This window comes from Dipodomys merriami, unplaced genomic scaffold (assembly GCF_024711535.1).
Source record: "Dipodomys merriami isolate MVZ:Mamm:240054 unplaced genomic scaffold, mDipMer1.0.p SCAF_102, whole genome shotgun sequence".
Classification (NCBI taxonomy): domain Eukaryota; kingdom Metazoa; phylum Chordata; class Mammalia; order Rodentia; family Heteromyidae; genus Dipodomys; species Dipodomys merriami.
Genome location: NW_027202294.1, coordinates 754,601 through 817,789, shown reverse-complemented (window position 1 = coordinate 817,789; position 63,189 = coordinate 754,601). Strand labels below are relative to the sequence as shown.

The 63,189-nt window shown below is 44.6% G+C and overlaps 1 protein-coding gene across 6 annotated transcripts; it reads right to left on the bottom strand.

Annotated features, from left to right (window-relative positions):
* Positions 1–20,595: 20,595 nt before the first annotated feature.
* Stn1 (STN1 subunit of CST complex) lies at positions 20,596–62,060 on the bottom strand. 6 transcript variants are annotated; one of them, XR_011366395.1, is made up of 10 exons: positions 61,293–61,895; positions 53,715–53,810; positions 50,534–50,602; positions 43,191–43,358; positions 41,159–41,282; positions 38,868–39,042; positions 35,459–35,581; positions 30,676–30,748; positions 25,391–25,626; positions 20,596–22,696 (listed from the first exon to the last, which is right to left on the bottom strand). XR_011366395.1 is itself a non-coding variant. In XM_069994076.1 (10 exons), exons 2-10 carry the CDS (start codon positions 61,444–61,446, stop codon positions 25,469–25,471), a joined length of 1,140 nt encoding a protein of 379 aa, XP_069850177.1. In that variant the 5' UTR covers positions 61,447–61,489; positions 62,015–62,060; the 3' UTR covers positions 25,344–25,468. The 6 variants fall into 6 exon arrangements, 4 of the variants coding, with proteins under 4 accessions (XP_069850177.1, XP_069850168.1, XP_069850159.1 ...); XR_011366396.1 differs by having other exon boundaries at positions 20,613–21,691; XM_069994076.1 differs by lacking the exon at positions 20,596–22,696 and adding an exon at positions 62,015–62,060 and having other exon boundaries at positions 25,344–25,626; positions 61,293–61,489.
* Between the last annotated feature and the right edge of the window lie 1,129 nt (positions 62,061–63,189).

Sequence of the window (63,189 nt, the reverse complement as noted above, 5' to 3'; positions counted from 1 at the left end):
CCAGATCGCTTCCAGGAAAAGTAGTTTATGACCAGGCTGTTAAGGCCCAGGGGCCCGGGAAGAAAAGAGAATGGAGAGGGGACCAACGTGAAAGCCTTCAAGCCAGAGCTGCTTCGGATGAACCACCTGCCCCCTTCCCCCGGGACTTGCAAAAGGTGTCATCTCCCCGGAAATGGGCTCCATTGATCCGCTGGGCCTGTGACATCATTTACCAATGACCAGGTTACAAACAGCGTGATATCACTTGCCTTAAGCACAAAGGCTCCCCTGAGAGGAGGGAAAGCAGAGCACAATGCTGGGAAAAAGCCACTGGGTGGGGGTCCAGCCCTTCATTAGCTCCAGGCTCTGGGTTTCTCACCACCCCTCTCTTCTCTGGTCTAGAAAACCGAATTTCCAAGCCACTTGTCCATTTCTTGCACTTGGAGCACTGTTCTTTTTAATTTAATTTAGCTTCCCCCCCATCTATTTCAACATTTTTTCCCCATTCTACTTTTAACTATTTTAGAGAAGGAGTGTTTTCACAGCTAGTCCAATTGTTTTACCAACAACAATAAAGCTTTGTGACTACAGACCCGGGGGAGCAAGGGCAAAGAGTTCCGAGAGATTTTATGTTGCTCTTTGCACTGTCAAAATCTGTACCAGTCTTTTGTTCCCATATTTGTTTGGCCCCAAGCTTTCCCACCATACTACTGCCTTCTTAGAGAAGGACACATTGGGGGAGGAGGGGAGAAGAAAAGATGTGAGAGATCCTGAGCCAGGACTACTGACACAGGCTTCTCTATCAGACACAGTGTGTGTGTGGTGGTGGTGGTGGTGGGGGGAGTGTTGGTGTGTTCATGTGTGTGTTTTAAGATCCTTTTTGGATGCTGGGGCAGAATCCTAAGAGAAAGTGAACTGGCATTGATGCTTTGCTTCGCTGGAAAATCAAGAAGCAAGGGTCCTGAACAAGGTTTGCACCAAGCAGTAGTGAGAAGTAGAGGCAGAATAGGCCTTCAGTACTGAGCCCCCGAATGTGGGAGAGTGTCCTGGCTGGCTCAGACCCAAGTTCTCTCTGATGATGAATCTATGGGGCTGTGAGTTCATGATCAAAGGACTCACAGTGGCACCCAACAGCTCTTCTTCTGTGGGTGGCAAGGCCTTCTAGAAGTGTTCATTGAACCTGAGAAGCCCCTAGTGAGGTGAGCTGGAGTCTGGCTGTTGTAGGGAAAGGGGAAGAGGAGGCTCAGCTTACTCTGGTCCCCTTGGGAATCAGAGCAGTTGGCTGGGCCAAGACAGCAATGGGACTTTGTACCCGCCTACACACACACACACACACACACACACACACACACACACACACACACACGTTGGCATCCTCCTCCAAGCCAGGTCCACACAGAACATGCTGCCAAGCACAACAAGTCTTGAGAGAGTGTTCGATGTTCCTCTACTGTCTTAGCAACACAGTGTTTGCTTGCCTAGTGTTGGTCTTTTTCCTGCCTAAGAAACTCCAGATAGCCTGACATCTCTTCATTTGGGGTCCTTGAATAGACACTCAGCCTCCCTCTAAGCTTTCAAATTATAGCAAACAGAGGAAGCAGCTGAGCTGCACTCCTCAAGCTCAACTCATGGTGTGAAGAGCTCTGAGAAGAGATGAGTTGGGCAGAGATTATTTACACTCCTGTGAGGAAAGGTTTTTTTAAGTTTGAAGTGGTGCAGAATGTCCCCTCTGTGAGTCCATGTGGACCTCTTGCAGACTTCTCTTCCACCAGAACCTCAGTGATTCCTTCCTGCTCAGCACACATTTACTGAGTGCCTCCCATGGGCCTGGACTCCTCCAAATGAAGGCAGCTGCTGCTCTGGAGGTAGGCCCTGGGCAGCACTCATGAAATACCTCTATGAGTCTGGCACATAGTTGGTGCACAGACATAAGGTGTCTGTGTTGGAAACACCAGCTCAAACAGCTAATGCTAGAAAAGATTGGCTAAACCCCTATTTTGCCCCTTCCACCTATGAACTAGGGATGACTTCGACTCACGGACATCATGTGCACTCAAATGGCAAAACAGGATTGCAAAAATGGAGAAGAACAAAAAAAGATCCAAAATAAAGATGCAAACTGGTACCTGAAACTATTTTTTTTTCCAAAAACAAGTGATGTAGAATGCTTAGAATCAAAGAATTTTCCATCTAGAAGGGACATTCCTCTAATTTTACAGAGTACACTGTGGCCAAGAGGAACTAACCATGTTGCCCAATGCTAATAGCTATTTCGTCCCAGGCCTGCTATCTTGCCTTCCACCACACTTAGTATGCCATTCACAGGCAAGAAGAGTTTGTTAGCCTTGCATGGGTGGTTCATGCCTGTAATCCTAGCTACTCAGGAGGCTGAGATCTGAGGATCAAGGTTCAAAGCCAGCAGGAATTAACCACCAAAAGGCTAGAACTGGAACTGTTGCTCAAAGGGTGTAGCATTAGGCTTGGGGGGGACAGGGAGCAAGCTTATGGACAGCACCAGTTAAAAAGTCCCAGGACAAGGGGCTGGGAAGGTGGCTCAGTGGTAGAGTGCTTGCCTTGCATGCCTGAGGCCCTGGGTTTGATTCCTCAGCACCACATGAGCAAAAAGAAAAAAAGCTGGAAGTGGCGCTGTGACTCAAGTGGTAGAGCGCTAGCCTTGAGCTGAAGAGCTGAGGGACAGTGCCCAGGCCCAGAGTTCAGGCCCCACGACCGGACCCAAAAAAAAGAAAGTCCCAGGACAGACACAAAATTTAATTAATTAATTAAAGAGCACACTTAGCACATGTCCAAACCCCTGAAGATCCAGAGTGCTTTGCACCCTTAAAAACTGGCTCCTATCAGGTGCAGTAACTCACTTTTGTAATCCCAGCTACTCAGGAGGCTGAGATCTGAGGATTGTGGTTCAAAGCCAGCCTGGGCAACCAGTTACCCACCAAAAAGCCATCCAGTATCAGGGTTATATATTCCAGGCACTCAATAATTTTAAAAAATTATGGGCATCTCAGCAGGTTGTTTTAGATGGGATTGTTGTTAAATGATGTCTAGGAAGAGTTGGAGAACAGAAAGTTATAATTTATTTGACCTGGGTACCAGTTCCTGGACAACCATAAATCAGCCCTGGGACCTTAAAAACTGACTTTTCTTCTGTATGTCTCTTGTGATCTTTCTAGTTTCCTCCAGCTCTGTGATGGTGGATAGTTGCATATAAAATGAGTTTCTGGCTACATTATTAACTAGAGATATGCAAATTTGAGTGAAATTGGGGCCCCCTCCTGGCCAAAGTGGTAATAGCATTGTTAACTCCAGCAGCTGGCCAGGGTTGGCTTCCCTTCCACATCCTGGCTGACCTCTGGCAGGAACAAGCAGAGGGCCTGGCACAAAAGTATTGTCATTGTACAAACCAAGAGTGCTAGGGCATATGCGTCTCTCTCTGTTTGTCCTCTTCTTCTCCCTTTTTCTTCTACCCTGTTCTATTTTTCTCAGATGTGCAGACTTTTTTTTTAAAAAGCATGTCTTGATGATCTCCCCACGAATATGGAGCAGACAACGAGGCCAACTTCCCAGGGAAGTAAATTTCTGCTCAGGCTTCTTTTCTCATAGTTATCAGACCATTCAACCAGTCAGTATGAGGCCGGAGCACTGTGGTCTGCTCTGCCCCATTGTTCACTAATTCCAGTCATAATAAAGCCCAGCCACCAGGTGGTGGAAGCCACTTGTCCCTGTTGCTAACCCGGGGCCTCAGCCTGCCTCTTGTCTCAGCTTTCTCCCTGGTGACCGTTCTTGAGTGGCACATTTGTTCCTTTTTTGTTTCATTTTGCTGTCTTTGGTAGACTCACTTGCCAGTCCAACCTTAGCAAGTCTCAAGAATACAGAAAGAAATCTGGTAACTTGCACAGCCGCTGAGCCAAGAACACAATTACATTCACAGAGGGGAAAAAAATATTCTCTATCTCCAGGCTGTGTTCCTAACTCTGTCCAGACATCTGGTCCTCGAACTAGCACATCAGGCCATGGTTGTACATCTTCTAATCTCAACTACAGAACTGAATTCCTGCCATCATCTAGGAATAAAAGATCAGTCAGTCACTGTCGTTCCAGTGTAGTTTTCTTGTTCAAAATCCCCTAGATTTTCCAGAAACTAACAAACTCTGAGTTGGCCATTAGGGAACAGAAAAAAATTTTTAAACCCCATGGGGAATTTAAAGGCGGTTTCTTTAAAAATAACCAGAGGCCACAAATAACCAAAAAATATGAGTCTGGTTTTAGTTTGACATCTTCCTTCCTTTTCTTCAGTTCTGCACCAGAAGTAGCATGGAAATTACTATTTTTTGTTGCTGGGTTTGAACCCATATCTCTACCAGGTAAAAGACTAAAGACTCTCAAGTTCAAGTCTGGCTCCAGTACAAGTCCTACCCTTTCTGTCTAAAGCAGAAGTCACCTCAGTTTATTTCTTAGCCAACAGGTGAGAGCAGGCAATGACTTAGTAGGCTGGGTTTTCCTGGCTTCTGTGATCTGGCTGGGATTTGGAGTGTCATCAACAAGGAATCTGATTTAGGCAGATCACTATATTCAACTTGGTTAATCTTCCCTCCTAGTACCTTCATGCCTATCTTTTAGGAAAATCTTGATTCATGCCCCACGCAGGCAAAAAGAAGGTTTATAAGACCCCCATAAAAACCAATAAAAAGCTAGGCTTGAGTCCGGCACCAGCACCCAGCATTTCTCTGCTTCTTTACCCACTTAGCAGAAGCTACCACTGCCCCAAAGTCTACCAACCCCTCAATCCAGACACACCTAAGCCCTCATTGGCTGCCTCTGAAGTCCAGTTTCCAGTTTGCTAGGAAAAAAGAATCTGATTGGCTCAGGTTGGGTCTCCTATTTCCTGGTTTTCCACACCTGAACAATGCTACTCACATCCTACAATAGGTAAAGGTAACATATATTAAAGGCTTCTTCTGTTTAACATTTTGCTTATACATTCATAGAAATTAGACATTTCTTTTCTAATCAGCTGCTGGGTTTTTTGTTTGTTTGTTTTGCCAGTCCTGGAGTTGACCTCTTGGGTCTGGGTGCTGTGCTTGAGCTTCCTTTGCTCAAGGCTAGCACTCTACCACTTGAGCCACAGAATCACTAACTGGCTTTTTTGGTAGTTAATTGGAGATATGAGTCTCATGGACTCTTCTGCCCAGGCTGGCTTCAAACCACAATCCTCAGATCTCAGTCTCTTGAGCAGCTAGGATTACAAGTGTAAGCCTTGGGCTTCAGGCTTTAATCAGCTTTCTGATTAGTTAACTTGGGTCACAGTAGCCAGCTTCAACGTTCTTTAACAAATCATTCCTTCCAGTTAAATAGCACTGGACTCTGCTTTTCTGCATACTGACCTGCAGTGGGGTGACTGCTGCAAATTCAAAGGCCCAGCGGCTGCAGGCATCAGAACTGATGGTCCAGCACACTGCAAGCGAAATAAGGATAGTGGGTCTATCTGGTGCCATCTTGGCAACATGGTAGATGATAGGGAATTACGTTTAACTGATATCATCTTGGCTTCTTGCAGGAGGAAGGTGAATTCCCACCCCCAAAGTGATAGGCATGACTGAATTCCTAGAGGCAGGGACTTGGACAATAGGTTACTGGACCTACCAGACCTATAGCATGAACTCGAGATCTGGAGCTTCTTGTGACCCTGCTTCCTAACCTTGACCCTATTTAGGCCTCAGCCAGCACAGCTGCCATTTTTGTGCCATGCCTCCTGTCTCCTGACTACCCAGGTCACCATGGCATCTCTCTCCAGCTCTCTATGACAGCTGCTCTGGTTTATCGAGACTTATTTTTCGGCTCATTCTTTACTCTGCTATCTGCATGGTTCAGTTTCTTAACAGTAGTGTATTCCAGGCTGCAAGGTAGACATATGTCCACGTGCCATCACTGGATTTCTAATAAAGACTCCCAATTTGACCTCTCAAAATGGGGTTTCTCACCTGGTGCCGGTGGCTCACGCCTATAATACTAGCTACTCAGGAGGCTGAGATCTGAGGATCGCGGTTCAAAGCCAGCCCTGGCAAGAAAGGTCGAGAAATTCTTATCTCTAATAAACCACCAGAAAACCAGAAGCGGCACTGTGGCTCAAGTGGTAGAGCACTAGCCTTGAGCTGAAGATCTGAGGGACAGTATTTAGGCCCAGAGTTCAAGCCCCATGACAAAAAAAAAGAAAAAAAGAACATCACTTCTTGAGAAACTGAAAATCTTTTTTTTTTTTTTTTTTTTTTTTTGCCGGTCCTGCGGCTTGAACTCAGGGCTTGGGCACTGTCCCTGAGCTCAAGGCTAGCATTCTACCACTTGAGCCACAGCACCATATCCAGCCTTTTCTGTTTATGTGGTACTGAGGAATTAAACCCAGAGCTTCATACATGCTAGGTAAGCCCTCTACCACTAAGCCACATTCCCAGTTCCCTGAAAGTCTCATTGACAATGAATTATACAAGAATTGTGCAGATAATGTCTGATCACTAACAATATAAGTAAATCATAAGAATGGATTCAAGCTGGGCACTGGTGGCTCATGCCTATAATCCCAGCTACTCAGGAGGCTGAGATCTGAGGATAGCGGTTCAAAGCCAGCCCAGGCAAGAAAGTCCCCAAGACTCTTATCTCCAATTAATCAACAGAAGACCAGAAGTGGTGCTGTGGCTCAAGTGGTAGAGCACTAGCCTTGAGCTAGTGCCCAGAGTTCAAGCCCCATGATCTACACATACAAAAAAAGGAGCTGTTGAGTGGAGAGGAGAGAAGGATAAGGAAAGGAAAAAACATACAGGGTGAATGATTTTAAGATCCACTGTAACTACATTTGAGCTTAAAGAACCTCTGTGAGGGGCTGGGCTTGAGCAAAAGAAGCTCAGGGACAGTGCCCAGGCCCTGAGTTCAAGCTCCAGGACTTGTAAAAAAGAAAAAAGAACCTCAATGAAAGCTGCTGATGAATAGAGTTTGGGGGAAGGGAAAGAAAAACAGTCTCTGAGGGAGGTGGGTACAAAAGAGAGAGGGTTGGACTGAGGGAGAAAGAGGATGAATGTGGTCAAAATAGAGAGTAGATAGTTTACATGCATGAAAATAGAAAAATGAAACTTGTTGAGATTATTTGAGAAAGAAGGAAGGAGAGGAGGGAAGTGCTAGGGAATTGTATAAGCAGTTATTGGAATACACCATCTGAAAATGGGACAATGAAATCTCTCCCATTATAGCTAATGTATGCAAAAAAAAAAAAAGGTATTGAGTACTTACTCAAATAAAGCTGACCCAGACCCACCCCCATCCTTTGGGAATTTGCATTTCTAGAGACCTGTGCATTGGTGAGTTCCTTTCTGTACTGAATGACCCTACATTGGTTATGGTAGCTCTTTTGTAGCCCCCCGTGCCACATTCCTGCCCTGTGACTCACATGTCCTATTAATACAGCTTGCAGTCTTCGAACTTCTCCTTTCTGGGCAAGGTGTTATTTCTGTGCTGCATTGAAGATGCATTTTCCTCACCAGACTTTTCTGCATGTGTTATTTTCAAAACATTAAGTTGTTCATCTTCCCTGGATAGAAATGAAAAGGTCTGTTTTCAAGCTTCACCACATTTAGTTCCCAGACAGCATTCCAACTTAGTGGGATCTATAAAACTAATTTGTAAAATTTACTATAAGAAACATATTGAGGACTTGAGTAAATCTGTGTGTGTGTGTGTGTGTGTGTGTGTGTGTGTGTGTGTGTGTTAAATATGTTCTCCAAGAATCATTGGAGTTACAATGATAGATACAAAAAGAATTGTCTCAGGCTGAGAATGTGGCTTAGTGGTAGAGTGCTTGCCTAGCATGTATGAAGCCCTGGGCTTGTTTTCTCAATACCATATAAGCAGAAAAAGCTGAAGGTGCTGTGGCTTCTAAGTGGTGGAGTGCTAACCTTGAGCAAAGGAAGCTCAGGGACAATGTCCAGGCCCTGAGTTCAAGCCCCAGGACTGGCAAAGTAAGAAAAACGAAGGAAGGAAGGGCTGGGAAGGTGGCTCAGTGGTAGAGTGTTTGCCTTGCATGCATGAGACCCTGGGTTTGATTCCTCAGCACCACATAAGCAGAAAAAGCCGGAAGTAGTACTGTGGCTCAAGTGGTAGAGCACTAGCCTTGAGCTGAAGAGCTGAGGGACAGAGCCCAGGCCCAGAATTTAGGCCCCACAGTCGACCAAAGCAAGCAAGCAAGGAAAGAAAGAAAGAAAAGAAAGAAAAGAAAGAAAGAAAGAAAGAAAGAAAGAAAGAAAGAAAGAAAGAAAGAAAGAAAGAAAGAAAGAGAGAGAGAACTGTCTCTGTAAGGCAAAATTTACTTCTGCAGAAAGGTGGGCCACTGGCCAAAAACTTAGCAAGCAAGCCGGGAGCTGGTGGCTCATGCCTATAATCCTAGCTACTCAGGAGGCTGAGTTCTGAGGGTCTCAGTTCAAAGCCAGCCTGAGCAGGAAAGTCTGTGAGACTCTTACCTCCAATTAACCACCAGAAAACCAGAAGTGGCACTGTGGCTCAAGTGGTAGAGTGCTAGTCTTCAGCTGAAGAGCTGAGGGACAGAGCCCAGGCCCAGAGTTCAAGCCCAATGACCGACCACTCCCCCCACCCCCCACCCTACCCCACCCCCCGCCAAAAAACATCTACTAAGTAAGCACACACAACAGGTTTGTTGTCCCCCCATTTATCCCTAAAGCAGCAGGCCCCCACCTCTCTGCTCAGATTGGTTGAGCTCAGGTTCACAATCTGCTCTTGAAGTGTATTTACATAAAGTGACTTTGAAATAAGATTAACAGTACACAAATAATCTCAAAATATACCCTCACCCTCTGTGGCCTAGGTCTTAAACAATCTGAGCTTGTTTTAATTCCATCTTGAAGAGAAACTAGCTTATAAGACAAAATCTTACATTTAAAAAAACCCTTCCTTACCCCAAAGCAGTTTTTCTTTTCAATCCAACAGGATAAAGCAGGAACTTTCAAGCCATTTACTTTATAGTAAAAGCAGCCTGTGTGTGTGTGTGTGTGTGTGTGTGTGTGTGTGTGTGTGTGTGTGTGTGTGTGTGTGTGTGTGTGTGTGTGTGTGTGTGTGTGTGTGTGTGTGTGTGTGTGTGTGTGTGTGTGTGTGTGTGTGTGTGTGTGTGTGTGTGTGTGTGTGTGTACCTGAACACTGCCCTTTAGGTTGTTCCTTTCAAGGCTGGGGCTCTGCCAGAGCTCCATCAACCCCCGCCCCCTTTCCCCCTTTTAGCAGTAAATTGGAGATCACAGTCTCTCATATCTGTCTGCCCTGGCTGGCTTCAAATTGTGATTCTCAGATCTCAGCCTCCTGAGTAGCTAGAATTACAGGCATGAGCTACGGATACCCATCCAGTAGTTGTTCTTTATCTTTATATTCACAGCATTTGCAAATGGTTACAGTACAGAGACACCTTTCAGGCCCTGGAAAATGGCTAGTGTAACTGGAGAAGCTCCTATTTTGTTGCAGGGGCAGCTGCTACCCTGTCCCATGTACTGATGTAATCTATGTGTGGGCAGATTTCGCACATTTCTAGAGAAGCCAAAAATCTAGAGTTTTAAATGGATATATGAATACTGGGTCTAACTGGTGACATCTTGGCATCTTGGTGGATGATAGGGATTTTCTGAAAACTCTTTTTTTTGTTGTTTTTTTGGGTCTGGTCATGGGGCCTAAACTCTGGGCCTGGGTGCTGTCCCTCAGCTCTTCAGCTCAAGGCTAGCGCTCTACAACTTGAGCCACAACGCCACTTCTGGCTTTTTTCTTTTTGCTTATGTGGTGCCGAGGAATTGAACCCAGGGCCTCTGGCATGCAAGGCATGCGCTCTATCACTGAGCCACCTTCCCAGCCCCTTTCTGAAAACTCTTAAAGGTGAAGTCCTACCCCTGCCCCCAGGTAATAAGGGGCCTGAATTCCTAGAAGCAGGGGCAGGGACTTAGACCACAGGTTCCCAGACCTACCAGATCTATACCATGAACCATGAGACTCTGAACTGTCAAATTCCCTGTGACCCTGCACTTGACCGTGATCCTATTTAGGCCCACCACCCCTGCCACCTTTGCAACATGCCTCCTGTCTCCTGACTCTTCTCAGGTCGCCATGGTGCTCCTCTTCAACTCTCCTTTAGAGTTGATCTGGTTTGTTGAGATTGTTTTTCTGCTTTCTTTACTCCCCTTGTGGCTCAGTTTCCTAATAGTATTAAGAGCATTTGAGGCTGCAAGTTTTTGGGGGACATATGTCCTCTTGCAGTTGCCGGCCTTCTAATAAAGACTCCCAACTGAACCTCTCAAAATGTGGCTTCTCTGTACCTTGCTATCAAATTCCCTTATAACAAAACCAAACTTCCTTCCTTCCTTCCTTCCTTCCTTCCTTCCTTCCTTCCTTCCTTCCTTCCTTTCCTTCCTTCCTTTCTTCTTTCCTCCCTCCCTTCCTTCCCTCCCTCCTTCCCTTCTTCATTCTTATTAGTGTCCATCCCAGCCATCCCAGGGAACCACAGGGAGGCAGGCAGGCACAAGAGAAAGATTATTGTAAGGTTTATTGGATGGCCATATCTCCCTCAGGAGAGCAATATGGCATCTGCCCCATCCAGGTGGTCGCTCTGGGGCTAGTGGGTCAGGCACTCTGCAAGCGCAGGTAGGTCTGGGTGGAGAGTGGGAGTAGCCAGCTATCCTGGCACGAACTCTAGGGTAGAGAGGATCCCAGGTCTGAGTAGAGCTGAGGACCAGAGGTGGGGAGAATGCTACACTTCCTATCTTTTAGTGTTAGTCCTAGGGTGAGAATCCTGGGCCCGGGCACTATCCCTGAGCTTTTGCTCAAAGGTAGCACTCTACGAGACACAGTTCCCCTTCTGGCTTTTTGGTGTTTAATTGGAGATAGGAGTCTCAAGGACTGTCCTGTCCAAGCTGGCTGCAGACTACAGATCTTAGCCTCCTGAGTAGCTGAGGATCAAGATTGTCAGGTCCACTCTGGAGAACAGTGGCCCCCTGTCCATCTTTCTTTGTGAAGGACAGAACATGGCCTTTCCAGAAATCAACTGCCTCAAACCGATAATCACCTGTAACTGTCAACCATCTGACTGTGAGTCAGCAAAAAGAGCCCGGGTTCTGGGGCCATTTCTGCAGCTGCTGTGCCACGGCCCTTTCTTGCCCTTCCCTATAGTATCTCTCTCCACCATTAGTTTCAGCGGTCACAGGCAACACCCTACTCTTGAGTGCGGCCCAGCAGTTTGGCTCTCCCAAATAAACTCTCCTCTGCCTGAACCACATGGCATTCTCCTTTCAGCAACTCTTACAACGTCTCTGAGGGCAGCCTAGACTACAAATAGAGATGCTGTCTGAAAAACAATGACAAAACAAAGTGAAATGAAACAAAAAAGGAAAGAAATGGGGCCTGATATGTCGTTCAGAGGAAGTGTGTCTGCCTAACATACACAAGGCCTTGGGATTGATCCCCAGCAGAGACAGAGATAGAGAGAACTGTTAATAGCGGACAGAGGAAAAATGTTAACAGTGAATCTGTCTCAGTGATATATACATGTTTGCCTTATTATTTTTCTCTCTGTTTAACGTATTTCCCAAGTAAAATATTTTAATGATTAAAAGAAGTAACTCCTGTCAGGAGTCCAACCCAACCCCTAGGAGGCCTCTAGGGCACCCCTCGGCTCCCTCAGGGCTGTGACCTGCTTGGGGAGGAACATCTGCTACCTTGACCCAGGTCTCCACTTTCAGTAAACACCTGCTCCCTCTGGGCTGTGGAATGTCCTGATGTCAGCTCAGGCCCACATGACGCTCATTACCAAAGTGTGTTCTTGATGAAGCTCAGCTGTGGTCAAGAGAAGGTTTGGTATCACTGTGTTAGGTTCATAGTTGGTTTCTCTGACTCTGAACAAACTCACTGGGTAGAACCCTGGATTTTCTAGTAGCTTCTTGCCCTTCCTTAGGCAGGTAGTCCGCAAAGCCTCATCTGTCAAATGGGAATGATCACAGTATCTATGTCTTGCTCCCAGGTCATAATGCTACCTGTTGGGGTTTATATAAAGATTTAAGGATGTAATTGTGATTGGTGCACAGCTGTTCAAAGTAATTAACATCAGACTGGGTTTGCTTTGGTAAGATACTACCCCTCCAAGTGAACATACTTTCCTCTAACTGAAATAGCCAAAGTGACCAAACATTGTAGGAACTATTTCGAAAGGGCAGAAGCATCCAGAGTTGCTTCCCTTCTCCCAAGGAACCCGGTTTCCATCTCTTTTGAAAGCCCCCAAACTGTTCATCAAAGCCAGGGGAAAATGACTGGCAACTCAGGAGAGTCCATTTCTCATCTGCCTCCACCTTAGAGGCAGGGCCCAGGGCCCGCCCCTTGGCTATGTTGCCTGGCAACCTAGCTTGCTTCGCTCAGAGTGGCAGGGTGATGGGGCCTGTAGCTCCAAGTGATCAATGACTGCCCCCTCCCCAACACCCCAAAAGGAGTGTAGCCATGAGTAATAAAGCTCTTAGGGATGCACAAGATCCCCAGCAACCTTCCACAGAGCAGTAGGGTTTCAACTAGTTTTCAGTTGGTGCTTATCTTTTTAAACACACACACACAGTAAACCTGGTCTGAAACTGCTCTTCTCCCATGCTGTGCTCTCCAGAGACACCATTTTCTCTGCTAAATCTCAGAGGCTCTCTTGGTGCTGGAGTTCAGAAAAAGCACAACATCCAAGTATATTCCCTGTGTTGGCCTCTTTCTTTTCTTTTTTGCAATTCACTTGTCATTTTCCAGCAGCTCTGCTGTCACCAGTTCCCAGAGACAATCTGGGCTCTCTTTTGCTTCCACCAATCTAATAAGTCTGTGGCATTTGCAGTGGCCTGCTGGCAGGACATGGGTCACCTGGTTTTTTCCATCACTCTCTCGGTCCTGTTGCATTTAGCTGGCAGGACTTCTTCATTGTCAAGAAAAGCCAGTAAAAAAAAAAAATCTGGATTTTTATATGAATCATCATGAGGCTAAAATTAACCCCAAATCAAAGGCATTATGGTTGTTTTGGAAATAGAGATTCAAGAAGCCTAGGAAGGTGTTCTTATCCACAAGTAGAGCACAGACTATGAGGTCTTGCTTCCTGGCGGCTATCCAGAGCTGTAGGGATGGGGTGTGACTCACACAGCTGCAAGACAAGACAGAGACGTCAGCATATCAGGGAAGAAGGGATGGGGAAAGGGAACACTGACTGCCTTTTAGATTTGCAGAAAACTCAAAATGGGTTTATTTGGGAGAAATATAGCGATCTTTGTTACCAAGTGAGCATGACCGTTTACTGGAAGAAATTCTTATGTGTGTGTAAATTGTAGACACTGGTGTAAATTGTAGACACTAGCATTAAATATGTGTGAACTGAGGTTCTGTCCATCAGATAATCTGTACTTCCTTGTTTACTGGCAGAAAGCAAATAGTACAGGGTGTCATTTGGGGATTAAACTTCAGAGAAAGATAATGACAAGTAGTTGCCAAAGTGTGAGTGTGTGTATGTGTGTGAGTGCACACACACGTGTGCATGTGTTCATGGATAAAGCAATACTGAGGTTTGGAATAATGGAGCTGACAAAGTCTTCTATTGCTGGATCAGGGACTTCAGGTGTAAGGGCTGCAGGGTGACTACTGGTGGGTAGGTAGGAGTCTGGGGCAAATGACAGGGATTCCTAATCTAGAATTCAGTGTCTACATCGAGAAGTAATGTGTTTGTAGCTTATGTCTGTGAGTTTAGATATCCTAGTAAGTGGTGTCTGACCTGCAGAACCAACTTCCAAACACTGGGATTGTGCATCCCCCACCATGGGTACAGTGGAGATGAGAAAGGCCATAGCACACGTCCAGTGAGTCCCCTGAGCACTGTGGTGTCCTGCTGTAAATGTCCCTCCCTGCCATGAGGGGTGGCTGCCACCGTGAACATGAAAGATATATTAATTTCAATTTTGTTGTTGTTGTTGATTATGGGGCTTGAACTCAGGGCCTCAGTGCTGTCCCTGAGCTTTTATGCTCAAAGGTAATGCTCTACCACATGAGCCACAGCAACATTGCACTTTTTTTTTTTTTTTTAAAGTAGTTTAATGGTGATAAGAAGCTCACAGACTTTCCTGCCTGGGCTGGCTTTGAACCATGATTCTCACATCTTAGGCTCCTGAGTAGCTATGTTTACAGGCAAGACCCACTGGTGCCTGGCTTACTCCATCTTTTTTAATGCAGTTTTGGGTTTGAACTCAGGGCCTGTGCTTGCTAGGTAAGCACTCTTCCATCTGAGCCCAGCTTTCAACCATTTTAGGCTTTAGTTTGTTTTTCAGATAATGTCTTGAGATTTTGCCCCAGGCTAGCTTTGGATGACTCACAAGAAGCTGGGATTAAAGGTCTGGGCCAAGGTGCCTGGCCCTTTTTGTTGGGTTTTTGTTTTGTTTTGTTGGTTGTGTGGTTTGAGTTCTGTGTCTGTGCGCTGTCCCTGAGCTCTTCAGCTCAAGGCTAGGGCTCTATCACTTGAGGCACAACACCACTTCCGGTTTTCTGGTGGTCTCACAGACTTTCGTGCCTAGGCTAGGTTTGAACTGGTATCCTCAGATCTGAGCCTCCTGAGTAGCTAAGATTATAGACATGAGCCTCCAGTCCCCAAATCCTTCTTGTTTTAAAGTTACTACCTTTAAATATTACAAATTATAATGGTCAGGTGCTTGTGGCTCATGCCTATAATCCTACTCAGGAGGCTGAGATATGAGGATCACAGTTTGAAACCAGCCTGGACAAGAAAGCCCATCAGACTCTTATCTCCAATTATCTGGCAAAAACTGAAAGTGGAGCTGTTATTCAAGCATCAGCCTTGAGCAAAAAAGCTGAGGGACAGTGCCCAGGCCCTGAGTTCAAGCCTCAGTACTGTCACACAAAAAGTTATAAAGCATTCCAGGGCTGGGAAGGTGGCTCAGTGGTAGAGCGCTTGCCTTGCATGCCTGAGGCCTTGGGTTCAATTCCTCAGCACCACATAAGCAAAAAGAAAAAAGCCGGAAGTGGCACTGGTGGTAGAGCGCTAGCCTTGAGCTGAAGAGCTGAGGGACAGCGCCCAGGCCCAGAGTTCAGGCCCCACGACCGGACCAAAACAGAAAAAAAAGCATTCCAATGTCTCACCCTGACTCCCAATTCCCTTTCTGTAGACCAGTGCTGTTAAATTTTTTTTTATGGCTTTAAACTTCCTTTTTATTACTTTATATTAATTAAAGGGACTTATTTGTGATATTCCCATACATTCTTTTTTTTGTGTGTGAGAATACCGTACAGAGGAGTTACAATTACTTGGGCAAGATAATGAGTACATTTCTTATCAAGCATTGTTGCCTCCTCTTTGTTTCCTCTTCCCATCCCTTCCCATCCTCCTTCCCCTACCAAAGTTGTAAAGTTTGGTTTTTGACATAACGACTTGTACATAATCTTTTTTCAAATAGACAGGTAGCCTTACCCTCTGACCCTGCCCCATTTCTGTGGCTTGAACTCATGGCCTTACATTTGTTAGGAAGTTACTCTACTGCTGACCACACTCCTGGCCATGGCAGCCATTTTTTAAAAATGTTGATATAAAATGTAAAATCCTGGGCTGGGAAGGTGGCTCAGTGGTAGAGTGCTTGCCTTGCATGTGAGGCCTTGGGTTTGATTCCTCAGCACCACATAAGCAGAAAAAGCTGGAAGTGGCGCTGTGGCTCAAGTGTAGAACACTAGCCTTGAGCTGAAGAGCTGAGGGACAGCACGTAGGCCCAGGGTTCAGGCCCCATGAATGAAAAAAAAAATTAAAACCATGCAGGTTAAATGAAACCCTTTTGCACCCAGATGATAATTCACATCCTATGCCCCACTGTACTAAAAGTTCCCTGGAGATAGGGAATGGTCCTGGTGACCTCTTCCATACCTAGCCTAATATCCTGCATACAACAGGTACTCGGTAGCACATTGCCCGTTCATTAAGAACTAACCCTGTCAGGAATAAACTACAGATAAATGGATATGGGCCGCTCAGAGGAGAACCTGCAAGCAATATGGGGAAGGAGAGGGGAGAGCCAGGGACAGATCATGGCTAGGGGTAGGAGTGGACACCACTGGGAACCCTGTGGAAATAGAGTCCTCAGCCAGCAGGTTCAGAGGCTGCCATTTCTCCTGGTCTACAGCAAAGAGACAGAGTTGGCAGTCTACTTCCTGCCTCCCCGCGCCTTCCCAGGATGCCTGCTGGCACCTAGGGCCCAGCCCTGGGCAGAGTGCTGAGACTAGCATTCCTAAGCCAGCTGTTGTTTCCAGAAGAGGAGTTTCCATTTCTTACCCTCTACCAGACCAAGGCAAGTCTAGGCGGGACAGAAACCACAGGCACAGGCCAAGCTTGATGACTCTACTAAAGACACTGGGTTGGGCTGGGCTGGGCTGGGCTGCATCAGTCCTTCAAGCTTGTTCATGTTCAAGGGTGTTTGGAATCTCCTGAACTGATTCCTTGCCTCTTGTCCTCAGTAAGTAAACACCTTCCCTGCTGCTCAGCACAACAGCAAGGACAGTGGGCTGGGGTGGTATTTGCAGATCATGAAGAAGCCGACCCCACTGGGGAATCCTGACACACTTACCACATTTTCCTCCCCTGGCTTCTGAGGCAGTGATTTCCAGGTGTTTTGTGAGCCTGGTGTGTATGTATATATATATATACTTATATATATATTTACATATATATATATTTACATATATATATACTTATATATATATTTACATATATATATTTACATATATATATATATATATTTTTTTTTTTACTTATGTGGTGCTGGGGAATCGAACCCAGGGCCTCAGGCATGCAAGGCAAAGCGTTCTACCACTGAGCCACCTTCCCAGCCCTGCTATACTCTTGTGGAAGGGTTATAAGCAACGGGCCTGGAACCATGATGTGGTGTCAGCTCTTCATTGCCTACTCAAGAGATCATCCAGGAAGGCAAGTGGGTGAGAAGGACCCTGTTCTAATACTCACGTTGATTTATTTATTTTTTTTGGCCAGTCCTGGGGCTTGAACTCAGGGCCTGAGCACTGTCCCTGACCTTCTCTGTGCTCAAGGCTAGCACTCTACTGCTTGAGCTACACAGCCACTTCTGGCTTTTTGTTTATGTGGTACTGAGGAATCAAACCTAGGGCTTCATACATGCTAGGTAAGCACAATACCACTAAGCCACCTTCCCAGCCACCCCCCCTCCCCCCACCTTGATTTATTCTAACTGTAGCACTTTATGAATTTTACTTCTAAAGCTCAGGTAGGCCTGGCTTGAAACTACACTGGGGTTTGAACTCAAGGTCTCACACTTAGTGGGAAGGTGTTCTACCACTTGAGCCACACCCCTAGCCCTTTTCTGCTCTAGCTATTTTTCATATAGTCTCATATTTTTGTCCTGATCTAGCTTTAGACCTACATCTTCCTACCTATGCTTCCTGTGTAGCTAAGATTACAGATATGTGCTATCATGCCAGACTTGTTGGTTGAGATGTGGGTCCTACTTTCTGCCTTGGCTGGCAACAAACTGCATCCTCCTTATCTCTGCCTCCTGAGTATATGTGATTATAGGCATTTGCCACACTTGGGCTCTTTTTTTGTCCTTTATTTCAACTAACCTAGATGTGATCCCTAATCCTCTGTTCTGACAGGAAAGTTCCAATGGCAGTAGCAGGATGAGGCAAGTTCTCCCTTTCCTAGGGGATGGGAAGACCCACAGAATATGGAAAATAGGGATAGGGCCACCATTCTGAGCCCAGGCCTCTGCCTGCTTGTCCCTCAGGGAGGAGGTTTAGGCCTGGGAATGTTGTAAAACTGGGGATCCTAGGCTGAGGAACTAGCCCCAAGTGACAACACAAGCTCTCTACAGAAGTCTTGCCATTCTGCCACCTGCCACAGGACCACCAGGAGGGCAGCACAGGCTGCAGGGCCTGGGGACCATTCATCTCCAATCCCTCCCCAGGATCCAGTTTCCCAAAAACATCTGCTAGATTTACAACTTTTGAATTCAGCTCCTAAATCAAACTATCCTGAGGCAAAGTGGCATTCTACTTGCAAAGAAGGAATGAAATCCAGGAAAACCAAAACCCATGCTAATAGTTCCATGTTATCCTACATAATGTTATATGTTGAAAGCTAATTTGTACTAAAATAAAGTAAATTTATATTAGAATAAATACAGCACAACAAATAGCACAATGTGAAAGCCCTCCTCCTCTAGCTGTGTCACTGAAGCAGTGCTGAAGGGTATCTGGTCTATGAGAAGTCTGAATTGGCAATATTGTGACTAGTTCTTAGATCACTGAAGCTAACCATGGTGGTGCATATCTGAAAATTCCCTTACTCAGGAGGTGAGGCAGAAGGATCATCAGTTCAGACAGTCCGGACTACACAGTAAGACACTGTCTTAAGGTTTAAGACACTGTCTTAAATCTTAGAAGGGCTGGGAAGGTGGCTCAGTGGTAGAGTGCTTGCCTTGCATGTATGAGGCCCTAGGTTCGATTCCTCAGCACCACATAAAGCAGAAAAAGCCAGAAGTGGTGCTATGGCTCTAGGGGTAGAGCACTAGCCTCAAGCTGAAGAGCTGAGAGACAGCGCCCAGGCCCAGAGTTCAAGCTCCACAACCCGGGGGGGGGGGGGGGGTGGCTCATGCCAGAAATCCTAGCTACTCAGGAAGGTGAGATCTGAGGATTAGGGTTCAAGTCCAGCCCAGTTAGGAAAGTCCATGAGACTTATTTTCAATTAACACCACAGAAGCTGGAAGTGTTAGAGCACTTAAGCAATAAAGCTCAGGAACAGTGCCCAGACCCTGAGTTCAAGCCCTAGGACTGGTACAAACAAAGTGGTAAGTGGTAGAGTGCTAGCCTTAAGCAAAAAAAGCTCAGAGACACAGCACAGGTCCTGAGTTCAAGCCCAGCAACTGATCAGGAAAAAAAAAAAGACCAGATTATTATTCCTGGTCTGTCTGTGTGTCCTTTTAGAACCTAATGTTACTCCCCTATTGAGCCAGGGTAGAACTTTGTGACAGTTTTGACAATTTGAATGCCACAGAAACGACACTGTGGTTTCTGGGCTACACAAAATGGCCATACAATTTCCATCTAGCTCATGCTCTCTGGAGCTGTTTGCCCTTAGGAACCTAGCCACAATGATGTGAGGAATCCCAACCTAGACTCAACTCAGGCATTTTCTGTTATGTAAAACCTATCACCACTATCTAGATCTAGAACATGTCTGTCATCCCAAAACAAGCCTCTACCACCCCATTCCCTATGCCTCCCAACCACTCACCTACTTTGTCCTCTAAGGATTAGCCTATTTTCTGGATGGTTCATATAAATGGAATCATACAGTAGATTTGCCTTTTGTGTCTGGCTTCTTGACTTAGCATAGTCATTGGGGTTCTTCCTGCACAGGATGACTTTGCATCTCCCATTTGTGCAAGAATTTCATTCCTACAAATCACTATGTTGAAAATGAACTTTACAACTTTGGCTGGATGGGGGGGGGCGGGGAGGGGAGGGGATATTTGTGGAGGTGGAAGGAAAGGGATGGTAGGGGGAAAACAAAGGAGGAGGCAACAATGCTCAATAGGAAATGAACTCATTACCTTGCTCATGTAACTGTAATGCCTCTGTACACCATCGTTACAATAAAAAAATATACAAAAGAATTTCATTCCTTCCTAAAGCCGAAGAATATTTTGTTGCATGGATGCTCATTCATTAGACAACGTACTTTTGGGGTTGCTTATTAGAGTTTCTGCTGTGAACATACATATACAAGTTTTTGTGTGGACATGTTCTCAACTCTTTGTTTCAAGTAATTCTTTCTTCTTTTTGTGCTGTTATTGTGACTTGAACTCTGAGCCCCATACTCTTGTTTTGCTTTCTTGTTCAAGACTGGTGCTATACCACTTGAGCCACAACTCCACTTCCAGCTTTTCGCATGTTAACTGGAGATAAGAATCTTGCAGATTTGTTTGCTTGAGCTAGCTGAAAATGGAATCCTCACATCTCAGCTGCCTGAGTAATTGGGTTTACAGGTGTGAGCCACTAGTGCCTAGCTTGGTTCAAGCAATTTTAAACCACTGAAATATTAGATATGATAGATACGCTATTAATATATCATGATACTAATAAATGGTACATAATTAAAACATTTTTATTCATTAAAATAGATTCCCTAAAGAGCAGAAACTTACCTTTTTTTTTTTTTTTGCTGGTCATGGACGCTGTCCTTGAGCTGTTCAGCTCAAGGCTAGCACTCTTACTACTTAAGCCACAGCACCACTTCTGGTTTTCTGGTGGTTAATTGGAGATAAGTCTCATGGACTTTCCTGCCTGGGCTGGCTTTGAACCATGATTCTCAGATCTCAGCCTCCTGCTAGCTAGGATTATAGGCGTGAGTTACTGGTGCCCAGCTTAGAAACTTATTTCTTCATGGTGATTCTGATTTACCAAGGACCATCTGGCGGACCTACCAGAAGTGACTTATACAGGACACTTCAAACCCAGATTTTTTACCTGAATCAAGAGACACTACTTTATTGTCACCATCTAAAAAACAAACCTAGACCTATCATGTGCTCTTCAAAGTTCCTCTATGTTCCAAAATGAAACTGTTAATTTCTTTTTTTAATAGAAGTATATTTTTAATTGGACTTAGATTTCAACCCAGTACAAAAACAAACATAAAATCATGAGCATGTGGTAACCCATTTAAAGTCATACTAACTTAGGGCTCACTTTTAAGTCACAGCAGGAAAATTATAGAATTTAGACATAGAGGAATTCAGAGTTTGATTTAGAATTCTTGTGAACATAGACCCTTGTGCGTGACTTTTCTGTTTGCTTTTAATAAATATGGCAGAGGTTAACAGGCAATGAGAGATGGCCAAAGTACAGTAATTACAGGCTGAATTACATTTCTGGATGACAATGTAGACCTATTCAGAAGAATGTAGGCTCACAATCAGCTGCTCTGCCAGTAGAATGCCATATACACCAGAACTCAGGCATGAGGGTCTTTGTCCCACCACCATCCCCCTGCGGGTGGTTCACTCTTCCCCAGTGTCTCCTGCTGATGTCTCCAGCAAAGCCACATCATGGTCTGAGTGTGCTATAAGCTTCATGTAAATTTAGCAAGGAAACAATGTTTCTCGGGGGAAAACTGCTCTTGAAGCCACTTGTGGGAGCAAAACCACATTAATAAGAAAGTAGAGATGTTTCTGCCAGTGGAAAATTCTAAGTTTGCTTGGTTTCAGTCTTCTACATTGAGTCTTAGACTCCTCATCTTTGAATGGACTTCATTCCACTTGGTTTTCCCGGCCAGTGTCCTGGCACACCATCACAGGGGAATAATTACAAAGAAGTGTCTTCGAGGGATGAGGAACACTGGTGGCTTACCAGATGGGGTAATCATGGATCTTCAAACAAGTCCTCAGACAGTAGCACCATTTGTCTTCTTGGCTCCATAAACTACATGTGTGTCCACACCCTGATGGATGCCTACAAAGAGCTGGAGGAGGCTGGCTCCGGGTCCCTCTCTCTCAGAGGCATCCTACACAAGCAGTGAATGCCTGCAGTTAGCTCCAGAACACTTTCCAAGAGCTTCTGTTAGCTTCTCAGTCCTTACATGCTGTAGAAGAAAGACATATTGCATTCTTGGCTTACTTATAATTTAGGGAGTGAGGAGCAGGAAATAGGTATATACAGATGATACTTTCTAATTACAAAAATACCAAGCACAGAGAGTTAATTTAAAAGTACCCAAGCAGGGTATGGCCAGCATATGCTTATCTTGGCACTTAGAAGGCTGAGACAGGAGGATCATTAAGCCAGAATGAACTATCAGACAAATATGTGATACTCTTCTCCAATTAACCGGGAGAAGACAGAGAGAGAGAGGGGGGAGGGGGAGGGGGAGAGGGAGGGAGAGGGTGAGAGAAAGAGAGAGGGAGAAAGAGAGAGAGAGAGGGAGAGGGAGAGAGAGAAAAGAGAGAGAGAGAGGGAAGGAGAGAGGGAGAGAGAGGGAGACGGAGACAGAGATGGAGAGGGAGATGGAGAGGGAGATGGAGGGAGACAGAGAGAGAGACAGTGTCTTCTGGCCTCATGTAGCATTCCTTCTACTGGGGACACAGCACATACTGAGCATAGCAGGCAGTTATAAGTACTTTGGGCAAAATAAAGCTAAGGACTGTGTCCCAGGAAAGAGGAAAAAGGGGTTGGTTAGGACTAGTAGAAACCAGAGGCAAGCCTCACTGAGAAGGGGATACCTGAACAAGAGGAAGGAAGACATATCATGTGATTATCTCAAGGAAGAGCACTCTGGGCAGAGTGGTGAGGGGACAGCAAGGTGGCCAGGTGGAACAGAACCTCCCTGAGCACTGTGATGTCTGGACTCCTATCTGGAGTGCGATGCCAAAGCCTCTGAGAGTGTCAACATCACAGGATCTGTACACAGGCTGGAGTGGGTATGAGAAAGAAATCAATGGATTTGACCTGAGCAACTGGAAAATGGAGCTACCTTTTCCCAGATCATGGAAAACTTCTGAAGGAGCAAGCTGGAGGTCAGGAGTGATCAGGAGCCTGGCTTTTGGTGGATGAAGTTCTTGATGTCAGTAGACGGGTTGGACTCAGGAATCTGAGGGTGGGGGAACAGGCAAGCTAGGAGGGAGGACAACATATAGATGGTACAACCCCTAAGGCTGTGACACCCCAAGGAATGAACTAGACAGAAACAAGGTCTGCAACTAACTGCACCCTGAGCCCTCAGGGAGAGAGGGCTGAGTCAAGGAGAAAGTGCAGCCAGGCAGTGTGGTGTTCTAAAAGTATAGAAACTATTTCTATGGGGGTGACCCACTACATAGCTGTGTACAATATGCTGCATTTATAAATATGTACATGCAGAAATACACAATACAGATATCTATATACATTCAGCTTTAGCTCAATGGCTGTATACTATATAAATAGGTCTACAACTCTATTTTCTTCCCATTAGATGTAGGTGTAGTGCTTTATGAAAATAATATCCTCCTGCTACATCTTTTTTTTTTTTGGTCAGTTGTGGGGCTTGAACTCAGGCCTGGGTGCTGAACTTTTTTGCACAAGGCTAGTCTCTACCACTTTGAGCCATAGTGTCACTTATTGGAGATGGTCTCATGGACTTTCCTGCCCTGGCTGGCTTTGAACCGAGATCTTCAGACCTCAGCCTCCTGAATAGCTAGGATTACAGGCATGAGTCACCAGTACCCAGCTCCTCTCCTCTCCTCTCCTTTCCTCTCCTTCCTTCCTTCCATCCATTGTGGTGCTTGAACTCTGGGCATGGGCACTGTCCCTGAGCTCTTCAGTTCAAGGCAAGCACTCTACCACTTGAGCCACAGCACCACTTCTAGTTTTTTGGTGGTTAATTGGAGATAAAGTCTATGGACTTTATCGTTCCTGGGCTGGCTTTGAACCGAGATCCTCAGATCTCAACCTTCTGAGTAGCTACGATTACAGGGTGAGCCACCAGTGCCTTTTTTAATGAGATAGATCTCATTAACTTTTTTTTTGTCTAGGCTAGCATGTAATCAAGATCCTCCCAATTTCTATATCTAGCATAGCTGGGATTTTAGGCTGGGCCACTATAGCCAGCGACAATGGGCATCTTGTGTATTTACTCTTTCATATTGTCTCCTGGATATGAACCTCTAGGATGGAGATGCTCTGTGCCAGGATATGCCTTTATCACATTCTAATTCTATATTACCTTCCAGGAAACCCCATTAATAAAACATGAATTCAACACAGAACAGTTCCTGACCTGGAGGAAGAATAGTGGGATATTATTCTGGGATACTATTTCAAATGTGGGGAAACTGTAGAACAGCTGTGGGAATCATCACCATTAAATGTTGCTAGAGTTTTGGGTCAGAGCAGAAAGTCTAGGACAAAAAGTGATCTGCCAGTGCTAGCTCTCTGCTTGCTACATCAGCTGAAGCTGGACTGAATGTAGAAAAAGGCTTGTCCACAAAGGGCAAAACAGCTCTTGGGCCTGCAGGACCTCTAGCTGGGTCACTGAGACTTGAGCATGTCAAGAGCCAGAACAGTAGATGAAGGCTGAGGTGCCTTCAGTGCAAGGACTATAATTAACTCCAAATCTTTCTCCACACTTTTATTTTTGCTGGCTGGATTTGTCGTTTGCTGTTAGAACAAGCTTACTACATACTTCAGATGCTTTTCCTTTACCTTGTCATTCTGAGAAAAAGCATGACTGCCTCACCTGTCTGGACACATATGTAGTCTTTGTCTGCTCACTCAGCAGCAACCTTGAAAATAATATTTACCGTCTGCCAGGAAACTGGCTGATAGACTCTGCTGCCTTCAGGGAAAACAGGGACCATGCATTGGGACATGTGCTTCTGTGAGCACAGAAGAAAAATGACCAGCCATGCCTCAGATCCCTATGTACTCCTATCCGCTGGGGGTCTGAAGACAGCAGTAACCCAGGTCTGAAAGCTACATCTCTATGCCAGTTGTTAGCCTCCAGTAGAGGCCTGTAGGGATGGATTTGATAGCCTGAAGTCTCAAAGTTTTAGGGCTGTGTGCTCTGGCCACAGGCTCTTCACTTCTCTTTTTTATGGGGGGGGGTCCGGTCATGGGGCCTGACCTCTGGGCCTGGGCGCTGTCCCTCAGCTCTTCAGCTCAAGGCTAGCACTCTACCACTTGAGCCACAGCGCCAGTTCTGGCTTTTTTCTTTTTGCTTATGTGGTGCTGAGGAATCGAACCCAGGGCCTCAGACATGCAAGGCAAGCGCTCTACCACTGAGCCACCTTCCCAGCCCCCAGGCTCTTCACTTCTTATAGTCTCTCTATTAGGCACACACTCTCTGTCAGAACAGTCATAGGGATTAAGCCACCAACACCCTTCACTCCTGTTCTACATCATGAGTGATGGCCAGTCCAGCCAAGAGGTATGCAAGAAAGGACTTCTTTTATCTTTTTTTTTTTTTTGTCAGTTGTGGGGCTTGAACTCAGGGCCTGGGCCCTGTCCCTGAGCTCTTTTACTCAAGGTTAGTGTTCTACCACTCTGAGCCACAGCTCCACTTCTGATGGTTAGTTGGAGATAAGAATCTCACTACCTTTCCTGCCTGAGCTAGCTTCAAACCACAATCCTCAGATCTCAGCCTCCTGAATAGCTAGGATTACAGACACGAGCCACCAGCTCCCAGCTGCGAGGAAGATTTTCTTATGGCATGACTGACTGAAATGAACATCATCACAGTCCAAGGATACAGTAGCCAAATCTCATTCTGAAATAGATTGTATTTTATAGTCTACTATGAGGGAACCACCTGCAGGCACACTGGTTAGCACTGGCTCTGTGCTGAGCACCACCTTGTCCCGTTATTCAGCCACTCTGCAGGTTCTGCTCAGAAGGCCATGTAGTAGTGGTCCATGGTGCTAACGACGTCACTGTGGTCCTCCAGGAGCTCAAGCACCTGCCGCAGCACAGCCTCGCTCAGGCCCGGGTGGAGGCTCAAGCGTGCACAGGCCAAGATGTGCAGGAAGTGGCAGCCCTTCTCCATGTCTGCAGGAAGAAGGCAGTAGTTCAGCTTGGACATGACTGTCAGGCTCTTCTCTAACCATCCCCAACCAGCACTTGCCTCTTATAAGATCTCTAAAGGATTCTTGTGCACATGAAAATCTGAGATGCGGGGCTAGGAAAGTGGCTCAGTGGTAGAGCGCTTGCCTTGCATGCATGAGGCCCCTAGGTTCGATTCCTCAGCACTACATAAGCAAAAAGAAAAAAGCCGGAAGTGGTGCTGTGGCTCAAGTAGTAAAGCGCTAGCCTTGAGCTGAAGAGCTGAGGGATAGCACCCAGGCCCAGAGTTCAGGCCCCACGACTGAACCTCTGAGATACACTGGTCCAGATGATCACAAAACCAAAACAAAATTCTGCTCCAAGATCCTTTATGTCCACAATAACATGGACGACCCATTGCTCAGAGCCTCTGACCTTCAACCTTCAAGGATTCCAAACAGTAATTTTATATCTATAACTGAACAGATTTTCAGTGCTTGGTATGTCACACTTGCAGGGCACAACCACTGGCTTCCCAGATGTGGTCTCCTGGGATTCAATAGAGCTGGTCTCTCCTGGATCCCTGATTGCATGGGACTGTCACAGGGAGAAGGGCTTCTTACTTGACTTTGGCCTATTCTCATGCCTGGCTTCCATCCAGTCTCGCCTGTGACAGTTATAGTCTAGTAACCTCTTGCCCTCTACCAAGGCCACTTGCTCTACAATGATGAAAGCTGAGGGTTAGTAACTCCCTGCCTTGGTTAAACCAACGATTTATACTAGTGGTTTTCCTACTGTGGGTTGTGACCATTAGGGGAGTATGAAATTAATTTTTGTGGCTTGTGATTAGCATTCTTTTTCTTACCACTCAGACTAAAATAGACTAGAATGGAAAAATTACAGGGCCAGGCATGGTGGTTCCTGCCTATAATCCCAACTATTTGGGAAGCAGAGATAGAAGTACTGTGGTTGGAGGCTAGGCTGGTAACATTCCAGCTACTCAACAGGCAGAGGTAGGAGGACTGAGATGTGAGGCTGGCCCAAGCAAAACTGTGAGACCCTATCTGAAATGCAGTCTAAAGAGTCAAAACAGTGGGGGTGTGATTCAACCGATTAAGCACTTGCCTGCCAAGTGCCAAGGTCCTGAGCTCATCCCCAGTACTCCCTCCAAAAAAAAAAAAGAAGGAAAAAGAAAAATTGTAAGATCCACGCATTATAATTAGAATTATTTTGTGATTTTAATTCATATGAACACCTTAGGCACTGGAATTATATAAGGGTTGCATCATGACATAAAATACTATTTCTGCTTCTGAAGTAAAGTCAGCCCTGTCACTGAAGCTGACTCTTCCTGTGAGACAGCAGGGCTATGAGGAGCATCTGGCACATAGCCGCTCTGCTGTCTCTGCATGCTGTTTTTAGGTGACAAATGCCCTGGAAGATGCTCACAGAGGTATCACAGTACCAAGAAAGCAGTTTGACACTTGTGTGCTTTCATAGCTTGGGCAGGTCATGGTATCCTCAGGCCTCAATTTTCTCCTAGCCACTGGGACACAGAGACAACTGAGGTCCTTGCCATCTCTAAGGTCTTGGGCTAAAATGATGTGCTGAACTGTGACCTCTAGTGGCTGTGTCTCCTCATAACGCCTCTCAGCCAGTTTAACTGTCCATATCATTTACTACATAAAGATTTCGTAGATGCCTACTGCAAGTATAGAACTGACCACTGAGGAGCACACAGAGCATGCCTAAAGAAGTAAGTCCTTCTGCTATGACTGGGGCTGAGTAGCCCACTGGACTAAGACTACCTACTCCTCCAGGTGGTTGTAAGAAGGAAAAGGGGCTTGCAGCAGGTGACTCCATGTTACACCATAACCTAAGGGGAGGCATGCAGCTAGCTCTGTCCTGCCAAAAGGAGCTACAGACTCAAAACTCAGAGAAGAAAAGCCAATAACAAGGTGGGGAGGGTGGAGAAGGGCTTAGCAAAGCTCTGCAGGTCGCAGAGAGCCCGCACTAGGAATTTCAGGGCTACTGAGCTTTCATCTTAGTTTGTGAGGTCCAAGTGCTCAGGGCTGAGATGCTCAGGGCTGGCATCTGTGGAGCACTACACAGTGACATTGACAGCCTCAGGCCTGAAGCCATTTCTTCACAATGAGGTTTGGTAAGATGGTTCAAAAAGTGTCCTCCCAGATGAATGGCGGTAGGATGTCAAATGAACCCTTCTCTGTCCTTTAGAGACCTAATGTGGCTAGATGAGCACACTCTTCCTGAGATACTCAGAAATGACTCAAGAGCTCAGGTCCTTCCACTGATTACCCTGACTAGAAAAACTTCAATGCTTATTATATCAAAGGGAGACATGAACTAAAGGCCCGGTAGGGATGGTGAAAGAAGTAGTCTTGTATGGAGCTGGGAATGTGGCTTAGTGGTAGAGTGCTTGCTTAGCATGCATGAGGCCCTGGGTTCAATTCCTCAGTACCATTTAAACAAAAAATAATTTTTAAAAGGAAAATGGTTTTGTAATCCTTGGGACATATGTGGAATGTTATGAAGCTACTAAGAAAGCTGAGGCCCCTTTGCATGTGTAGTACTATTATCAAATAACTCTAAGAAGCTAGAATTGGCTGTCAACCACAAGTAGTAGGACAATGTAGGATAAACTCTACAAGTATCCCTGGAAGTGTATCCATCATTTCTAGAAGAATATGCAAGAAGTAGAACAACTGAGCCTCTGGAAAGGGGAACAGAGCGTGGGGCTTGTTGCTGGGAGGAAATCTGACTTTTCTGTGTGTGAATTTGCACTTTTAATGATGCACAGTTATTATTCAGAATTTTTTGTCAGTATTAGGGTTTGAACACAGGGCCTCACACTTGCCAGGCAAGTGTACTACTACTTGAGCCACATCCCCAGATCTATTTGGTTTTTTTGGTCATGGGGCTTGAACTCTGGACCTGGGTGCTGTCCCTCAGCTTTTTAGGTCAAGGCTAGCGCCCTACTACTTAAGCCACAGCGCCATTTCCAGTTTTCTGAGTGGTTTATTGGAGATAAGAGTCTCAAGGACTTTCCTGCCTGGGCTGGCTTTGAACCATGATCCCCAGATCTCAGCCTCCTGAGTAGCTAGGATTACAGTTGTAAGCCACCAGCACCTGGCCCCAGTTCTTTTTTACTTTAGACTGGTTTCTAGATAGGGTCACATTTTTTTTGCCCTGGGTCCTACTTCAGACCATAATCTTATGCTGCCTATAGTTGGAATAACAAATTAGTGTCTTCAAGACATGGCTTATTTTTTAGAGGTGTGGGGGGTAGGGGGCTTGTTAAGTTTTGTCTAAGCTGGGATGATGATGATAATTCTGAGCTACCATGCCTGACTCAGATTTTTTTTTTTGCTAGTCCTGGGGCTTGAACTCAGGGCCTGGGCACTGTCCCTGAGCTTCTTTTGCTCAAGGCTAGCACTCTACCACTTGAGCCACTTTCAGCTTTTTCTGTGTATGTGGTACTAAGGAATTGAACCCAAGGCTTCATGCATGCTAGGCAAGCACGCAACCACTAAGACACTTTCCCAGCCCTCTCAGACTAATTTTAATGTACTGGCAATACAGATTATGGCAATACAAAAAGAGTGGTTTGCAGCTGATGTCATGGTAGTCCCTATGAAGTCTTTCGCTGGAGCCTGCTACCCAGGCTCCAGAATTCATCTTGGGAGTTTATTAGTGGCAGCTAATTGGCTTCTGGGTTTTACAGGCTTCTATATACAGTCTGAGTAGCAGAGCTAGTCCTTGTGTATGCTTCTGGCCTGGGGCAGATATAAAACCTGCTACTTTTACTGGGTCTCCAATCATCTGAAGCTGTCAGGTCTTCCTAAGAAATTAATTTTGTTCATTTGTGTCACACCAGGCTTTAAACCATGTCTAATCCAAACCAATCTAAGACTATGGCCAGGGACCCTGGGATGTGGGATGGTATCCTGGGAGCACCTTCTCTCCCCAACAGGGGGAAGAGTCCCATTCAAGCTGTCAAGTGCTCCCAAGGTGCAAGACACACAGGTTTTCCCTTAACTAAAGGATGTTTGTTCATACTGTTCTGAATGAAGAAAACATCCATGCACTTATGTTAAAATTATAGACTGCTTTGAGTTTAAGATGTATTGTCACACCATTTAGGACTCTGACTTCAATGAGTCTTAAACACCAGGACAGAAGTGCTGGCTCTGTTCCCCCAGCTGACTCAGCCTGGAGCAGATCCAAGCTGCAGGGACGTCTGGGCTATACAGATTGGAGGTAGACTTGTCTGCGTAGAAAGAGAACAGCTTTGGGGGCTCGGGGTCCATAACAACCTTCCTCTTTTCTTCTATCATTATTTGTTAACCTAAGTCAGTACTCATTACTAGCATCTGCTTGCAAAACATCACCTTGAAAACTGACTGGTTTGCACAGTACTTAAAAGACAGAACTAATGTTTTCTTTTTCTAACTCATATGAAAACGATCATGTTCATTGTCAGACCAGATACAGTTCTGGTGTCCAACCACTAGGGGCTGTCCTAACTCCACAAAATCCCTAATTTTTTTTTAAGCCATTTTCATTTGTAAATTACCAGCTTCCAAAATGACTGGATTACATCATTCATAAACTGCAATGTCTAGAACCATTCCACCCCAAACTGAAAGACTTTGATGTCAGAAGTGAGGAGAATGTCAGGTTTCGGTACAAAGCCATGGGACAAGTGGGGAACAAAAAACTGCGAGATGAGAAACCAGGCGACCTCACAGAGCCCTAGTGGAGAGACTTACCTCACTGTCCTGAAATTCCTGCAAAGTACCTGTGAAGCCCCCCAGCCCATACCCCACAGAACTACAATGTCAGGACCCGGAAGTAAGTGCTGGACATTTAAATGAGCTCCAAGGTTGAATCTCATGTGCACCCAATGTCTGGACAACTGTGTTAGCCTCACATGCACCTCAGAAGGGAGGGAACTGAGGATCAGAGAACCTTACCTTCCCCAGTAATTCCTGGGAACAGCCCTACTGGGGACTACTCTCCATTGATGCAACTTACGATTTGGCTTCTGGCAGTCCTCTCGGATGATCTGGTGGATCTTTCTGTGCAGGTCCTTGTTTTCTCTGGTTACCTAAATAGGAAAAACAATTCAGAGAGGAAATTCCCTTAGTTAACCTGCTTGTGTCATCCAGACTTTCACATTAGCATGCAGGCTCATTTTTCAAAGATTTCCCAATCATCATCTTCCCTACACCAAGTGTTTGGATACTTGGACTTCTGTCAAACTAGTGCTGTTCCTAAAGAGAAACTGTACAAGGCACACTCCCAGAGAGCTGGTAAAGAAAACCTGGAATTCTGTACTTTTAAGGAATAATATTCTCCTTAAACCTCATAACACATTTACATTTCTTTCTTTTTTCTTTTTCTTTTTTTTTTTTTTTTGGTCATGGGGCCTGAACTTTGGGCCTGAGCATTGTCCTTCAGCTCTTCAGCTAGCACTCTATCACTTGAACCACAGTACCACTTCTGGCTTTTTTTGTTTATGTGGTGCTGAGGAATCCAACCTAGGGCCTGCAAGGCAAGCACGCTACCACTGAGCTACCTTCCCAGCCCCATTTCTTTTTTTTAACTTTAAGATTTTTTTTTTTCTTTTGAGATAGGATCTTGCCAGGTAGCCCAGGCTGGCCTCTGAGAGCTGGGATTATGTGTGTATGTGGGGGGGGGGGGGACACTCATGTACATATGTGTACTTTTACACACAGTTTTTATCTTTTTTCTTCTACCTGTCCTGGGAGTTGAACTTAGGACCTGGACACGGTCTCTGAGCCTCTTTGTGCTCAAGGCAAGCACTCTACCATTTGAACCACAGTGCAACTTCAGCTGTAGTTTGTTGGAGATAAGCATCTCATGGATTTTCCTGCCCAGGCTGGCTTCGAACAGTGATTCTCAGATCTCAGCCTCCTAGATAGCTAGGATTACAGGTGTGAGCCACTGGTTCCAGGCTTATCGTGTGTGTGTGTGTGTGTGTGTGTGTGTGTGTGTGTGTGTGTGTGTGTGTGTGTGTGTGTGTGTGTGTGTGTGTGTGTGTGTGTGTGTGTGTGTGTGTGTGTGTGTGTGTGTGTGTGTGTGTGTGTGTGTGTGTGTGTGTGTGTGTGTGTGTGTGTATTTTTTGGTTGGTTGTGGGGCTTGAACTCTGGGCCTGGGCGCTGTCCTTGAGCTCTTCCAGATCAAGGCAAGTGCTTTACCACTTGAGCCATGGCGCCATTTCTGGCTTTCTTGTGGTTGATTGGAGATGACAGTCTCACAGACTTTCCTGGGTGGGCTGGCCTCAGATCTCAGCCCCCTGAGTAGCTAGGATTACAGGCATGAGCTACTGGTGCCCAACTTGTCATACATATGCTTCTTTAGGAGAAGATCAAGTGATCAAAGCCTTTTGGTCTCCACCCCAGGACTTCTTCCTCTGGATCCTGACATTTATGTTATATTTCATTAGTTTTCTGATTTTCCCTAAGCACAATGAAAAATAAAAGAAGGAAATAACCCTGTTAGAACAAACTGTCGGGAGCCAATCTAGCCTATCCATTGAAACACCATCTGTTCTTGAAGGCAGCTAGAATTGTTTCTTTTTCAACCAGATGTGGTAGCAGGGAAGCAACTACCAAATGAGTTTCATCATCATTACAAAAACACTATTAACAAAAAGAAAGGAAGAAAGAAGAAAGAAAAGGAATGGAAGAGTAGAAGACAAGGAAGGAAGACTGAAAACATACAGCTGTAAGTCTACTTTATAGAGACAGCACAGGAACTCCTTGGGGGACCTGACTTATAGAAGGGGACATAATAACACCTGTGTTTTTTCAACTCACAAGGAAGCTGGAAAGCACTAGAAGTCAATGCAATGTTGACATTGGGCCTACAAGGCAGGCATGACTAGAAGGGGAGGGTGACCAACTCACAGTGATTCACAGGAGGAAGTGCTCTGCCCTGCCACACCTTGTCCTGGTGGCTACAGCCTATTGCTCTCCAGGAAGGGTTGCTCTCCATAAACCCTAATGGAGGCCAGCTCTAGAGCCTGTGGGAATGTGTGTCCCAGGAGAAGCTGGAGCTGAGCTGCCTTGCCTAGTACTGCCATGTCTATCTAATTCCTTCACAGGGAGATGGCGCTTGTGCTAGGCTGGACTGTCAATCCCAGAAGTTACTCAAGTGGTAGAGTGCCAGCCTTGAGGGGAAAAAAAGGCCAAAGGACAATGCCCAGGACCTTACTTCAAGCACTAGTGCACACAAGAACCCTCTGGCCTTAGACAGAGAAAAGCCCAGAATAGCATAGAAAAGCTGCTTCTTGGATTCCTGGCATAGCAGCCAATGATCAAGCTGCCAAACACCTTTCTAATGCCAGCCCCTGATCAGCTACACCAACGGTGGTAGCCCCAGCACCAATAAACTTGGCTGCTGTGCCAATGTCCTGAGAAACAACACTGATCTAGAACTCCTACATGGCCATCTGGAGTGGGGCACTACTATATGAGGGCTTTTGGCCAACTTGGTAGAGAAGCAGACAAAGGTCTGTTTAGACCCCCTGGCACAACAGTGGATCAGAGGTGGAGAAACAAGCAGTACTGGGTAGTCTGTATCTTTAAGTTTGCTCTCCCACTCTCCTGTAGTCCTGCTCAAGGTGACTGACTCACCTCTCAGCTTTTAAGAGAACTTTGGGTGAGGCAAAGCAGCAGCCATTCAGGTTCTCTTGGTTGGGAGGTCAATGGGCACAGCCTTTAGGGAGGCCAATCAGATTGGACTATGTCATCCCAAAGCTTAATCAACAATTCCTTTGCTCCTGAAAATCTCCTTCGAGTGTCAATCTTACAGAGAAATAATAATCTGAATTCACAAAGACAGTTGTGCAGAAGGGGCCAGAGCAACATTATGTGAGAGTCAAAGGTGACAGTACCAGGCTTAGGAGTGTGGCTCAGTGGTAGAGTGCTAACTTCTAGCATGTATAAGGCCCTGAGTTTGACCACAGCACCACAGACACATAAAATAAAGCAATTGTAAGTTTTGGGCTGGGAATGTGGTCTAGTGGTAGAGTGCTTGCCTAGTATTCATGAAACCCTTAATTCCTCAGTTCCACATACACAGAAGAAGCTGGAAGTAGCACTGTGGATCAAGTGGTAGAGTACTAACCTTGAGCAAAAGAAGCTCAGGGACAGTGTCCAGGCTCTGAGTTCAAGCCCCAGAAACAGACCCCTCCCCCCAAAAAAAGTGTCAGTACCATAAATTTCCCTCACAAAGGAGTGAGGAAAGCTTTATGGCAAGTACCCAGTGAATGAAATATCATCATGAGAATGTGAAAAAGGAGGAAGACTCAGAGCTGCTACCATGGAAAGTTGTCTGGGAAGGGCTGTTTTCTTTTCTTTTCTTTTTTTTTTGGGGGGGGGGTTCCGGTCGTGGGGCCTGAACTCTGGGCCTGGGCGCTGTCCCTCAGCTCTTCAGCTCAAGGCTAGTGCTCTACCACTTGAGCCATAGCGCCACTTCCGGCTTTTTTCTTTTTGCTTATGTGGTGCTGGGGAATCGAACCCAGGGCCTCAGGCATGCAAGACAAGCGCTCTACCACTGAGCCACCTTCCCAGCCCTTGGAAGGGCTATTTTCATATCAAAGAGGTTACAGAACGTGTGTGTGTGTGTGTGTGTGTGTGTGTGTGTGTGTGTGTGTGTGTGTGTGTGTGTGTGTGTGTGTGTGTGTGTGTGTGTGTGTGTGTGTGTGTGTGTGTGTGTGTGTGTGTGTGTGTGTGTGTGTGTGTGTGTGTGTGTGTGTGTGTGTGTGTGTGTGTGTGTGTGTGTGTGTGTCCTGGGGCTTGAATTCAGGGTCTAGGCAGCGTCCTTGAGCTTTTTTACTCAAGGCTAGTGTTCTACCACTTGTGCCATAGTCCCATTTCTCATTTTTTGTTTTTTTTGATAGTTAAGTGGAGATAAAATCTCATGGACTTTTCTGCCCAGGCTGGCTTCAAACTGTAATCCTCAGCTCTCAGCCTCCTGAGTAGCAAGTATTACAGGCTTGAACCACTGGTATCCAGCTCATGGAATGTTACTTAGAGCATTGTTTTCAAGTTGGCAATGCCCAGAGACATTTGTGACTATCTCAACAGTGGAGGTGTTACGAATAAAGTCAGGCCTGCTGCTGAACATCCCATGACAACCATCTGGCCAGTGTTGAGGTTGACAAATTCTGATTTCACAGATAATCATATTTTTGTAAAACAAAAAGACCACCAGAATGCATTATATATATGCGCATTTGTCAATGTACAGTAAATGTGTAGAAGGATCTACGCCTAAAAGAAGTATCTTGGGAAAGATAGGAGCCACCTTTACTTCTGACTTTCTGTATCTTCTTGATTTTTTTTTGTTGGTGGTGAGGCCTGAACTCTGGGCTGGGCGCTGCCCCTCAGCTCTTCAGCTCAAGGCTAGTGCTCTACTACTTGAGCCACAGCACCACTTCCGGCTTTTTCTGCTTATGTGGTACTAAGGAATCAAATCTAGGGCATCATGCATACAAGGCAAGCACTCTACCACTGAGCCACTTTCCCTGCCCTCTTAATGATTTTTAAAAAAATATCGTTATCTTTTATTTTTATTATGTACAGAAAGATTAGATAGCAAATTTTAAAATATGTATAATTGTGACAAAAACTGTGGTAGAGATGTTACAGAAAAGAAGCATTTCTAATACCTCTTAATGATTTTTTAACAACAGCAAAAAAAAAAACAGTAAGTAGGTACTTGTAAGTAATAACTGTATTTGTAACTTAAGCAATAAAGGGAAATTCTTAAATTGCAGATTACTTACATAGTACAGGTTATCAAAACTGCCATCTTTCTGGAAAACAAGTCCTTTTTCCTGCAGCAGCTCTATAGCATTCTTAAATATGCTATGAATTGCCTTGGAAGTGGTGTTATTCTTTAATTCCACCTGTATATTGAAGGGGAAAAAAAAATCAGTTTCTCATCTTCCCAGACATAAGAACAGCTTTCAAGACCAACTAGTTTATGATTTTGCCAAACAGGCTTCTAATCTGCTGTGTCAACAAGATCCAGAAATGCACTGCCGGCCAGCAGGCAGGATGATATTTAGGGAGGGCAGGAAGTTTGCACTGGTAGGATTACACTTGATAACTGTTCCATACTTTCGTTATGATTTGTTTGTTTAATGCAATGACATTGGATATTAAATCAGAAAGCTGCGTTTGCTCTTGGGCAACCTTTGCATAAAAGGTTATAGCTCCTCTCTCGTCATAAGACCAAGTAGTAGAAAGAGGGCACCCAGTATTGGGAAAGGAAAAGCAGTTTCAGCTGTGCACAAGGAGGACTCAACAGGAATGGCTCTTAGTAAATATAAACAGTATGTGGCACTTCCTGTCCAGAATCCTTTGCCTCATTTAACCTCAGGACACATCTCCCAGCCTGCCCCAAAGGCAAGCTGTGTCTTCTGAAAAGCCAGCAGCAATTCCTGACTAGGATCTGTATCTTGACTGATGTTTTCAAAAGAGCTATGCCTGATTCACTCATGTGATTCAGGAAACTGAAATTGTTCACAGGCTAAAGCAGCAGCAGGCTGAATGAGTTGCGCCTATGCTCAGGTCAGGAACTGGGCGGCTCCCTGAAAAATATATATAGTCTTCACTCCCAAACTCAACATTCATCCAGCTGTCAAAGAAACAATGGTTTTGCAAGATCTGCTTATCGCGTTTCTGGATTCGCTAAGAAGGGCCATGGAAAAATAGAGACAGAGAGGAGAAAACATTCCCAATTGCTCTGCTGCCTCTGAACTATGACAACAGCACAGTGACTTTTTTTTTAAGCTTTCACTTGTATGAGCACAGAAAGTGCCAACACTCTCAGGTTTCACCATCACTGTAAGCATCTTTAGTCTCCCAGGGCTCAATTAAATGGAATTTAATTGAATGACACTGACCTCTCAACCAAAGCAATGGAACGAACTAATTCATAATTGATGTAAAAACTGTTTCCAAAGACAAAACAAATAAAGTACCGCATTCATTTCGCCTTAAATATTCAACACTGGACAGATACAATTTTCTGCACTAAGCTTTTTCAGAATGTTATCATTGTCAAAACTCCACCATGGATCATTTTGACTAGAGTTGCCCTTCAAGTCTCTCTAGTTAATTATAACCATCACAGGAGAGCAGGCTTCTGGGAAGGTGGGCTTTACTAAGCATTAGGCAGTGGTTTCCTTGCAAACCATAACAATCATCAAAGTCCTAGGAGGTCAATTTGGCTTGGAGCCTCCCCTAAATGATTAAGTGGGGGGGGGAGGGGGAAGGGCAATGGGAGGCGCACAGCAGGACGGTCCTTGGCAAAGAACAAAGCACTCAACTGTGACACCTTCCACCTGAGTGTTTTCTGAAATGCTATCCCTCAATTCCCTGTATGAAATCCTGGGTCACTGGGCACCTAAGCCTGTTGCCAGGAAGAGGTAATTAGGAGCAAGAACAAAACTAAAACTGAGAAGCAGAGATCTGGCCTAGAAGGTGATCTGGTATATGTTCCACCAGAAGAACACAAAACAATTTTTGTATTATTATTATAAAATTACCAACTGCTTGCCAGTTGGTAATGAGGGAAGACTGAAAATAATCTGAACAGTTCAAGAATGGAGAGACTAGTTAAATATATGAACTAGGCAGGGTGCTGGTGAATCACACCTTTATCCTAGCTACTCAAGAGGCTGAGATCTGAGGATAACTGTTCAAAGCCATCCAGGCAAGAAAGTCTGTAAGGCTCTTATTTCCAAATAACCACTAAAAAAACCCTAAGAAGTGGAGTTTTGGTTGAAAGCAGTAGAGCACTAGCCTTGAGCAAAAAGCTCAAGGTCAGTGCTCAGGTCCTAAGTTCAAGCCCCAAAACTGGTACACGACATGCTCCCACTCACACACACACGAACTAATCTTTTGGTATAGTAGTCAAAGGTTATTATATAGTTGTAAATCTGTATGCAGTACTTAAAAAGGAGCTCTAGGGCACACTGCTCAATGAAGAGTATATGTCAAGGATACTCCAGCATGTTTCCATTTGGATAAAAGGGAAACAATTGCTAATAGTTAGTATATACACAGAGTACATACATCAGACGCTTATCCAGGAGATGAGTGTACTTGTCAGTGAGAATGAAAAGGAAACATGCTTCTTGTGTGTGTGTGTGTGACAGAGAGAGACAGAGACAGACACAGAGACAGACAGACAACGAGATACAGTCTTATTGTATATAGCCCAGGCTGGTCTCTTAACAAATTTCCTACATAACCCACCTGAGTCTGGGATTGCAGGCATTTGCCACCATACCCAGCTCTTCTTTTAATTATACTTTATGGGAACATCTGAATTTAAGAAAAAAAATTCATTCCTTCAATGAGCAAATAATTAGTTCTGTATGTACCATACTCTAGGCCCTGAGAGCAAAGAAGATGGCAGACAAGGCCTCTGTTCTGATGATCTTTACGTTCTGGTGGAGGAATGGATAAGCAAGTAAATGCCAGTGATGTCACAGACATGAACGTGACAGGATCACAGCAAGGGACAAGTGGCAATCACAGCAGAGGAGGGGGGCAAGAAGATGACATTTAAGCTGAGATCATTTAAAAATAAATGAGTCATGTCTTGGTGGCAACAAATCTAAGAGTAGTAATAAAATGGAACACCTAAACTCAAAGTCTCCAGTCAATCTTAATTTCAAACAAATACATAAATACCAGATAGACAATAAGTTCACTTCTAACACAAAAATTTTTTTAAATGAGGACATTTTTTTCCCATTGAGAAAAAGAAAAAATTTTTTAGTGGTTCTTGAAATTTTTACTGACAAACCAGCCTAAATACAACTTGACTTTAAATTCCTAACACCTTATTCTGAGAAAGAACAATTCATTAATAACCTGGGTTGAAGTTCAAGAATCATTTTGCTGATCAATAAATCATCTTAGATGATAATTACCACCTCTTTTCTCCGTTCCCCTCATTTGACATATGCTGAGATTAAATACCTATCTTGGTGAGTGCTAACAACTAGGTGCTATGATCTTAACTTATTATTTTTCTACTAAAAGATTAAGTGTAATGTGACTAAGTAATAAGGAGAAGAGGGCAAGTCCAGCCTCATTTCAAATTCTGAGCAACCAGGGTTTGTGCAGAAAGTCTCATGTGAAAAAAAAATTCTTGCAGAAATACACTGCACTTACTTGATCCGAGTGGGTATGAATCACAGGCTGATTGGCCAGGGCTATCAAGGACTCTACAGTTTCCAATTCCTGCTGGTAGAAGGTCTGCACTCTCTTGTCCACGAGGAATTCTTTGACTTTCTCACTCAGCAAACAAGTGAGACTGGTGAGGTCCAGAGTGCCTGGATTGCTGGCGCTGAGGGAAAGTTTTTAACAGCTCTACAGATAACTTTTATCCCTTGTTCCTTTTTGGTATGTATAGACAAAATTGGCTAACATATGCAATGGTAGTTGTGTAGTGGCTCATGCCAATAATCCTAGCTACCCAGGAGGCAGAGAGGTAGGGAAGATCACAATTTGAGGCCATTCTGGGCAAAAAAAAGATAAACAAAAAACCAACCATTTCAACCAAAAGCAAAAAACCAGGCATGTGGTGCATACCTTTCATCCTAGTTACCAGAGAAGTGTAAATAGGAGGACTGAAGTCCAAAATGGCCTGGGCAAAAATGCAAGACCTTATTACAAAGTTAAGGAAAACACCAGGAGCTTTAGGTGTGGCTCAAGCAGTAGAGCACCTGCCCAGCACGTGCTGAATTCAAACTTCAGGATTGACAAAAACAAACCAAAAAAAAAAAAAAAAAAAAAAAAAAACCAACAATAAAAGACAACCAGAAAAAAGTCAAGCTGCAGAAAATGGAACAGAAGACATAGCTCCATTTTTCCTAAAAACAAACTGAAAAAGCAAAGGCTAGGGGCTGGGAAGGTGGCTCAGTGGTAGAGCGCTTGCCTTGCATGCTCAAGGCCCTGGGTTCGATTCCTCAGCACCACATAAGCAAAAAGAAAAAAGCCGGAAGTGGCGCTGTGGCTCAAGTGGTAGAGTGCTAGCCTTGAGCTGAAGAGCTGAGGGACAGTGCCCAGGCCCAGAGTTCAGGCCCCACAACCGGACCCAAAAAAAAAAAAAAAAAAGCAAAGCCTAACACAACAAACCTACCATGACTACTCCCACTTGTGTATGCACAGCAGCCTTAGAACACTGGGAGCTTCTAGGGAGCAGCACCAAGGGGACAATTTCCCATTTTATATAGGTGTATTATTTGTACTTCTCAAAAATAGTTTTAAAAATCTCTAACATATTTGTACATTTAAAAAAAAGAAAGGAATGGGTGCTGGTGGCTCACATTTATCATTCTAGATACATGAGAGACAAAGATTTGGAGAATCACAGTTCAAAGCCAGCCTGGGCAGAAAAGCTCTTGAGACTTCATCTCTAAAATAACCATCAAAAAGCAGGGCCAAAGGTGTGGCCCAAGTGGTAAAGCACCAGCCAAACAAGCAAGCCAACTGAGTAATTCAAACCCCAGTGGCACAAAAGTGGGGCAGGCTGAGGATATAGCTCAGTAGTAAAGAGCAGGTGCCTAGCATGAGGTCCTGGATTTGATTCTTAGCATCCATAAAAAATAAAGGGAACATAGTAAAACCTTTCTTTTTTTCCTTCTTCCACATCCTGCCCTCCCAAATCTGACCCCTAGTAAGTCACAAGTGGGTTATCAGTTCTCTGTATCTCTTCCCACATAGTAGCAAATGTCTTTAAAAATCTTATTCCGGGCTGGGAAGGTGGCTTAGTGGTAGAGTGCTTGCCTCACATACATGAGGCCCTGGGTTCGATTCCTCAGCACCACATAAGCAGAAAAAGCCAGAAGTGGCGCTGTGGCTCCAGTGGTAGAGTACTAGCCTTGAGCTGAAGAGCTGAGGGACAGTGCCCAGGCCCAGAGTTCAGGCCCCATGACCAGCAAAAAAAAAAAAAAAATCGTATTCCTCCTGGGGTATTATTTGCTTTGTTGCACCCATACAAATATCATCTGTGGTTAACAATAATTGGTCTCATTTTTGTATTTGGGGGGTATAGGTTTGGCTTTAACAGTGTGTAATGACATAAAATTTTGACAGGATATGCCTTGGTGCAGTTTTCTTCGTGTTTCTTTCCTTGGGGTTTGCTGAGAGTTTTGGAACTATCAGTTTATAGTTTTCATCCAACATGGAAAAATTTTAGCTAATATTCTTTCAAATACTTTTTCACCCTTTGTCCTTTAATAACTCTTACTTATACATATAATTCTCTTATAACAGCCCTAGATCATTTGTACTGTTACCATCTTCACTTTGCAGATGAGGAAACAGACATCCACAATGCCTTAGTTCTCTTCCATGCCCAGGCTGATGCTTCAGATCTGAACCCTGGCCAACCCAGCACCTGGCTCTCACTGCTGGCTGTACTGCTGCTGGCACTTCAGTAGCATTGAGGCACAACCTACCTCATGGCCACTTCTTTCTCTAGGGCTGGGCTGCAGAAGGGCTGGTCATACACCTTCCTGTAGAGAGGGGGCAGCTCAAGCATCCTTGCAATCTGAGTGTTCCACACTGGATCGTTTACTTTATCTAACAAACATAGAAATTACACAGAAAGCATATCTTTCCTATGTCAAAGTCATGGTTAGGAGAAGTCTAGATGCAGATCATGGTTCTCATTCATCCCCAGAGAGCAAAGGCCCCTGAGGGTCAGATGTGGCCAGGAAGTAGATGGGAACTAGGAAGGTGCACTAGTACATCATTCATCTGTGACACTGGTGAACAACAGCAGCTGTCCTTGAGATTTCCAGCTCAAAACCAGCCAGCAAAGTGCAGAGGGAGAGATGACAGGGGACTTGCTCTTTTCACTTAACTTTAATGGACTTAAGTGTTTAAGAAATTTCTATCACACCGGGTGCCAGTGCCTCACACCTGTAATCCCAGCTACTCAGGAGGCTGAGATCTGAGGAGAGCAGTTCAAAACCAGCCTGGGCTGGAAAGTCCGTGAGACTCTCATCTCCAATAAATCACTAGAAAACTGGAAGTGGTGCTGTGGCTCAAGTGGTAGAGTGCTAGGCTTGAGCTGAAGAGCTGAGTGACTGCACTCAGGCCCAGAGTTCAAGCTCCATGACCAACAACAACAAAAAGAAAAAAAGAAAAAAAAAGAAAAAGAAATTTATATCACTTTGAAGAATATGAACACTATCCTAATGAATCCACACTTGGAATTACAAAGAATTTTGGAGACTCCCATTCTGCATAAATACACTTGACAACTATATACAGTCAATAATCTATTTTTTCTCAATACAGTAAACCTATTGATTGTGCCAATACTGGGGTTTGAATTCAAGGCCTTGTACTCTTGCTCAACTTTCCTCTCTCCTCCCTCTTTCTTTTTTTTGGGGGTCCGGTCATGGGGCCTGACCTCTGGGCCTGGGCGCTGTCCCTCATCTCTTCAGCTCAAGGCTAGCGCCCTACCACTTGAGCCACAGCGCCAGTTCCGGCTTTTTTCTTTTTGCTTATGTGGTGCTGAGGAATCGAACTCAGGGCCTCATGCATGCAAGGCAAGCGCTCTACCACTGAGCCAGCAGCTCCCCCTTCCTTCTTTCTCATCCCTTCCTTTTCCTTTCCTCTTTTCCTTTCCCTTGTGCTGGTCCTGGGGCTTGAACTCAGGGCCTGGTGCTGTACCTTAATATTTTTGCTCAAAACTAATGCATTTCCACTTGAGCCACATGCTACTTTTGGCTTCTTGGTGGTTAATTGGAGATAAGAGTCTCATGGACTTTCCTGTCCTGGCTGGCTTCAAACCGTGATCCTCAGATCTCATCCCCCTGAGTAGACAGAATTACAGGTGTGTTCCACTGGCACCCAGCTTGCTCAGCTTTCTTGCTCATGGCTGGTGCTGTACTACTCAAGACATGCCTCCAGTCAAGCTACCAATAAACTTCTAATTAACTTTCTTCAAAATGAAATTAAGGGGTTGGGGCTTTAGCTCAATGGAAGGATATTTGCCTAGTAAATACAAGGCCCTAGATTTGGTCCTCAGCTATTTAAAAAAAAAAAAAAAAAGGAAATTAAGAAATGCATGTTGTTTTTCAAAAGAAGTCATCCACACGGTATCTTCTTCTTCTTCTTCTTTCTTCTTCTCCTTTTTTGTTGATCATGAGGCTTGAACTCTGGGTCTGGGCACTGTCCCTCAGGCTCTTCAGCTCAAGACAAGTGCTCTACCACTTGAGCCAGAGCGCCACTTCCAGTTTTCTGGTGGTTTACTGGAGATAAGAGTCTCATGGACTTTCCTGTCTGGGCTGGCTTTGAACTGCAATTCTCAGATCTCAGCCTCCTGAGTAGCTAGAATTAAAGGTGTGAGCCACTGGTGTCTGGCTTGAGTTAAATCTTCTTATCTGAATGTTTTAGAAGTCTCGTTTTGTGTAAATGGCATTTACTGAACACATACACAGAAAAGCAATCAATTTGGCAGGAATTTTTTGTGCTTACAATAAATGGTGGCATGAATCTCTCGCTCTTCTCTGTATGTGCGGACGTAGCCTCTGATTCGGATGATGTCCCCAAGTTCTATCTTGGTTCTCTGCGCAATGGTCTCTTGTAGCTTCTTAAGCTGTGAGGTCACACTCAGCTCTCTGGGTGTACTTGGAGCAGTTGCAGCTATTGGGGCCAGTGGGAAGGGTGGTGGGGGTGTGTGGAGGAAGATATAGATGATATAATTAGTCTACCACACTGGGAAGGCAGTTTGAATGCCAAGAACAAGAAGGTAGGTTCCAGGTGACTGCAATGCTTCTATCCTACACCTGGACTGGGATACAAAGTTTCCACCTGGTCCTCAACACAGTTCCATGCAATGTGTTAAGGCAGCTTTGGGCATGAGAACCCTGAACAATCCTTTAAAGTGCCCGTACAGAGCCAAGCATGGACACACTGCTCTCCCGGCTACTTGAGAGGCTGAGATAGGAGCATGTTAAGTTCAAGGCCAGCCTGGGCTAAGTAGCCAGACCTACCTCTCAAAAACAAAAAACCCCAAAACAACTCCTCCCCTCAAAAGAAAACCCGGGTGTATAGAAACTTGTCCTTTAGGGACTCAAGAGTCTATTCTCTCATTGTTACTGGAGAATTAGGCTGAGTGCTCTTTTGTGTGCTCTGTCTCTTCCACTTCAAACTACAACCTTAAACAACTTCATGGGTGAAAACAAGACAAAGTACATTCAACACTAAATAATCACTACTATGGAATTTTACTTCTGGTGTCTCATGATTGTAATCCTAGCTACTAAGGAAGCTGACATCTGAGGATCACAGGTCAAGGCCATCCCAGGCAGAAAAGTCCATGATACACTATCTTCAATTAACCAGGAAAAAGTTGGAAGTAGCTCAAGTGTTAGTATTCCAACCTTGAGCAATCCAACAGAGAACCCGAGGCTCAGAATTCAAACCCCCAAGTACTAGCACAATAAACAAATACATAAATAGTTTTAAATAAGAAAGAAAAAAGGGGGGGCTGGGAAGGTGGCTCAGTGGTAGAGCGCATGCCTTGCATGCCACAGGCCCTGGGTTCGATTCCTCAGCACCACATAAGCAAAAAGAAAAAAGCCGGAAGTGGCGCTGTGGCTCAAGTGGTAGAGCGCCTTGAGCTGAAGAGCTGAGGGACAGCACCCAGGCCCAGAGTTCAGGCCCCGTGACCGGACCCAAAAAAACAAACAAGAAAGAAAAAAGGTAGCTAAGAACAGCCATGAATGTTTTGAGCATTACAGGTGCTGTTATAAGAACTTCACAATCTATTAGTTTCTTTTTCCCCCCAGTCCTTGAGCTTTTTCATTCAAAGCTAGTGCTCTAATGCTTGAGCCACACTCTACTTCTGGCCTTAATTAACCACTTCTGGTGGTTAAATAGAGATAAAAGTCTCACAGACTTTCTTGCTTGGGCTAGCTTTGAACCGTGATCCTCAGATCTCAGCCTCCTGAGTAGCTAGGATTACAGAAGTAAGCCATAGGCTCCCAGCTCTTTTCAATTCTTTCATTTCTTCAACTCTCCATTTCCTCAGATACGAAACAGTGGTAATATTGTGCATGACTGAATGGAGCTCTCATACATTAATTTACACTAGTTATGATAATGAATAAGCTCTCCAGACAACGTTGTTTTCTTTGGGGTCTCTTTTGAGTTTAAAGTTCATTACATACTGTCAGAATGTTTGCCAGAAAAGTAAGCAAGTCACGTGGTTTTCACACAATGTCATCAGCAATGCATCTCACCACCCTGCAACCTTTTATATCCTTTGTGGCGATCCCACAAAGCACTTATTGTGCATTTAAATTTTAACACAACATGTGTTTTCACTTGTGATGATGTACTCTTGGTTTTTTTGTGGATAAACCTTCACTCTATGCCTTTGTAGCTTCCTTTCCATTTTAGAAATGCTGTTTTATAGCTGTGATGTCTACACCACACACTCTAGTGCTTGCTTCTGCTCTGTGTGTGTGTGTGTGTATGTGTGTGCATGCATGCACGCATACACATGCACATGTGTCCTAGGCCTAAGGCTTGAACTCAGAGCCTCAAACTTTTTTAGCTCTCTTGATCAGTTTTTTCACCCAAGGCTAGAGCTCTATCACTTCTGGCTTTTTTGGGGGGTGGGGAATGGGGTAACTAGAGATGAGTCTTTTAGTTTATTCTGCTCAATTGAGATTCTAACCTTGATCCTCAGATCTCAGCCTCGTAAGTAACTAGGACTATTGGCAAGCCACCAGCTCTAGACTCTTTCTTATGTTTGATTTTTATTCTTCAAAAAAGAAATATTTTGGGGCTGGGAATGTGGCTTAGTGGGAGAGTGCTTGCCTACTATGCATGAAGCCCTGGGTTTAATTCCTCAGTACCATATAAACAGAAAAAGCCAGAAATGGTGCTGTGACTCAAATGGTAGAGTGCTAGCCTTGAGCAAAAGCAGCTCGGGGGCAGTGCCCAGGCCCTGAGTGCAAGCCCCAGGACTAGCAAAAGAAAAAAAAAAGAAATATTTTGGAAAAAATAATTTTTAAAGTTTATCTTTTTTAAGTTTCCAGTGCTTGAACAATGTTTTTTGAGAGCTTATATTTTTATTTATTTATTTATTTTTAGTGCTGGTCCTGGGGCTTGAACTCAGAGCCTGGGTGCTTTTTTGCTCAAGGCCAGGCTTCTACCTCCTGAGCCACAGCTCCACTCTTGACTTTTGTTTGTTTTTAAATCAGTTAAAGAATCTCATGGACTTTCTAGCCTGGGCTGGCTCTCAACTAGAATCCTCAGATCTCAGCCTCCTGAGTAGCTAGGATTATACTAATGAGCCACAAGCACCTGGCTTTAATGTGCTTATTAGGACATACAACTCTATCCACTGTGAGTTGTTTTATGTAAGTTTCAAGGCAAGGTTCACAGTGAACTCTTTGTAAATATAATCTACTTGAGATAATATTTTTTTAGGGGCTGGGAAGGTGGCTCAGTGGTAGAGCGCTTGCCTTGCATACATGAGGCCCTGGGTTCGATTTCTCAGTACCACATAAGCAGAAAAAAAAAAGCCGGAAGTGGCACTGTGGCTCAAGTGGTAGAGCGCTAGCCTTGAGGTAAAAAGCTGAGGGACAGTGCCCAGGCCCAAAGTTCAGGCCCACGACCGAACCCCCCCCCCAAAAAAAAGAAAAAGAAAAAGAGATAATATTTTTTAAATGCTGGTTTATTTCCTACCATCATATAGTTTCCAGTTTGCCTTCTATATTCTCTCTCTCTCCTTCCTTCCCTCCTTCCCTTCCTCTTTCCTTTCCTCCCTCCCTCCTTCCTTCCTTCCTTCCTTCCTTCCTTCCTTTTTTTCTCTTTTTTCCAGTGTTGGGGCTTGAATTCAGGATACTGGGACTTGAATTCGGGCCTGGGCCCTGCCCCAAGACTGTTGCTTTAGTACTTGAGCCATAGCTCCACTTCTGGCTGTTGGTGGTTAATTGGACATAAGTCTCATGAACTTTTGTACTCAGCCTGGCTTTGAACTGAGATCCTAGGATCTCAGCCTCCTGAGTAGCTAGGAGTACAAGCATGAACCATAAGTGCAACAGGAACAACATTAATTGTAACACATTTTCTAGACCAAGAGAAACAGCAATATAGGAAACTCGGTGTATCCAGTAACCAGCACTCAGAAACTAGATGCAACCACAATTCAGCCTGCACAGCTTACTAAGTTTCTTCCTGTAAGACCTAAGAATCACTGACTAAAAGGTTGCTTTACTTGCCTTCCTGTCCCAAGGCCCTCTTCTTCTTATGTTAAAGGTATTTATAAACCTCATTGCCATTATGCAGACATTATAGGTGATAATAAACACTTCATACAGCACTACTGAAATTATCAGGCTGATGGCTGGTTGAGAAGCAGCCCAGATTTCATTTAAACGGTGAGTCTAACTGCTGAAAGGAAGGCTCCAGTGTGTAATTTAATGAATGTAATGAGATGGCTGGAGCCTGACAACTTTAATTTAAGCAGTCTATTCCATCCTGAAAGATAAATCCCCCTTAACATTCTAATAGTGAGGGCTAAGCTTTCTTAACTTTGCTCATAAGCTACAACCAAACGATACATTCAATGTGACATTTATAGAAGTTAACATTATATACTTATATTTTCACTGACTGGAGTATGATTTCACTTCAGATTAAATTTTGTTTAAAAAATTTGTCTCAGTTGGCCACTTCTCAGGGCAATTAAATTAAAAGGAGAGAATGGGCAAGTTGGGAACAATTAAAAACATTCCTGCATGTGTAACATAATGAGCATCATTTTCAGGCTTTCTCCTGGTACTCTTAACCTCTCTTTATATAGGCAAGGCACTTTTAAATTAAGCTTCTCTGGTATTTCAAACTTCCTCTTTTTAGTAGGCTCAAGACCAATTTCTATCTAGGTGACCTTCAGTATTACTAAATATAGTAATTATAGAATATTTCTTTCTTTTTTTTTTTAAATAATACTTCTGATAATGCTGCCGCTGCCTCTTCCTTTTTTTTTTTTTTCTTCCTTTTTTCTTTTTCCTTTTTTGATGTTCCTGGGGCTCAAACTCTGGGTCTAGACGCTGTTCCCGAGGGCTGGGAAGGTGGCTCAGTGGTAGAGCGCTTGCCTTGCATGCTCAAGGCCCTGGGTTCGATTCCTCAGCACCACAAAAGCAAAAAGAAAAAAGCCAGAAGTGGTGCTGTGGCTCAAGTGGTAGAGTGCTAGCCTTGAGCTGAAGAGCTGAGGGACAGCGCCCAGGCCCAGAGTTCAGGCCCCATGACTGGACCCAAAAAAAAAGAAAAAAAAAAAAAAAAAAAGACGCTGTTCCCGAGCTTCTTTCACTCAAGGTCAGCGCTCTACCACTAAAGCCATACTGCCACTTCCAGCTTTTTTGAGTGGCTTATTGGAGTTAAGAGTCTCATAGAGTTTCCTGCTTGGGCTGGCTTTGAACTGCGACCCTCAGATCTCAGCCTCCTGAGTAGCTAAGATTATAGGAATGAGCCAATGGCACCCAGTGATGCCATTTCTTTAAAAAGAGTAAAGTTAGAAAAGTAAAACAATCCAAATACTGGTCTGCAAACCATAAGGCATGTCCATACTGGGGTTTGAACTTAGGGCCTGGGAGTTTTCCCTTAGCTTTTTTTTTTTGCCAGTTCTGGGGTTTGAACTCAGGGCCTGGGCACTGTCCCTGAGCTTCTTTTGCTCAAGGCTAGCATACTACCACTTGAGCCACAGCGCCACTTCTGGCTTTTTCTGCTTATCTGGTACTGAAGAATCAAACACAGGGTTTCATGCATGCTAGGTAAACACTCTACCACTAAGCCACATTCCCAGCCTCCCTTAGCTTTTTTGTCAACAGCTGACACTCTACCATTTGAACCACAGCTCCACTTCTGATTAATTGGGGCTGAGAGTTTCATGGACTTTTCTGTCCCAGTTGGCTTTGACTGCAATCCTCAGATCTCAGCCTACTGAAGAGCCAGGAATATAAGTATGAGCCACTGGCACCCAGAAGGTTAAGATCTCTTGATTTCCAAAATAAGTGGTATGGTAAAATGAATTGCTAAAGAACCATTCCATAGTCACATAGACATAGCAGAAAGTAGGCAATAAAGAAATGGGAGTTCATTTCAATTAGCATCATTTTATATGATCATATGTACATAACTATTGAGCTATTGTGATCCTCTGCTAGGACTACCCTAGACATATACTGATTATTACAAATAATCAGGGAAACCAAGTAGCCTATGTTTCTTTGGGTCTGGCTTACTTTACTTAATATGATTTTTTTCCAAGTCTTTCCATATCCTTATAAATGAGGTGATGCCATTCTTTCTACTAGAATTCCATTGTGAATATATATCACATTTTCTTGATCCATTCATCTACTGAGGGGCATCTGGGATGGTTCCATATCTTAGCTATGGTAAATAATGCTGCAATGAACACAGTTGTGCTGATAGCTTTAGTGTGGCCTTGTATGTGATCATTTGGGTAAATGCCCAGGAGAGGGATTGCTGCATCATAGGGGAACTCTGTTTAGTCTCTGAGGAACCTCCATACTGCTTTCCAGAATGTTTTTTAAAATGTACTGTGTGAAGTTCTTTCTTTTTGTTCTTCATTTTTTTCCCTTTGGTTTTATCCCCTGTTGTCAACAGTTTTGATTTTGGTACCCTGTGTTTTCTTTTCTTTTCTTTTTTTTTATTGTGAAAATACTGTTCAGAGGGGTTACAATTACATGGGCAAGTACATTTCTTATCAAGCACTGTAGCCTCCTCCTTTGTTTCCCCTTCCCATCCCTTCCCATCCTCCCATCCCCTTCCCCCCTCCCCCTCCCACCCTCACCAAAGTTGTAAAGTTCATTTTCGACATAATGACTTGTACATCTCATTGTTGCAATGGGTCCACCTGTATCCCTATTTAAACAATTTGTTTTCCCCTTCCCCTCCACAAATTATACCGACATCAAATACAGTGAAAGCAGGGGTTATACTGTGGGGGAGGGACATACAAAGCAACAAAGAAATAATCTTATAAATGTGTTAGAAACAATCGCATGAAAGAAAAAAAAACATTTGAATACATATCTTAGGGTTCATTTCCCTAACATCACCTTATCTGACCTTTTCTGCTTGACTCAGTACTAGATATTGCAAATAAGGGAAACCATGGGACCTATGTTTCTTTAGGCCTGGCTTACTTCACTTAATATAATTTTTTCCAAGCCTTTCCATTTTCTAACAAATGGGGCAATGTCATTCTTTCTGATGGAGGCATAGAATTCCATTGTGTATATATACCACATTTTCTTGATCCATTCATCTACTGAGGGGCATCTGGGTTGGTTCCATATCTTATCTATAGTAAATAATGCTGCAATAAACATAGTCGTGCTGGTAGCTTTAGTATGATCTTGTTTGTAAACATTTGGGTACCTTGTGTTTTCTGTATTCATTTATCTGCTTTGGGGAAGGGAAGGAGAACAACAAAATGGTGAGGAAAAGGACAAAGGGTGAACCAATGCAACTGCCATATTCAAAGACACTACATTGGAAATCATCTTTACAACATGGGGGGAGTGTTGGGGGGAGGGAAAGTGGGAGAAAAGCAGAGGGGGTAACAATGTTTGGCAAGAAATGTACTCATTACCTTACTTAACTTACTTACAGTTACTTAACTGTAACCCCTCTGTATAACACCTTTGCAACAGAATAAAATAAAGAAATGGGAAGGAGAAAAGTAACTGTCCATGCCAGTTTTCAGAGCGAGTTACTGTGCTTTGGATATATTGATTAGATGGAAAGCAAAGCAAGATAGCAAGTGAAATTACCTGCTGAAGACTCACTATTGCTCAACTTTTTCCAGCAGATGCAGTTTATAACTCCAGTGCTGTCATCCACTGCAAGAGAAGCGTGAAAGGGAGAAGAATCACATGTGAACTCACATATCATTGCATTTGGCCACACTGAATGATGACCTTTTCCAACAGCCTAGCAGGGGCCATTCTCTTATCAAACTCTCCCTCTTATCTTTGGAAACAGTCTTCACTATACAGCAGCATAAATCATGTGTCTTTGTATGTCAGTATGACACACTACCTCAATAGAATGCATTGGACATTTCCCTCACCCTACTTCCATTGCCCTGCTAAAAGTGACCTCCTCGGGAAGCTAGATCCAAGACTCAATGTGGCTTAGTGGTAGAGTCCTTGCCCAGCATGCATGAATTCATGCCCTGACTTCAATTTCTTAGTACTATATAAACAGAAAAAGCCAGAAGTGGGGCTGTGGCTCAAGTGGTAGAATGTTAGCCTTGAGCAAAAGAAGCTCAGCGAGAGTGCCCAGGCCCCAAGTTTAAGCTCTAGGACTAGAAAAAACAACAACAACAAAAAAAACAAACAAACCCCAGCCTTCTCTCTTACCCTAGAACAAGGTAGCATCACAGGGTCCATAGTACAGATGCAAGCGCACTAAAGGCTCAGCCTCTGTTACCACTTCCCAAAACAAAGTGATCCTCATTCTTTGGGCTTCTTTTTTTTTGTTTGTTTGTTTTGGGTCCGGTCATGGGGCCTGAACTCTGGGCCTGGGCGCTGTCCCTCAGCTCTTCAGCTCAAGGCTAGTGCTCTACCACTTGAGCCACAGCACCACTTCCGGCTTTTTTTTTCTTTTTGCTTATGTGGTGCTGAGGAATCGAACCCAGGGACTCTGGCATGCAAGGCATGCGCTCTACCATTGAGCTACCTTCCCAGCCCCTCTTTGGGCTTCTTTGTTAAAGAGCTTCTCATAAGACCTTACTCATAACAGTGATTTAAGGAAAGCCAAGCACATCACAGAAGAGCATACTTTAATTTTTATAATTTTTTTATCCTGGCCACAAAATAATATTGCTGTGGCTTATTTTATTCCTAAAAAAAAAAAAAACCAACAATTCCCATTGCACTTGGACTTATAACTGTAAATAAGGTCTGAGCCACCAGGAGGCTGAGATCTGAGGATTGTAGTTTGAAGCTAGCCCTGGCAGTAAAGTCTGTGAGACATCTTATCACCAATAAACAATCCTCCCTCCCTCTCCCCCCAAAAAAATCAAGACCCAGCACTGGTGGCTCATACCTGTAATCTTAGCTACTCAGGAGGCTGAGATCTAAGAATTGAGGTTTGAAGGCAGGCCAGGAGACAAATCTAAGAAACTCTTACAACACTTAGGCACTAAAAAAAGGATAACCCCTCTAGGCCTACCATTTCATCTCTTGTTAACTGCGGATCTTATCTTAATTTATAATGGGAAGTCAAAAGAAAGAGAGCAGATAAACACTTGTCTTGGGAAATGTGAGGTTGTTCTGGTCTTGACTGGAGCTCCCAAGACTCAAGTCAGAGGTGGAGTTGCTAACCAGGTGCTCTGTGAGCCATGGGCACTGTTCAACCTCCTTGATTTGCAGCCCCTGCCAGCAAACTCTGTGCCATGGTCCGTGAGGCTGCTGCTGACTTGACTTCTATCTACATGTGCCAGAGAAGAGGAGCATCCTTGCAGTACACCATCATGTCCTTTCCTACAAGGCTCTGGCACAAGTCAGTGTGAGCAGAAGCACCCAGCATGGGCCTCTGATGGTCAGAGGAGCAGGCTCTTGACAGCAGGGGGTGGCCAGCTGGCAGGTGGCCTGAGGAAGCAGTGAGAGAAGCAGCTCTCCACTTGAGCAGGCCACACAAGAATGAGGTCACAAATGCATTTCTGCTCTCAATGACTTCCATATGGCCATCTCCCGCAGCCCACAGATGTGTCATTCTCACACCACCCACTCAGAGGGAAAAACTTCTTGCAGAGCAAATAGATCTTCTTAAGTCTTTTCCTGATGGGCATAGGGATTAAATGCAGCCCTGTTAGATCACAGGCCTAATTCTGATCTGGTTCTAGGGCCAACCCTGGAGGCCACAACAGCCTTATTTATTCGATGTAAAAATGAGAAAACTCAAATCCAGATCTAGCTAATTTGGGGTAAGAGGAAAGTGACAAGGAAAGAACAACCTGCTGACAGTAGAACAAGCTAGGGTTGGTAAACAGTAGATTGGGCCCATACCTCTCCCAGTGGAGCTCCACTGGAGCAAGTTACAAGGGCTTAAGTTTTCTCAATTACAAAACAGAAATAGATAGCATCTGTCTTTTCTACTTTAAAAGATTAGAGAAAGAATAACATGAAGTAATGAATGTAAAAGTGCTTCATAAACTGAAATACATGATAATTTCCTCACTGGTATTCAGAAAGGATGTACTCTATTGTACTACAACCTACTTGCCCACAGGTGGCTATGCTGTTGGAACTTAGCAAATGTTTGCTATGTTCAAGGAAAATAGTAACAATATCTTTGGTAAAATAAACACTGAAAGGCTGGGAATATGACTTAGTGGTAGAATGCTTGCCTAGCATGCATGAAGCCCTGGGTTTGATTCCTCAGTACCACATAAACGGAAAAAGCTGGAAGTGGTGCTGTGACTCAAGTGGTAGAGAACTAGCCCTGAGCACAGAAAGTTTCAGGGACAGAGCTCAGGCCCTGAGCTCAAACCCCAGGACTAGCCAAAAACAACAACAACAACAACAACAAACACTGAAGCAGGCAGATCTGATGGTATATCCCTGTAATCTTAACTACTTGGGAGGCAGAGATTGAGAGGACTGTGGTTAAGGCCAACCTGGGCAAACATTTTAGTGAGATCTCCATCTCAACAAATAAGCAAGTGTGGTGGAACATGTTTATAATCCCAGCTACATGGGAGGATATAGGTAGAAGAATTGCAGCATAGGGCTGGGAACGTGGCTTAGTGGTAGAGTGCTTGCCTAGCATGCATGAAGCCCTGGGTTCAATTCCTCAGTATCACATAAACAGAAAAAGCCAGAAGTGGCACTGTGGCTCAAGCCTTGAGCACAGAGAGACTCAGGGACAGTGCCGATTTATATATTCAAATTTCAGCTATGTGAGAACCTTACACATAAACTCAGTTTCAGACACAATTGTTCTTACCTCCATAACTGTAGAAAGAATCTCGTTCTCTCACTCTCACGACAGTTCCCACAATATCTACCTGTCTTATTGGATGCCTGTTATACAAAAATATACCTAAAATTGAAAACAGGGAAGTTTATATAACACATGATTATATTTTCTGCTTTATTAAATGTTTGTGGGAGGAGGGGTCACAAATCAGTGGCATGCTGTTTGCTGACATTCCAGTCGTAAGGAGCAGCCCTTGACAAATGGCAGACTTCAAGAAATTTGAAGATCTTTTCTTCAAGGGTTAGAAGCAGACAGCGTGGCTTTAGGGAAGCTGAACTAGAGGAGAAAAGTGGTGCTACCCAACATTTAATTTAATTTACTTGGGAACACAAAGGGTACTTCCATGAAGAAGGCTCCCAGGGGCCTGAAAACAGCCACCCAAAAATGGGAGCAACTTAATAGTGTATCTTGACCAACTGGGAAAGAAAATGTAAATCATGAGAAAGACTTCTTTGTATTCTTTTTTTTTTTTTTTTTTTTTTTTTGGTTGTGGGGCTTAAACTCTGGGCCTGGGTGCTGTCCCTCAGCTCTTCAGCTCAAGGCTAGCGCTCTACCACTTGAGCCACAGCGCCACTTCCGGCTTTTTCTTTTTGCTGAGGAATCGAACCCAGGGCCTCAGGCATGCAAGGCAAGCGCTCTACCACTGAGCCACCTTCCCAGCCCATTCTAATGGTTAATTGGAGATAAGAGTCTCACAGACTTTTTTTTCCTGGGCTGGCTTTGAACCATGATCCTCAGATCTCAGCCTCCTGAGTAGCTAGGATTACAGACGTGAGCCACCAGTACCTGGCTCTTCTTTGTACTCTTTAAACCAGTACTTTTCTAAGAAACGAGCCATCATTTCTACAAACTGATAAGAACTTTGAAAACAAAAATTTTTTTTTTGTCTTTTAGTTCACCTCATACCTATAATCCAAGTTAAAGGCGGCTGAGATCTGAAGATTTAGGTTTGCACCCAGCCAGGCAGACAAATCCTGAGACTATTATTTTCAATTAACCATCAAAAAGCAGGAAGTAAGCTGGGCACTGGTGAGAACCGGAGTTCGAGCCCCCCAGTATTGACACAAGTGCAAGCATGCATTTCTCCCCCCCTGGACCCTACCCCACAGATATCCAGGTTATAAAAAGCTAAAAGGCTACCCTTAAAGGCCAGCAGAAACTGGGTGCTGGTGGCTCATGCCTGAAATCCTAGCTACTAGCTACCAGGAGGCTAACAGGAAAGTGTGTGAGACTCTTACCTCCAATCAACTACCAAAAAAGCTGGAAGTAGAGCTGTGACTTATGTGGTAGAACACTAGCCTTGAGCAAAAGAAGCTCAAGGACAGCACCTAAATCTTGAGTTCAAATCCCAAAACCAGCCATCACACATAAAAAAGGTCAGCAGATTATACCTCTAAAACTTCTTTTTAAGCTCTGTTTTCAAAATCTAGATTTCAGACACTGGCTGGCAAGTTTCTACCAGAGAAACTAGAGAGGGGGACACACCACTGATACCAAAAGCCTCCTTTTCCTGACTTGGAGACAAGACAGAAAAGGTGGACCCTGGGAAGCTTGCAGTTCCAGGACCTCCTAGCTCCTGTAGTCTCTCTCCTAGGCCACTCATATGCCACCAGAGATCCTAGCTTCACTTTAAATACTATGAGCTGTGTTCCTGTTAACTGCGCCAATGATATCTGACCAGTATCTCTGGCATCTTTCTCCCACTGAGGCTAGATTATTTACATTCAGAAACACACTTTCAGATGGCCTCCTCCACCTTTTTTTTGTGCTAGTCCTGGTACTTGAACTCAGGGCCTGCGTGTGTATTGTCTGAACTTTATTTTGCTAAAATCTAGCATTCTACCACTTGAGCCACGGTACCACTTCTGGCTTTTTCTGAGTAGTTATATTTGGAGACAAGAGTCTCACAGACTTTTCTTTTTTTTTTTTATTGTGAAAATACTGTACAGAGGGGTTACAATTACATGGGCAAGATAATGAGTACAGTTCTTATCAAGCATTGTAGCCTCCTCCTTTGTTTCTCCTTCCCATCCCTTCCCAGCCTTCCCCTTCTCACAGACTTTTCTAATAGTTATCCTCAGATCTCAGCCTCCTGAGTAGCTATGATTACAGGCATGAGCCACTAGCGCATGTCTAGTCTTTCCCTTTTTAAATAAATATATGGCTTATAAATAAAGAAGCCAAGATCACGTTAGGCATCTGGACTTTCTTCCCTCACTTCTAAGCCTGGTCAGAATCTCTGGATTCCAAGGTATGAGAGTCCTGTGACCTAAAGAATCCCCAGAATGGATGTTGCTGCTCGGGGCTGGGAAGGTGGCTCAGTGGTAGAATGCTTGCCTTGCATGCATGAGACCCTGTGTTCGATTCCTCAGAACCACATAAGCAGAAAAAAGCTGGAAGTGGCGCTGTGGCTCAAGTGGTAGAGCACTACCCTTGAGCTGAAGAGCTGAGGGACAGCGCCCAGGCCCAGAGTTCAAGCCCCATGACCCCCCCACCCCAAAAAAATGGACATTGCTGATGGCTCTGTTCTTTCCCTTCAAGACAGAGGGAATGGTTCTTTCCATCCATTCATGCCAAGTCCCAAGTGTGGAAAAGAAGCCTGGAAGCTTGTTTGCCAGGAAGATACTAGGAGAGCAGGTGTAGTTTGAAGAAGAAAACAGCAAATTTGGCCCAAAGCAGGCCCCTCTCCTCTGCAGAGGTGATCTAAAGATGATAATTGGAAGACCAGGGAAACCTTGGGAGCCATGAGCTGACATTGGCAGGGGCCATACAAGGAAAGAAGCCCAAGTCACTGTATCAACCCCTAAGGAGAGTTGTTCCTATTCAGGAACACGTACAGTGCTTGGGGACAATATAGACCCAAAGAACATTCATGAAATGTTAGGATTTTTGAGATGGGGAGAAATGATTGGCCAAAAACAAAACAAAACAAAACAGAGGTACACACAAGCCAATGATATTTTAAGGTCACCTTGGAGATGTTACTTCAGAAAAATCTGAACAGATCTTCAAGTGAGGTCACAGCAACTTCCTCAAAAAGAACAAACATGGGCCCTATAAATTTCCACCTCAAGGACAGACAATGCTAGCCTTTAAGGAGATAAGAGTTACTTGAGGACACAACCGAATCCTTACAACCTCAAGGGACTAGGTGAAAAACTATCTTAAAAGCAGTCATAGAACAAGAGAACTGCAGAAGAAAACAACAGAAAAACTCTTGAGAAAACTCATTCAGGAGGAAATATGGGGAAGGGCTAATAGAGGGTAAATGAGGAGGAATATAGTGGAAGTCCTTTACATGTTTGAAAGTAGAACAATGAAGCCTGTTGAATTGTTTTAAGAAGAGAAAGTGGGATGGAAGAGAGTGATGAAGGAGGTGAGGTTGATCAGAAAACATCGTATATATGTGTGGAAATACCATTATGAAATCCATCTTGTAGGGCTGGTAGGTGGCTCAGTGGTAGAGTGCTTGCCTTGCATGAATGAGGCTCTGGGTTCGATTCCTTAGCACCACATAAGCAGAAAAAGCCGGAAGTGGTGGTGTGGCTCAAATAGCAGAGCGCTAACCTTGAGCTGAAGAGCTAAGGGCCGGCACCCAGGCTGAGCTCAGGCCCCAGGACCAACAACAAAAAAAGGAAATGTGCTGGGCTGGGAATGTGGCTTAGTGGTAGAGTGCTTGTCTACCATGCATGAAGCCCTAGGTTTGATTCCTTAGTACCACATAAACAGAAAAAGCCAGAAGTGACATTGGCTCAAATGGTAGAGTGCTAGTCTTGTGCAAAAGAAGAGACAGTGCCCATGCACTGAGTTCAAGCCCAGGACTGCCCCTCCCCCTCGCTGCAAAAAAAGAAAATGTGCTGCTCAGAAATACAGAGGACATTTCTCAAAATGTATGGAAACATGAACCACACAAACAAGATGCTTGGCTTTTATAAGAAGATGGCTGAACACATTGAAAAATAATTAGAGGACCATTTCCTTTCAATGTCAAAAGATCTCTTCTGAGAATTGAGCTCAAAGGCGCTCCGCTGAGAGACAGTGGCACTGTTCCTCTGATATTTATGTGGTCATTAAGACTTTAAAAAGTTTTGTGAGGCACTTAAGTAAATTAACAAATCAGCAAGAAGAGATCATGGGATTTATAGCCAGTTGGTCAGAAGTACAGAGTGAAATGACCTGGGGTTCACAATTGGGGCAGTTTGGGACTGAGCACTTAACATGTGGGAACTGACACCATCTTCAGGTATAGGGGATTATCCAAATAGGGTTCACAACAGAATTATTTGCTTACTGGGGGGTGGGGTATGGAAAAGAAAACATCTATCTTAGTGGTAGAGTGCTAGCCCTGGGTTCAATTCCACAATATCATATAAACAGAAAAAGCCAGGCATTGTGGCTCAGGTGGTAGAGTACTAGCCTTGAGCAAAAGCAGCTCAGAGACAGTGTCCAGACCCAGAGTTCAAGTCCTAGGATGGCAATAAAACAAACATTACCCAACCAAAACCACTCTCTAAGGGTTTGGGCTTATTCTCCCAATACAGAAAGCAAAAAGACCACAGATTTGAGTCCTTTACTCCTAATTTCTGTGTATGTAGGACTGTTTCTCCCTCTTTTCTATTTCTCCCTACTTTATACTACTATATTAAAATAATTTTTTTTGGGGGGGGGAAGGGGGTCCAGTCGTGGGGCCTGAACTCTGGGCCTGGGCGCTGTCCCTCAGCTCTTCAGCTCAAGGCTAGCACTCTACCACTTGAGCCACAGCGCCACTTCCGGCTTTTTTCTTTTTGCTTATGTGGTGCTGAGGAATCGAACCCTCATGCATGCAAGGCAAGCACTCTACCACTGAGCCACCTTCCCAGTCCTAAAATAAATTCTTTTTAAGACTTCTACCTTGGGAGATTTTTTCCTTGTTTGCTGTGACACCTTAAAATGCTTTCCACAGCCGGGCAATGGTGGCTCACGCCTGTAATCCTAGCTACTCAGGAGGCTGAGATCTGAGGATCGTGGTTCAAAGCCAGCCCGGGCAGGAGAGACCGTGGGACTCCTATCTCCAATAAACCACCAGAAAACCGCAAGTGGCGCTGTAGTTCAAGTGGTAAAGTGCTAGCCTTGAGCTGAAGAGCTGAGGGACAGTGCCCAGGCCCAGAGTTCAAGTCCCATGACTGACCAAAAAAATAAATAAATAAAATAAATAAATAAAATGTTTTCCATGAGTGGATCTCAGGGACTTAGGATTTTAAATAGAAAATGGCAAGCTGAGGGAAATTTCTCATCTATCATTCAGTGACAGATATAAAATTATGATTGATGTTTGCATCAATCATGACGTTTCCTTTTTTTTTTCCCTGATCGTGGGGCCTGAACTCTGGGCCTGGGCACTATCCCTCAGCTTTTCAGCTCAAAGCTAGTGCTCTATCACTTGAGTCACATCGCCACTTCCAGCTTTTTCTGCTTATATGTCCTGAGGAATCGAACCCAGGGCCTCATGCATGCAAGGCAAGCACTCTACCCAGGGCCTCATGCATGCAAGGCAAGCACTCTACCACTGAGCCACCTTCCCAGCCCCATGAGGTTTCCTTTAAAACAATGTATCTGAAACACTCTTACCAGCAGTGGAATGATGATTATCAGTACTGACTAGTTTTTTATTAGTTTGGTTTAGATACATAATCTCATCCTTTGTACAAGGAAGATTAAGCCCTCTGATGTCCCTGATGTTTACCTACTCACTGATCTTTAAGCAAGACTGGCATTTGGTGTGAATTAATTTCTTCCTGAGAAGATCTATGGGGGCTGGGAAGGTGGCTCAGTGGTAGAGTGCTTGTCTTGCATGCATGAGGCCCTGGGTTCGATTCCTCAGCACCACATAAGCAAAAAGAAAAAAGCTGGAAGTGGCGCTATGGCTCAAGTGGTAGAGTGCAAGCCTTGAGCTGAGGGACAGCACCCAGGCCCAGAGTTCAGGCCCCATGTCCAGACCCAAAAAGATCTATGAAGATCACCAGATTGTTCTGGAAAATGGAAAAGGATTGGGGAGGCTGGCTGCCTTCCAAAGGGGAAAAAAAATGTCCAAGAATAATTAGGAAATAAAGGTGTGGTGAGAAATCTGTACAAAAGGCTTTAGTGTAAGGTCATCCAAATATATTTGTACATGTAACTAGAATTACACAAAACATCATCCCACTAAAACTGGCTACTTGAATTCTTGCCTACTCTGACTCATGGCTTGCTATTCAGAAAGTCATTGACTGGAAAGGTTCACTCAAAATAGTTAAGAGTTCTGGGCAATTGGTGACTCATGCCTGTAATCCTAGCTACTCAAGAGGCTGAGATCTAAGGATCATGGTTCAAAACCAGCAGGACAGGAAAGTCCCTGAAACTCTTAGCTCCAATTGACCACCAGAAAACTAGAAGTGGGGTTGTAGCTCAAAGGGGTAGAGTGCTAACCTTGAGCACAAAAGCTCAGGGACAGTGCCACCACCACCACCACCACCAACAACAACAAAAAAGGGAGAGTTTAACCAAACTTCTATGTACCAAGTGAAGGCCCACCCACAGTGACTCAAGTTCTTTGAATTGACATATCATTAAGTATGATAAGCCCATGTCTAGTAACTCTTACTCTAATAAAACCTTTTAATTTTACATGCTTCAGTTGCTGTTTCCCAGGGACCACCCCACTGCAGACAGAGGCTGTGATTACATAGTTGAACAAGCCAGAAGTTGTCCTTCCTTCCAGGGACCTTGTATTATTTTGATTCTGATAATTCAGTTCAAAACAAAACCATCTCTTTAAGATTAAGCATGGTTAGTATCCATTTATACAAAGAAACCTAAGCTTTATACAAAGGGAATCACATGCCTGGGGCGGGTAAGTGGCACAGCAAAGCCTAGGCATACCTAGTCTGGTAAAGCAAAGCAAACCTAAAACAACAGCAACAACAAAACACTGAGCATTTAAATTTAGCTGCCCTAAACTTCTGGAAAGAATCTGAAATAGCTTAGCATGAGTTAGGAAACAAAACAAAACCATTTTCCTCATTATAAAACTTACAGACTTTTTTGTTTGTTGGTTGGTTTTTTTTTTTTTTTTTTTTTTTTTTGTATTACTAGCCCTTGTACTTGCCTGGCAGGAGGAACTCTACCACTTAAGTCATGCACTTAGTTCTATTGCTTTCATTATTTCCTAATGGAGCTTCCTCCCCCTACATTTACGCTTCCCATTTAGATGGGATGAAAAACACATGCCACTGCAGTTTTTATTGGTTGAGATGGGTTTCTCATGAACATCTTGCCTTGGCTGGCTTCAAACTATCATACTCCTGATCTCAGCCTCCCCAGTAGCTGGAATTACAGGCATGAGCCAGCTAGCTTTTTTTTCTTTTTTAATCAGACCGTATTGAACTTAAAAGAAATAACTCACTAAAGTGGAGTCGCAGGCTCTTCTCAAAGCCCTAAGTCTCAGCTGTCTTTCACTGTGGGGAAGAGGGGAGAAAAGGGTGTGCAGATGACGCACAGAGCATCCTTCAGGCTGACTTAGCCACATACCTGGCACTTGACGGGACTCCTTCATGCCCAGGATATCCCTGATGTAGAGCTTTGCAAATGCTAGAAACACAGGATCCAAACCCCACAAGAGGGAGGGGGTCTCCTCTTCACACGGGCTGGATTCAGACTGCATCAAGAGGCTGGGCTGTGGCATCCAGCTAACCCCCAAGGCTCTGCTTCACTGAGTTCAAGCACCTCTACAAGACACAGAAGTCAGGATGAGGGGCGTCGAACGTGGGCGAGGTTGGCATGGGCCTGGACTCTTCTCAGGTGGGCCTCTGGAAGCCCAGAGGTCCAGGGCTCTGTCAAACTCTATTCGGGAATGTGGAAGGCGGCCTTCCTCTACCCTGTCCCCAACATGCCAACTTAGGACACAGCTAACCAGCTTTCCCCTGAGCGACACCGTCCATACGTGCGTGCCCTGAGTCCCCCTCCCACGGGTGGGTGCGGGGAGTAAGCAAGGGGCGCCCTGTCTGCCAAGCCCCTGGTTTCAGGGCACCATCCGGGGCCTGGCTGAAGCCCGGACCCGGCACTTCCGCTTTTCGGGCTGAACTGAACCAAAAAAAAAAAAAAAAAAAGGAAGCAAAAAACAAAATCAACAGAAGGACGGGCCTCGGCGCCGCCCACCGCACCCGTGCCAAGGCTGGCGACTCCCAGCGAGGCGCTCCCGCCCCTAGGCAGCGCTGGCGGCCGCCGCCCCGCAGCTTGCAGAGGCGCCTCACCAGTTCCGGTGAGGCCCGGATGCCGTGCCCGGAAGCCAGCCGGTTCGCCCGCCGGAGCATTTCCTTCCTCGACTCCGCCCTTGCAATTATCCCCGAGGCCCCGCCCACAACCGCAGATCACGCCTGCCATTCACAGCTCTTCCCGTCCCACCAGAGGCCCCGCCCAAGCTCCCCAGGTGGCTGTGGGCGTGCCTGGCGCCTCTGCAGGCCAGAGCTACCCTCCAGCCCTCCCCAGGCTTAAGCCCTCGGACCCCGCGAATCCCACCTTCCAGCAGCCTGAATCACACCTTCCAAGTCATACTCTCACCCTGCCCCCTCCGCTGGCAGGGCCCTGGATCCAGGACTTCCAAGAGATTGGGATAGGATCCAACCCTTTTTAAATGTTTGGTTCCCAGTTTATTAAATAAACAACAAAATTAGGCTGGTCAACAGCAGGATTGCATTGTGGCATATTTTAAATCTCTCTTCACAGCTGATAAAAGATCTACGGCTTGAAACACTACAGTCCCTCTTGGAGAAAATGTCAGTATCTAAGTTGAGCCTCTGAGAGATATTGTCTCTATGATAGATTAATTCTTCAAGATCATGTCACTACATTTAGTCTCCTTTCCTCTTTCTTGGTCTATAGTCTGGAATGTTGTACCCTTAGCTTTGAGAAGCTCGAATTTTGACCATCTTCAAGGTGCCCTGTCCCCAGCAGTCCTAATTGGAAGCAAGAAAAGATAGCCATATTCCACATCCATAAATGAAGAAGCTATATCATATCACTGGAGATGGTCAGAGTTATTCCTAATTACAAAGCCGTGGCAGGAGGTTTACCGGTCACACCAGCCAACCAGTTCCAAACCAGGCAGGTGGTGGTCAAAGAGAATTGTTAAAGTATTTATCAAGAGAAGGAGCTTTAACCCTTTGGAATGGAAAGTGTATGTCATTAGACCCTTGGCATCTAATTACCTCATTGGACACCGAAGAAGCTGAAAAGCAAGAGTCCCTGGTAAAATACAATATCACCTAGATTCTACTGCACTGAAGAGATGGAACTGTGGAGTTTATGATCTAATGAAGACACCTCTCTAATCGGAGGGAGGCTCTCCCCAAAGAAACACAACCAGTAGGACAAATGCTCACCTGTCAGGTGGGGACAGACAGGTTGGGTGACATTTTCCTGACTCCAC

Excerpts from the sequence above, each read along its gene's own strand:
- Stn1 (XM_069994076.1), bottom strand. The coding sequence starts at position 61,446 with ATGCCACAGCCCAGCCTCTTGATGCAGTCTGAATCCAGCCCGTGTGAA. Across the intron at positions 39,043-41,158 it reads GAGAAAGAAGTGGCCATGAG|CGCCAGCAATCCAGGCACTC; the intron begins GTAGGTTGTGCC and ends ACTTTCCCTCAG. Across the intron at positions 35,582-38,867 it reads TTCATACCCACTCGGATCAA|GTGGAATTAAAGAATAACAC; the intron begins GTAAGTGCAGTG and ends TTCAATATACAG.